This window comes from Gallinula chloropus, assembly GCF_964237585.1.
Source record: "Gallinula chloropus genome assembly, chromosome: 17".
Classification (NCBI taxonomy): domain Eukaryota; kingdom Metazoa; phylum Chordata; class Aves; order Gruiformes; family Rallidae; genus Gallinula; species Gallinula chloropus.
This window is the reverse complement of record NC_140102.1, coordinates 1,005,094-1,073,252: the sequence shown is the minus strand read 5'-3', so window position 1 is coordinate 1,073,252 and position 68,159 is coordinate 1,005,094. Positions and strand designations below refer to the sequence as shown.

The 68,159-nt window shown below is 60.6% G+C and overlaps 2 protein-coding genes across 2 annotated transcripts in view; both read left to right on the top strand.

The window, feature by feature from the left end:
* Positions 1 to 1,142, top strand: part of LOC311198295 (G protein-coupled receptor kinase 3) — a 23,830-nt gene extending 22,688 nt beyond the window's left edge. The window contains exon 18 of the mRNA XM_084272211.1: positions 74 to 1,142. Within this exon, the coding sequence (XP_084128337.1) occupies positions 74 to 235 (162 nt within the window). The 3' untranslated portion in view covers positions 236 to 1,142. The remainder of the gene's footprint in view (positions 1 to 73) is intronic.
* Positions 1,143 to 9,428: 8,286 nt separating this feature from the next.
* MYO18B (myosin XVIIIB) lies at positions 9,429 to 66,826 on the top strand (the record flags this gene model as incomplete). Its single annotated transcript, XM_084272040.1, has 43 exons — positions 9,429 to 9,487; positions 10,003 to 10,321; positions 10,873 to 11,610; positions 11,844 to 11,910; positions 12,096 to 12,208; positions 12,317 to 12,475; positions 13,282 to 13,480; positions 14,202 to 14,344; positions 14,612 to 14,712; positions 15,218 to 15,281; positions 15,941 to 16,085; positions 19,515 to 19,685; positions 20,931 to 21,021; positions 22,452 to 22,644; positions 23,841 to 23,921; positions 24,355 to 24,499; positions 24,608 to 24,767; positions 25,714 to 25,897; positions 26,588 to 26,780; positions 27,334 to 27,443; positions 29,852 to 29,917; positions 31,291 to 31,419; positions 31,665 to 31,808; positions 33,308 to 33,397; positions 34,714 to 34,833; positions 34,928 to 35,036; positions 35,870 to 35,994; positions 37,027 to 37,181; positions 38,253 to 38,376; positions 38,976 to 39,176; positions 39,265 to 39,375; positions 39,551 to 39,655; positions 41,678 to 41,824; positions 45,260 to 45,373; positions 45,713 to 45,829; positions 46,557 to 46,640; positions 47,478 to 47,615; positions 48,625 to 48,810; positions 56,759 to 56,892; positions 57,863 to 57,904; positions 58,507 to 58,668; positions 64,101 to 65,386; positions 66,154 to 66,826. The coding sequence occupies 42 exons, from the start codon at positions 9,429 to 9,431 to the stop codon at positions 65,383 to 65,385; spliced, it is 7,323 nt and encodes a 2,440-aa protein (XP_084128166.1). The 3' UTR covers position 65,386; positions 66,154 to 66,826.
* Between the last annotated feature and the right edge of the window lie 1,333 nt (positions 66,827 to 68,159).

Genomic DNA, 68,159 nt, shown 5'->3' with positions numbered 1-68,159 from the left:
AGGGCTAACTAAGAGAGAAGACGCTGTTGGCAGTTTACTATGAGGTGCCAAACTCCTTCTGTATCTCTTTCAGAGCGACCCAGAGTTTGTTCAGTGGAAAAAAGAGCTGACAGAAGCTTTCACTGAGGCACAGAGGTTGCTGCGCCGGGCCCCAAAGTTCCTCAATAAATCTCGCTCAACAGTCGTAGAGCTCTCGAAACCACCACTCAGCCACAGGAACAGCAACGGGCTGTAGGAGGAGGAGAACAAAGTTTGCTTAGGGGGAAAAGCTACTCCGTGAACATGTTGAGTTCCACAGAATCCTTATGAATGACTTTGTGCAATCCTGGACGCGGGATGTGCTGAGCAGAGGAAGAGGTTAGATGTTTACAGCGTGGGATAACGTTAGAACTCTGTCTCTGGAGGTTGTGAAGACTGGAACAACGGCAGGGGGGTTCCTGCTCCTGGCAGCGTGGAAATCACCACCGAGAGTAGAGGCTGCGCGTTGCTCCCGCGCGTCCCCACACCCCGGCGGTGCCCCAGGGGACCCTGACTCTGGAACTACTGATGGAAGGAAGGTGCAGCTCTCTCTGCCGTACCCCAGCTTGGGGTGTACCCACCCTGGAGACTGACGTGGTTACTGGTGCCTGGGATTGCACCGGCCGAGCCCTGGGCTGCGGAGGGAGCTGCAGACTTGCCGTGTGGGATCACCTTTGCTCTGTCGTGTTGCCATGTTCTTTCCCACCATTACTGCTGACTTTCTAATAACCTTTCTCCATACTGCTGATGATCAACAGTGTGACCCTTATGCACTTCGAAGTACTGAATTCTACCTGTCCTGTGGTTTAAATGTTATTGCTACTCCATGGAAGCGTTGAACTCAACTTACTCACTTGGTTTGTTGTACTCACTAATAGTAGCTACCACCGTTTTGCTTCTTCTACGTATATGCAGTACTATAACTGACACAATAGAGTAATAATTGGTGAAGAGGAATTTATGGTAGCTTCATCTAGTGCTCTGTTGTATAAATTGACTATTTTAGCACAGTTTTTAAAGAGCAGATTCCTTTTGACAAGTTTACAGTGAACATAAAGACAGTTCTTTTCCATTTCAGGTCAACTGCACTTTTTAAAAATTAAAAAGAAATGATTCAATTCCGATGCATTCTAGTGCATGTCCTGGGTTGGAGTGTCGGGGTGCTCGGTACGTGTCCCCCAGCGTCCCAGGGCTGGTGGGTCCTCCTCTGGTGTGCACAGCCACGCGGAGCCAGTGCGTTCCCAGCGCGTAGGCAGCCCAGGCTTTCACTGTAGCTCAGGAGGTTCGTGCTTGCAGAAAGACGAGTGGTTTTCTTTTCTAGAGAGTTCCAGCTGTCCCCGCTGAACCCTGAAATGCTGAGGGTGGAGCTGGCAGAAGGGGCTGATCGGATGCCGGATCGATACCAGTTTTACGTGAGGCGTCAGTTGTGTCATGTGGAAGCTCTTGCTGAGGTGAAGATCCGATCTCTGAGCCGTGGGGCAGCGTTGGGCACGTGAAGTCAGCAGCATGGCCCCGCTCGGCAGCACGCTGGGTAAGAGGCAGGCCAGGGCTTAATCGAAGCTTTTTGGTTTGCTTTGTTTTCTGATCAGGGAAGCACCTTGGAGAAGGTTTTTCTGCCCATCTACGGGGGTCCAGCTCTTCTGGTCCCCGCAGAGGGTGGGAATTGGGTCGGTGGGAAGGGGAGCACAGCTTGCCCACTGCCTGGCGGTGCGTCCAGCCTGTTGCTGATAGAGAACCACGGAGTATGAGAGCACGGTGGCACAAATAGGAGAGTCATGTTCAGAGCATTTGTCTGTCCTGAATGTAATGAAATTGGGTGTGTTTGCTCCTGGAGGTGTGGGGGGTGGCTCACCCCCCCCCATAGCACGTGCTTTCACGCACCTGCGAGCTCAGCCTTACCATCCAGGGCAGCAGAGAAGGGAAAGCACATGAGGGAAAGCACCTGGTGTGAGGCAGGAGCTGCCTTCTTCCTGTGGCTTCTTCCCCAACTTGTTCTGTGTAAAGAACACTGGCTTCTCTGCTGCTCTGCTGGTGGGGGATGCTGAGCATCCCAGCATCCTCTGGATGGAGCAGCGGTGGTACTTAGTGAGGTTTGGAAGAGAAAACCCCTCGTCTCGCTGGCGCTGTCTCTGTGCTGGATGTTGTTTCGCTTTCCCACACAGTGCTTTTGTTTCTCCTCTTGCTTTGGGGAAAACCCAACCCTCAGATGGTGTAAAACCCGCTCTTAGTTCTGACTTGTCTGCGCTTCCTTGTTTCGCTGTCGGTTCCATTCTCCTCTCTGAGTTGTTTTCCACGCTGTTTTTGATGCTCACTGCTGGGTTTGCTGATGCAGCACGCTGTAGGTTCCGGGTGAGGTGTCTGTGAGGAGGGCAGGGACGGCTCTGTGAGGGAGAAAAGGTGCCTCAGGCCTGGGGGTTTTCTGTGAAACGAAGGCTTCGTGTTGACTTGGGAAATAGGGGTCTGTTGGAGCATAGCTGAGGTGGGACAGCCCTAGCAGGCGCTCCTTGGCACGGTCCTTGCTGCCCTGTCCGGGCCCACGGCAGCTGAGCTGTGCCACACTCGGCACCACCAGGCAGGAGTGGAAAGCTGGTAGGTTCAGTTTCCTTTGGGCAGCTGCTTTGTCCAGAGTTCAGAAGAGCTTTTTATTAGTGACTCACATCCGACTCCGCTGCTGGGAAGGAAGGAGAGATCACCAGCAACAGCCTCGTGTCTGCCTGGGGAGATGTCGGGTAACCAGGGGGGGTCTGTGTGGAAGGGACCAGATCTCCCACTGCCAGGGAGAGCTGGAATTCCTCCCTTCCTGCTCTGAGCTCAGAGTGGTTCTTCAGGGACAAAGCTTCTGGCTGGTTCCATTTCACCTTAGGGGCTCCAGTGGTGCGTGTGGCAGGTCTCATTGAGTGCAGAGAACGTACAGTGTGGTGTGTCCCTTCGTGTTTGTAGGACTGCTGTTCCTTTCCTTAGGGAAGTGAAAATGAAGGAAATTAGAGCTTCAGGCATCAGCAGAGCTGAGTGGTGAAGCACTGGTTTTTAAAGGAATTCTCTGCAAGCCCTGTAAGCCAGCACAGGGCCATACTGGAGATCTAAGCACATCCAGGAGTGGTTTCTTGTATTCCAGAACAGAGAGTTACGTGCTGGCTGGAGCCGTGTGAAACACTCTTGGACACATCCGTGTGCTTTGGGTGCTGCAGGGCCAGGCTTCTGATTGTTCTTTGTTGCTCAAGCTGGTGGATGAGGCGGGATGGGATGCTGGGAAGCCAGTGCCTGCGTGATGGGACTGTGGAAAGATGGGCAATGGCGGCAGGAGCCGGTGTGCGCTGAGCGTTCGGGGAGCTGCAGCCCGTCCCGTGCGCTCTCCCTTTCCCTCCCTGGTGAGCTGGGTGGCACCTCTGACATGTGGGTCTGGCATGTTCCAGCCAAAGCCAGGCTTTTCTGAGTCCAAACTGTGGGAGAAGCTTTAGTAAAGCTCTGGCTGTTCCTGCTGCAAGTGTAACTGAGGAGCTGTTTGGGGCTGGCACGAGCTTGGCCAGTGCTGTGATGTGGTCACTGGTGGGTGTGTGAGCCCAGCTGTCCTGGCATTGCAGGGGTGAACTGGGCAAACTGTGTTATTCAGGGTTTTTAAGATTAGTTTGTAAAGTCAGGAGCCTGGCAGAGGAAGAGTTTCTGTTATTGTTTAATTAAAACCCTTCATCTCCCTGAGGCCCTGCAGCTCGCTAGGGATAAAGGTATGAAGGCTTCTTGGTGTTCATTATGTGGGAGCTCTGTGCCCTGTCCCCAGCCCAGCAGAGTCCTGGCTGTGGTCTCAGGAGCAGCTTCCCAGTGTGCTGCTGTGAGACAAGCCCCACTGGTGTGAGTACCGGAGCTGATCCAGCTCACCTTGGCGTCCCAGTATGTTCCTCCCTGTTAGGCTTCACACAGCCCAAGTGGTGGCTGGGTGTGTGGAAGGGAGAGGTGTCCGGTGGGGACCGCGCTGTGCCAGGGTGCCAGCACAGGGATCTCTCCAGGAGACAGACCTCAGCTGGGTCCCATTTGCATTGTGTCCTTCCTTTCCTTTGGAAACGTGGCAGGAGGGTTTCTTCTCCCAGGAATGAAAATTAAGGGGGGGGGGGGAATAGGATCATCAGTGGGGGTCAGTTGTAATATAAATGGGGTGCTCCTGGTCCAGCACACGGGTATTGGGGAGCGTTGGGTACTTGGTGCTAAACCCAAACTCTTCATCCCAGGGTGGCTGCTGGGGGTGTCCAGCAGCGCTGCTGGGGGTGCAGGGGTAGCAGTGAGCCCCTCCGGTTTGCTGGCGCTGGTGGTGGTCGATGAGCCCATGAGAGATGAAATGCCTGGAGCAATTCCACGTGCTGCTCTTGTCCTGGCAGGTCGGAGATCCCATGGTAGGACGTGGCTCTCCTTTGTGGGTGACATGGGCTTCCCTCTCCCCACACAGTGCGGCCGTGCCCCGAGATGCTCCTGCTCTCAGTGTCAGGAGGAAGGACTGTTTGAGGTGTACAGCAGGGAGTAAATATTTCTGGTGGTGTTGGTGAATATGAGGAATGGGTCAGTTCTGCAAATTAAAGAGAAAAAAAAAAACCTCTGCAAAGCTTATTTTGACAAAGCATAGTATTAATTTTAATATTGTACAAAAAAAAAAGAGGAAAATATCTAAAATATACAGAGAACTTATGTATGTCCAGATGTCTGGGGAATTTTGAGATAATCTCCTTTTGTTTCCTGTTGGTTTCTACTCCATGGTGTACATATTGTGTGGCCTGAATGTTGGCTGGTTTAATACTGTTGTTAAATCGTATTTTTATTTTGTGTTAAACTAATCATCACAGACTCAGCTTTATTTTTGTTTATGTAAAGGTTGCTATGCTGTGTAGGTATAAAACCAAGAATTCTATTTTAACAAAAAAAGGAAAAAAAAGCATTTTATATTATTTATTAAATACATGTCTCTCCGACTTCTGACATTCCACAGAACCTCTGCTCCGTGTGTGTGTAGAAAGGGCAGCTCCTTTCAAGCAGGATCAGTCAGCTTTATTCTGTTTTTCACAATAAAGTTGAATTAGTTTCCATCCATCTGTCCCAGTTCCCCTCTGCAGTGACTGCTGGGCGCCCCTGGGGAAGCTCCGGGCACGGTGGTGGCTCCTGAGTGCAGGGATGTTGGGGAATCCCCTGTGAGTAACCCCTGGGGTTGATATTCCTGGGTTTGAGATATTCCTGGTTTGATATTCCTGGATTTGATACTCCTCTGAGTTTCCCCTTGGCTCCTCAGCGTGCTGGAGAGCAGCTTTTGTTCGCAGGATCCCACTGGGCTGATGAGAATTAACGACCTGAAATTGGGGCAAGGAATCGGTGTTTGGAGACACTCAGACACCAGCTCAGGTATTTGCAAAGCTCCTTGAGTCCAGGGGTGATGAGCGGAGGGGAGAGGCAGAAGTTTGGGTGCTGGAGAGGCAGCGGTTTGGGCTGCTCTGAGTGGGGCCACGTCGGGCTGGTTCGGGCTTAGGGCAGCGCTGGGCTCGGCCTGGCTGGCTGCAGGAGGCTGGGTGCCCGAGGTGGCACCTTTCAGGGTGGTTACTTGGGCCTTAAAGAATGGCCAGAGCCTGGGAGCAGAGTCCCACGGAGCCGGGGCAGAGTCCCACGGAGCCGGGGCAGAGCCCTGGCTGTGGTGCAGCTCTGCGCTCGTCCCCGCGCTGTGGCCAAGGAGGGGAGCAGGCACCCCCGGGATGGACCATCGGTCGAGGGGTGCTGGGAGGGTGACCCTGTGCTCCCCACACTGGACCTGCCTCCCAGGCCAGCCCCTCGCTGCGAGTGACCGCGGGCTCAGCCGTGCTGCCGTCCCCCACGGCTCAGGCCTGTGAGCGGGAGAGCTGGTGGGCAGGATGTGCTGGGGGACACGTCTGTGGGTAACTGGCCCAGGCGCCCAGCGAGGTACCAAACCAGCCCCAAAGTCAGCAGAGAACTGGTGCGTTTACTGAGTGATGCTGGGTGCAGCCGTGGCCTCTGCAGCTTGGGGACTCTGGGTATCAAACCCCGTGCCGGTTCGGTTCAGCTGGTGGGGGTCCCTGAAGGATGAGCTCCCTGGGGCTTAGCAAAGGGATCCTGGGGGGGAAATGGGGCTGCTGAGACGCTGCCTGAAGCAGGGAGGAGGTGGCTGCTTGTCCCCGGGGTAGCTCCACCCTTGGTTTCCATTTCCCCCCTCACACCTGCCTGGTCCTGCTTTATCTGAGGGTGAGGGTTGAGCTGCTCTGCCCGAGAGCAGCCGGAGAGCGGGAGAGATGAAGCCACGCTGGTGCCATGGCAGTTTCTCAGCATGCCCAGCCCAGTGCCCCCAGCCTGACGTGTACCCATGGGGGGCTTCCTTGGGAAACGCAGGGCTGGGAGCAGAGAGCTGTCTGTCTGTCCTGTGCGGGCTTGGGGTGTGAGTAGGGGCTGTGCCTGGATGGCTGGGAAGGGGCAAGACCAGGGAGCGGGTGAGGTGGTGAATGAAAAATGAGTCTGAAAAACAGAATAAAGCGAGAGCATCCCAGGAGAGGTGTTTGTAGGAGCACTGCTTCAGTGACTATTCGGTCCTTAACACAAAAAACCCACAAAAACCCAAAGGAGCAGAACCACACGAACAGCTACGAGTGACTTAGAGATCTATGGGAAGAGAACCTGTTTTCCGTGTGTAATTTAACGGTGAGAAAAGCCAGTATCTGTAAATAACTTTAGATATTGTATCTATGAGGATCACTCTCTGTTTTCTGTACTTGGCTCTTTTCATATTTATTGTGGGGAGGAGGCTGTGCCGGTGTTGGCTGCTGCACATCCCCGCAGTGCTGCTCACAGAGACCGCGGGGTTCCCGGGACAGATGTGCCACGCTGAGTTCATTCCAAGGCTGGTTTTGGGGTTTTTTTTAAGGGTTATTTTGGCACAGCCAAGCTGCTTCTGTGTGTTGGTCAGTACAGCTGCTCTCGTACCACGAGAACCCCAATAAAAACCGTCCTTTGCGTGTGTGCTGCCGCCTGGTTCTTTCGGTCTCGCCTGCCCCGACATGGCGGGGTGCTGCTGGGGAGCCCCCTGCACCCCGTTGCCACAGAGGTAAGTCCCTTTGCTTGCAGGAGAAGCTGCTCTTCGTCTCCACGGTGTCTGCGCTTTTCCCATGGGAGGATGCTGGGGGATGTGCTGGCTGCGTCCTGCTGACGGGACGGTGCCCTCTGCAGTGAGGAGGGTCCATGCTCAGGTTGGGACCCCGATGCTCGGAGCCTTGGGGTGCCCCATCAGTGAGCCCTGGGTGCAGCCAGGCTTCCCCTGTGGCTGCAGCACATGTGAAGGTGCATCTGGAACCACGTGTCCTGGTGCTGTTCCCATGGGGAATGGGACGGGGGGGGGTTGAGCTGGTGCTGGTGAGGCTCCGGCGTGGTGCTGGGTCTCCCGGTGTGACTTGGGGTCTCCCAGCCGGCACCTAACGACTAATGTCCTGTGTCCTTGTCGTTGACAGAGCTCTGCTGGTGGTTGGCACTGGTGCCCTGTGCGTGTCCATGGAGCTCTTTGTGTCCCAGAGCAATTTGGGGGAGATGTGGAGCGGCAGAGGGTGTGTTTCACCTTTGGACCTGGGCTTGGCAGCACCCAGCTGGCTGCTGGAGGTGGGACTTGGGTCTTGTTGGTCTCTGGAGAGTCACCCAACAGCCCCCAGCAGAGCTCCCCAGGCAGGTGCTGCCTGCTCCCTGCCCACCGGCCCCAGCTGGGCTGTGGCCCTCTTGGCATGGGTGCCACGGTGACTTCTTCTTTCCGCTGACAGGACACTATTTTGGGCGCTGCGCTCGGTCCCTGTCCAGCTCAGCCCACCCCCCCCCGCCAGCTCAGGTTGGGGGGAGCCGGGGTGCTCCAGGGAGCCCCGTGCCAGAGCTGGGACCCGCAGTCCTGGCACAGCCCGGGGTCCCCTCCCACACCGTGCCCTGGGCAGCTCGCACCGTCCCGCAGTGGCTGCCCCAGCCCGCAGCTCTGTGGGGCGCAGCCGGGCACCGCAGGGGCCAGGAACACGCGTGGCGGGAGCGCACGGGTCGCACGTGTGTGCCGGCGGCGCGGGGAACGGGGGGGCCCCGCGGTGCCGTCGCCTCTCCCCGGCTGAGGCCCCGGTGTCACCGCTGGGGTATTTTTAGCAGTGACATGTGTCACCTCAGCTGCCGGGGTGGCGGGGGGAGGCACACGCTGTCCCGCTGCCGCCGCTCGCCCGTCGCCGCCTTCGCTCTCCGGCTCGCTGGGTCCCGCACCGGCGGCTGAGCCCGGTGCCGGCGTTGGGCCGTCAGCTCCCCACCCAGGTATGAGCACTCCAGGGGCGCTTTGGGGCAGGGGCTCAGGGGCAGGGTCCAAATGGACCTTTTTGGGTGCGCTGGCAGCCGGACCGGGGGCCCCTCCATGGGGAGAGCTATTTTTAGGTGGGAATGGATGGCGATAGCGGCGGCCCCGGCTGCGGGGGAGGCTCCCAGCTGCCGGTCTGGGCCGAGTGGGGATGGGGATGGTGCCCTGTGCTGGAGGGTGCCTGGGGACCCCTCGATGGCCGTGGCTCTTGGCACCCACCAGGGCGGCAGCAGGTCCTGGGGTGGCAGCAGGACCGTGTCCGCAGCTCTGGTGTAGGGACCAGACCCACACGGCTGTGGCCCAAATAGGGACACATCCATCTCCCTGGGTGGGGGGACCCGGAATGGTGCTGATGGTGGTCCCCAGCCTTTGTTCATGCCACGCCACGTGCTTGGTCAAGGCACGTTCCACTCAGTGCCCCAGTTCCCTATGTGCAGAGTGGGGACTGAGGCTCTGGCTGGTGGGTGTGGAGTGTCTGCTGCGGCCGGGCTCAGGGCTCTGGCTGGTGCCGTTTGGGGCTGGGTCTCCCCATGGCCACAGAGCCCTGGCTGGGGGGACAGCGTGGGGGAAGCGCCGGTCCCCAAGGGGAGCGAGGGCACGTGGCACCGGGGCTGCCGCCCGAGAAGGCAAGTGACATTCCTCAGCCGGCTCCTGGCTGCTCCTGCCCTTTACTGTACAAGGAGATGCGGCTGCTGGCGTGAGCAGCGGGGCCAGACGAGCCCCGACGCGCTTGGTGCATGAATGATCTGGACAGGTGAAGCTGAGGTCAGCCCAAACCGGGGCACGAGTGAGCTCCTACAGCCACCCTGTGCCACCCTCAGGGTAGTGGGGTCCCTTGCACTCCCACCGTGGCCCCTTGGCCCCTCGCTGTGCCCTCCCTGGCACCGCCAAACTACCCATCCCCTTGGTGCTCAGACTGGGGCAGTGCCTGGCAAGGTCCTGGTCCTGCCAGCCATGGCATGGCCGTGGCACTGGCGGGAGGCCCTGGCTAACTGTCTCCTCTCTCTCTGGCTGACATGCCCGGTGCGGCCCTGCGGCTCTCCGTACAGCGCTGTCCTGCCTCGCCGCCGCCATGGCCATCTCCTCGCGCCTGGCGCTCTGGGAGCAGAAGGAAAGTCCCGCTCCGGGGTGGTACCGGCCGTGTTTGGGGGCTGGATGCTCACAGGCTGCCTGGGGGCTCAGTGCCGGGCGGGGGGACACGCTGCAGCCCGCTGCACACCCTCGGGGTCAGCACCCCTCATCTCCCCTCGTCTCCCCACGCACGTCGCTCGGCTCTGGGTGTCTCTGCAGCCTGGCCTGGTTTGGACGATGTCACCGCTATTTGGGGCACCCGGTGCCATGCGGGGCTGAGCCCCATGGGGCTCTGCAGGGTTCGGTGCTGGTGCTGCTGTGCGGTGGCAGGGATGGGAAAGCCCTTTGCTGTGGGAGCTGTGGGAAGCAGGGCCGGGGTTTGGCTGGGGGCTCGGCGCACAGCAGGCTCTGTGTGTGGCTGCAGCAGTGCAGGAGCTGCTGCTTGGCTCTCTGCAGCTGGGACGGCTCTTCCCATGGCTGTGCCGGCGTCGGGCAGCACTGGGCTGCCCCTTGGTGCTCTATGGGAACCTTGGTGCCTTTCTGCCTGGCTTCTCTTCTTGGTGCTTCTGCCACAGCATCCCACGGGCGGCCTCGCTGCAGCCGGCACGGTGCCTGTGGCTGTGGCTGGCAGAGCTGGGCCTGGCACTTGGCTCCACCGCTCGCGGGGCTGGCTTTGCCGGGGCGCCCACCCCTCCCCACACTGTGTCCGGTAACCTGGGCTCTGCTCCCGAAAAACAGATACGGGAGGAGGACCGGGGGCCGCCCCCCGCTGCCCCCCCCCTGCTCCTCTCGGTCATTCCTGGGGGGTTCATCAAGCAGCTCGTGCGGGAGACAGAGAAGGAGGCCAAGGCGGCCAAACTGAAGAAGGGACCCAAGGGGACGGCAAAAGACGAGGTGAGCAGCACTGACCCCACGCAGCCCCGGCACAGCCTGTCCCATCCGACCCCAGACCAAGGTGGTTCCCACCCAGGGGTCGCGGGGCCCCGCGGTGCCAGTACCAGTCTGGAGCCCCAGCTGCCTCTGCCAGGCTCGGGCTGGCACCACGGCACCGGCCGCAGTGAGCGGTGGCCTCAGCCAGGCACTACCCCTCAGCAATTAATGCTGGAGACTTCGTTAACGCAACTTGCCATTCCTGACTTGCTTAATTGGAAGGCAAGTAATTAAGCTGAGCATGAGGGTCACTAGTTGAGCTCAGGAAGGGGAGGGCCTGGGGCATCCCTGGGCATCGAGGGGTGGCCCCGGATGCGGTGGGGAGAGGGAGGAGGAGGAGGGGGATGCCACCTAGTGACACTGGGCAGCCATGGCCATGCCCAGGGTGATGGGTCAGGGCTGGAGGTCTGTGTCCTGCCGGGCTGGGCTCTGCGCGGGCATCGCTGTGGCTCCTGGGAAGGCTGGATCCCGTGTCCTGTCCCTGTCTGACCCAGCTCCTCTCCTTGGCTCGGCAGCCCGTGGGGGAGAACGGCGAGGCCGGAGTCGGGGACCCCCCAGCTGCCGGGGGGAAGGCGGCGGGCGCAGGGCAGCCGCTGCAGAACGGGCTGCACGCAGAGGGGCAGGGGGGCCAGGGGGTCGCAGCCCCCCCACAGAAGGAGCTGCCACCCGGGAGGGCTGCACCGGGGACCAGCCCTGTCCAAGCCCCGTGCCCTGCGCCCAGCCCAGCAGCGGCTGCCCCCAAACCAGCAGAGACCCCTCGCCCAGAGGCTCCCAAGGCAGCGAAGCCATCGCCCCCTAAGAGCCCTGAGGACCCCCACCCGGGGGGCAGCCCCCTGGCTCCAGCCCCCACACCCAGTAAGGGGCCCCAGCACTCCAGCAAAGCCCCAGCGAAGGAGGGGACTGTGACCAAGGGGACAGGCCCTGAGAAGAGCAAGAAGGAGAAGGGGGCACCCCCGAGCCCCACAGAGCGCCCAGCCAAGGCAGGAGCCAAGAGGGAGCTGGGGCCGAGCAGCAAAGAGCTGGGGAAGATGAAGAAGGATGTGGGAGGTGGCAAGAAGGAGCCAAGGGAACCCAAAAAGTCTGGAAAAACTACAGGCAAGTCAGAGGGGCTCCAGGAGGAGCCGGGAGGGATCCAGGAAAAGTCAGAAGATGTGGACAAGGAAGTGGGGAAGGTGAAGGAGCAGCAGGGAGAAGGCAAAGAGGCACCGGGAGAGAGCAAAGAGGAGACGGGAGAGAACACAGATAAGGACCAGGTAACGCGTGTGCGGGGCTGTCACCCCTGTCCTGGGGACACCGACGCCTTCTGCTGGCTTCCCACAGCTCTTGCCGTTCGCGTGGGCTCGGCTGGGGGCTGGGGAAGGTGCCGCCCGGGGCCAGCCAGGAGGGCAGAGCAGGGGCAGGGGCGGTTTGTCCGTCTCGGTTACCTGGCGGGTCCCGCACGGTTCCGGCGCGGTTCTGGCACAGTTCCCCTCTCTCCTCCCCGCAGGCTCCGAGGGATGTTTGGTACGAAGCTGAGAAGGTCTGGCTCATCCAGCAGGATGGCTTCACGCTGGGTAACTCGCCTTCCCCTGCCCTTCCTTCCTTCCTTCCAGAGCTGGAGATAAGAGCTGCCTTCAGCCTGGCTGGGGGTCAGGAGCGGGGTGCTGCTCCGGCACCGCATCCGGCCGGGATGGGGTCACAGGTGTCCCCTCAGCGGGTGCCCACACCCGCTCACCATCCCTCCATCCTCTCCTCGCAGCCACGCAGCTGAAGCCGGACGTGGGGACCCCTGAGCTGCCGGAGGGGCGGCTGAGGGTGCGCCGGGAGGAGGACGGCAGCATCCTGGAGGTGGACGAGGACAGCGTGCAGCGGGTGAGCCCCCTCCCCAGCCCCCGGCCGGCACAGGCCCGGGGGAGCTGGGCCCCGCGGGGGGGCTCGGGCGCAGCTCAGGGTCCCCCCCCCGCTCCCCATCCCCCCCAGACCAACCCCCCCAGCCTGGACTGCGCCGATGACCTGGCCGCGCTCACCAACCTCAACGAGTGCAGCGCCCTGCACACGCTGCGCCGCCGGTTCGAGACCCGCCTGCCCTACACCTTCGCGGGGCCCGGGCTGGTGGCTCTCGGGCCCGGCCCCGGCAAGGTGAGTAGGGGGCTTCGGGGGGGGGGTGGGGGGGCAGCGCGAGGCGGCCGCGTGTCCCCAGGAGCGGCCCGCTGCCGGCAGGGGGCGCTGCGGCACCGCCACGGGGAGCTCGCGCGGGGGATGCTGCGGGACCCGGGGGACGGGGGATGCTCCGAGCCGGGGGGCTGCGGGGGGCTTGGGGGGGGCTGGGGGCCAGGGGGGGCGCGGTGTGGGGTGCTGGGGGCCGGGAATGCTCCGAGCCGGGGGCTGGGGGGGGGCTGGGGGGCCGCGGGGTGGGGTGCTGGGGGCCGGGAATGCTCCGAGCCGGGGTCTGCGGGGATTTGGGGGGGCTGGGAGCCAGGGGGGGCGCGGGGTGGGGTGCTGGGGGCCGGGAATGCTCCGAGCCGGGGGGCTGGGGGATGCTGGGGGTGCGCCGATCTGGGGGGCTGGGGTTGCTCCGAGCCGGGGACCCAGGTGAAGCCGGGGCCAAGGGGCGCTGGGGGCCGGGGATCCTTCGGGCCGGGATGGGACCGGGGGTGCGCAGGGGATGCTCGGGGCCGCGGGCGGTGCTGAGGATGCCCGCAGCTGGGGACACCGGGCCGGGGGTGCTGGCGGCCGGGCACCGCTCCCGGCGCCGTTATCCTCGTGCTGGGGCCGCACCGCTGCGGGGTGCGGGGTGCGGGGAGGGAGCGGGTCCCGCCGCGGGTCCCAGCCCCGCCGTGGTGCTGGTGCGGCCCTTCCCCTCCCTGGGGAGAACCCGCGGGTCTGCGGGGTCTCACGGCGAGGACGGCCCCTCAGAGCCGTTTCGGGCCGTGCCCTCCCCGCAGGCGTTCAGGGGGAAGCGGGACAGCGCGTCCCCGCACGTCTGCTCCGTGGCGCAGAGAGCCTACAGCAGCCTCCTGGCGCAGCGGCAGGATCAGGCCATCGTGCCCCTGGGCCGCAGCGGCGCTGGGAAGACCCAGTGCTGCCAGCGGGTGCTGGAGTACCTGGTGGGCACGGCGGGCAGCCTGGGCGGCTGCGTCTCAGGTACGGACCCCAGCCCGTGGGATGCTCGGTGCTGGGCACACAGTGCATGGAGCGTGGCCGTGCAGGCTGGGGAACGCAGGTGGGCGTGAGGGTGATGCCGTTTCCATTCAGTGGTCTGCATTTGGCCCCTTCCCTGCCTGATCTGTGCCCCACTGGGGCGGCTCTGTGCAGCTCTGTGAGCGCAGCACGGCTGGTGGAGCTGCTGGGCTGCGAGTGCCCCTGCCCCTCGCCCACCCCAGACCCCACAGACTCGCTATTCCCATAAACACCCCAGTAAGCACCCGAAGGGCATCACTGGCGTGCTTGGGGCAGCGCTTTTCCCACCAGATGGAGTTACTGGTGACAGGAGAGGAAGCGCTGCTGCGCCATCAGCAGCTTCAGGGGGGTGGGTTTGGATTTTGGAGCCAGCTCTGGGTACATAGTGCTCTTGCAAAGGGCAGACTAACAGCCTGGAGCAGGGCAGAGGTCTGGGCACATGTCCCTCCTGCCCACACATGTGCTGTCCTGGCACAGCCAGCCCATGTCCAGCTGGTCCCCAAGGTCCCGGTGCGCTGGGACAGAGCCCTGGGAGGAGCGGTCAGGGGTGCAGCCCCCTCCAGAGCTCAGTCGCAGCCCCGGTGCGGCAGCAGCAGGGTCTGGCTCTGCCCCAGCGAGCCCCGGGGCGATGCCGGGCTGCAGCCCTGCCAGCGGCGCTCAGGGGCTGCCGGTGCTGGGTTTGCAGTGGAGAAGATCCAGGCGATGTTCACGCTCCTGGGAGCCTTCGGGTCAGTGACCGCCGGGCACGGCAGCAGCTCCACGCGCTTCTCCATGGTTCTGTCGCTGGACTTCAGCGCCACCGGCCGGATAACCGGTGCTCACCTCCAGGTACCCCACGGGCCCTGTTGCCTGGCAAGGCGGGAGGGCTGTGGCTGAAACTGGGGGGCTCAGGGTGGGGGGGAACAGCTCCTGTGCTGCTGCTCTGCTCTGTTTCTCCTCCTGGATGCGAGCTCTGCGGGGACTCACTCCTGGTGCTGGTGTTGGCGTTGCCCTGCCTGGCACACCGACCACCCTGGACCACCCTGCCCACGCCGAGGGGCTGTCCCTGCCTGCTCTGGGGCTGTGCTCACACCTGCCTCCACTCCCCACCCCCAGACCATGCTGCTGGAGAGGGTCCGTGTCGCTCAGCAGCCCGATGGAGAGAGCAACTTCAACGTCTTCGCCCTGATGCTGGCAGGGCTGGATCCAGCACACAGGTGGGTGTGCAGCTCCCACAGCACCAGGCAGCTCCACTCCATGCCTGCTGGGTACCCCCATCACTGGGGGGATCCCTCATGGTTTATATCCAAGTTTGGTCCAGCAATGGAGGTTTTGAGCCTCCTCTCATCAGAGAGGTGATGGCGTTGGTGATGCTGAGGGGATGTTTATGTCCTTACGTGTTGGAGACTTTCTGGGAAAGGTGGGGAAGGATGTTCTGGTGCTTGTTTCGTCCCTTCACTGAATTGGGCTGGTCAAATGAGATGGAGGTCTCTGTCCCCTTTGGCTTTCCCCCTGGGCTGTGTGTTCCCAGTGTGCCATTGGGTGCCATCCCCATCCCCTTGGGTGGGGCAGAGCCCTGGGAGCCTTTCCTGCTGCTTGGATAGTGTGGTCCAAGCAAAGGGGCTCTGTGGGTGCTGGATGCTCCCCAGGGAGAGGGCAGGGTGCTGGGGGGGTCCTGGGGCAGGGCACAGCTGGAGTCTCATTCTCTGCAACTGCTTCCAGGACGATGCTGCACTTGCACCAAGTGGCTGAGAGCAACTCCTTTGGGATCAGGCCGCTGGTGAAGGTAGGGAGAAGCTGGGATGCTGCAGCATGTACCATCCCTTGCCCCTGGTTTGAGGGTGTTTTGGAGCCCTCAGTGACTCAGGGTCTGCCCAAACAGCTCCATGGGAGAGGGGAGGTGCCAGGACTGGGGCTGCCACTGCCTGGCATCTGTGCCGGGCTTTGGGCACCCTGAGTCCACCCCAGGGACGGAGCCTCCTGCTCTGGGGCCAACAATCCTGATGGTTTCCCCATGGCAGCAGCTCCTGTGGGGTGAGAACGTCCTTTGGAGAGCCCAGAAAGGGAGTTTTAGGGGCTGAAGGTACTGCAGGTGGTTTCTAGCACCAGCTCCTTATTAGTCTGAGCCAATTGAAGATCAGGCAGGCTGCCCCTGGGCTGAAGCACTGGGATCAATCACAGCAGTTCACAATCACTTGATATTGGGCCTTCATCAGGGAGCTCCTGCTCAGCTCAGTGTGGGGCAGTAGGGCTGCCTGAGGAGGATGGGGTGGGGACAGGGGTGTGGAAGGATGAGCCCCCCCCAAAAGCTCCCTGTGGGACTGAGATCCTGTGCTGCAGCCTGGCCTGGCTGAGCAGGGATGCTGGCGGCACCCTGCACCCCAGTGCTGGTGATGCTCTGGCAGGGACAGTGACGTTTCCTCTTCCATCTCCTTCCTCCCACAGCCCGAGGAGAAGCAGAAAGCTGCTGTGGCCTTCACCCAGCTCCAGGCAGCCATGGGCACGCTGGGCATCACGGCGGAGGAGCAGGCGGCCGTCTGGCGCGTCTTAGCTGGCATCTACCACCTGGGAGCTGCTGGTGCCTGTAAAGGTGAGGGGGGGGCTCCTGCCTCCTCTTTCCTTGTGCCTCATCTCGGTGCCGTGGGGGAGAAGGGGTGGGGGTGGTGGCTGCAGCGTGTCACAGGCTGAGCAGCACCGGGGAGCGATGGTCACCCCGAGGCTGCTGCATGGCAGTGGCTCTGAGCCCCTCGTTGCCCACCGAGGAGCTGGGCGATGCTGCGGGCGGGGGTCCTGCCCCGTGGGGGGGTCAGTGCCCAGGCAGGGCGGGGGCTGCACGGGCTGGAGCCTGCTCTGCAGGAGGGAAGGGCCAGCATGGGCAGCACTGGGTTTGTCATCCCTCGCGTGCTGGGCACAGTAACTGGATTATAGCAGGATGAGCCCGGGTGGGGATGTGTTTGCAGAGGCTCTGGCAGTGCAGGCACATCGCAGTTGCTTCATCTCTTAGGAGAGTTACCTGCAGATGTGCTCCAGCCCAGCTCAGAGGCGGCTGTGTTGACTCTCACAGCTCAGTTTGCTGGGTGAAGGCTGCTATAACCCCCCATAAACCTCTCTGCCCCGTGTTGTAACACGTTGTAGGGTGATTTCTGCCCTTCATCACGGAGTGTTCTGAAAGGATGAACGCTGTCGCCACAGCGAGTTCTCCCCCCTCTCCACTGCTCCCCTTCCCCCATCTCCCCCCCTGCCCCAGCACCCTCCAAGCAAACTCACTGCCTCAGGCTGAGGTGTGGGGTGAGGAAATCAGGGAGGTGTCAGGAGAGGGGGTTTTGGGGGTGGGGGGTTTGCTGGGTGTGCAGAGCCGGTTTGCTCACACCCCCTGACCTTGGTGCACCGAGCAGCCCCTGTGTCAGCACAGGAGTGAGCCCAGGGCCGCCCTCACCCAGTGCAGGTTCTCTCAGCCCCAGTAGGAATGTCAGTAGTGGGCCTGGGCAGGGCTGGGGGCTTTGGAGAGGGTTTGGGAACGGGATTAACACCCAGAGCATGTCCCAGCACTGCTCGCTCTGCCATCGATTCCCCCATCGTGTGTCAACAAAGGGGAGAAATGAAAGGAAAGGCGGATGAAAAATGGATCAAAGACAGATCAAGGGCGGCTCAGAGGTGGCTGAGCCGGGGTCTCCGTGGGGGCAGCGACTCTTAACGCAGTGAAACCTGTGCCCTGACAGCCACCCCCGCTGTGCCTGCGCTTTGAAGCTGCTCATCCCACACCCTCCCCTGAGCCCTCACCAAGGGGACCCTCATTGCTGCTTTATCAGCAGCGTTCAGACGCTGTGGCCACCGTCACTGCCACCTCCATCACCCCCCCGGTGACAGCAGCCCCGGCACGTGCTGCCGGCCCCTGCGCAGGTTAAACCGCCTCTGGCAGCCCTCCCCTCCTCACCTATTCACTCGGGGATGGACCAGGAGGGAAAAGCACCTCCTCCCTCTGCCTGAGAGCAGAACGCGCGTTTGCAGCCAGAGAAGCCCCGAGAAGAAAGGGCTGGATTTCAAAAGCCGGTGTCAGCGTCCCCCGTCGCCTTGGAGATGTGCTGGAGCGGCTCTTTGTGTGCCCAGGCCAGCGGGGCACCCCAGCTCCCCACCTGCCCACTCACCCCAGTGCTCCCAGCCCCTTTGTGGGCTGTGGAACGTTGCGTTTGCTCCTTTATCTGCCGCCTCTGTAAGCGGGAAGGAGGTTTTGGGCGCAGCTGGGGGCTGCATTCAGCCGCCTCTCACGCTGCCCCTCTTGCTGACTGTTATGAAATAGAGCGTGGCAGGGCCTGGCGTGCCACGGGCTTCCACAGCCTTCCCACCACGAGCCTTTAGTGGGGGCGGTTGGGCTTTTGGCAGCTGCAAGTCACCAGAGTCCCGTCTGTGCCGCGGGCAGGTGTGTGCCATGGCCAGGAGCCAAGCGGGGCTGCTCCCGACCCGCTCTCAGGCACCAACACAGCAGAGCCTGCCCCAAAACCAGCGGCCTGAACCCCTCAAATTGGGGACAGGAGTGCAGGAGTGGTGAGGAGGGAAATATTTGGAGCCTGCTGTTGAGACCAGGGAGGCTCTGAGGCACCCCAGACCCAGCGTAGGTTGGCAGTGCCAGGGCAGCATCCTCCATCCGCTGCCCTGCTGCATCACCCCATGGGTGGGGCTGGTGTCCCCCCAGGAGCAGCCCCAGCCACAGAGGGATGGGAGTGCCCAGGCAGCCAAGGGGATTTAGGGCTCCCTATTGGAGACCCCCCAGCAGGCAGCGGGGAGCCCAGGCTGGGTCCTGCACAGCCCCACTGCTGCAGCACCGTGCCCTGGGCTGAGGCATCCCTGTTTGGAGACAGCAGTTTATGGGATGGGATGGGGTTGTGCAGTGGTTGGCACAGGAGGGGGCTGAGCCCAGGGTCCCACTGTGTCTCTCCAGGGCTGCAGGCGGGTGGGAGTGGTGGGATTGAACCCGCAGAGCACCCTCTTAGCTTTGTGACAGGGGAAGTTTCCAGAAGGGCCTGAACCTGTGTGCAGCAGGGTGTCGGGGCTCTGCACCCCGACATGTCCCTGCTCAGCATCGGGTCGGCTCTCCTCTGCACCCTGACTCTGCTCCGGGGTTCAGAGCTGGGAACAGGGGAGGGAGCTGGCTCAGGGGGTCCCCTTGGCATTGCCTCTCCACAGAGGTTGCCCCCATCCCCACTGCAGCCCCCAGCCTGGGCAGGCTGCTGCCCTGCATCCCGAGTTCCAGCACTGTCTGTCCTGCGTGCTGACACCCTCATTGCAGACAGTCGGGGGTGCAGCCAGCACAGCAGATCTCTAATCACGGTTAACTGCTCTTTGTTGTGGATGGGCTGTGGTGTGTCATGTGTCAGGCAGCAGGGAATGGGCTGGAGAATTTACTGCAGGACAAATAAATTCAGCATTCAAGCCAGGAGGAGCCTCTCCCTGCTCCTCAGCCCCTCCCGGGGTAATAAGGAGGAACAGGTGGGCTGTGTGGCTTGTCCCATTAGTGGCACAAATGTTTTAATGACAGAGTAAGTGGGAGAAGGAGGACGGGGCTGGCATCGTGCACCCCGAGCAGCTGGGGGCCTGGGGAAGGCAGGTGGGCAGGGCTGCTGGCTTGTGTGGGGAGGGGGCTCGCAGCCAGGCAGAGATGTGTCATCTGGGCAGTGAAATCCATGGTGCACCCCCCTCCACCCCTGGCACCCCTCTTTTTCCAGGAGAAAAAGGCTTTTCAGTCCAGTGGGCGATGTGGTGGGGTAATGCTGCTCCAGCAGCAGTGCTGATCTTGGGGAGGGGGGGGGGATGTGGAAGGAAGCTGGGGTGCACAGGCCCAGCATCACCATGCCCCCCACCCCACACCGCAACCAGCAGCCCTTTCCAGGGTTATTTTCATTATGATCTGGGGGTGGTGTGGGGGGTGTTGCATGTGGGAGCGGGGAGGGAAGTTTGCCAGGGGCACCAAGGCTTTGCCCAGCTCTGCCTGAGCCCTTCTTGCCCCCCCGTGCCCCCTCCCCAGTCGGCAGGAAGCAGTTCCTGAGGTTCGAGGGCGCGAGCAGCGCGGCAGAGGTGCTGGGCTGCGAGCTGGAGGAGCTGACTGCTGCTGTCTTCAAGCACCACCTCAAGCAGATCCTGGCGCAGGTCACGGCGCGCGCCGGCCGGCCGGCCCCGGCCCAGGAGACCCCCACAGGTACCGGGGTGCTGCAGCCCCTTTTCCCTCTTCTCGGGGGGGTGGATGGGGAGAGCTGTGCCCTGTGCCACTCCTGGCATCTCTCTGAGTGAGGTGATGTTAATTAAATGACCAGCTGCCCTGTCGGGGGGCTGTGCTCAGCTCTGCACCATCGCTCCCAGGGGCACCCAAAGGTGGGTGGGTTCGGATGGTGCCGCTGGCAGATGAGTGATGGGGCTTAAACGCTGTGACAGCTCTGCCCAGGAAAGGGGGACACCCCCCAGCCCCTTCCCCAAACCAGGAGGGCATCCCTGTCCGTGCCCACCCGTGAAGCCGTGCTGCTGGCACCGTGTCCTGCCAGGAGACCTGGGCAGGCTGGGGGCTGCTGAGCTGCTCTGAGCCATGAGTGGAGGTGTGGATCTTGCCCACGGAGGCAGCTCCAGTGTGTGGGGCATCACCCAGTTTCACAGCCAGCCTTCCCCTCCCAGTTTGTCCCTGGCAACAGAACTGCAGCCTGGCCCCTGCAAGTCATTTATATAGAAATATTAAATAGAATAGAATAGTAGTTATTTCTAGAAAACATTTAATATAGAATACTATAATATATAGTTATTTAGCTATATATATATTTAGAGAAATATATAAATAACTATATAGCATAGTATATAGTTATAGTGTAGTATATGGTATAACTATAATATCATCATACCAGTTATATAATATATAAATATTTATATAGTAGTGTATCCATAATCAATATTTATGTATTATATAATATATCTTATATATTGTATTATATATTACATATATATTTATGTATTTTATATATTTTTATATATTTATATAAATATAGAAATAACTATACATTATTATACTATAGCTATATACTATGCTATATAGTTATTTATGTATTTATATAACTACATACAATACTATGCTATATACTATACTATATAGTTATTTATATATAAATATTTATATATATATATATAAAAGCCACAGGCCTTTGCCATGGCAGTAGCTTTCTTTCTCAGGCAGACATCAGGGGGGAGGCACTGGAGGAGCTGAGGGCAGGCGCGGGGATGCGCTGCTGGTGTAACCGGAGCGATGCTCTGCCGGGCGTTATCCCGGGTTATCCCAGGTTATCCCACGTTACCCTGCCCAGCGAGGGAGGGAATCCCCAGCTGGCAGCCCAGCTCCGTACGTGCTGAGCTGGGCTGGCAATAAACGCTGTGGTGTTGCTGCTCTTCCCTCTGTCTGTGCCAGGGCCCAAGATGACAGGAGTGGAGTGTGTGGAGGGGATGGCTTCGGGTCTCTACGAAGAGCTCTTTGCTGCCATCGTCTCGCTGATCAACAGGTACTGCGTGGCTGGGGGGCTGTGCCAGGGTGTCTGTGGGTGCTGGCTCGAGAGGAGCCTGTGCTGGGGGGTCTTCGGAGGGGAGAGCCTGCTGCAGTCACTGCATGTTGCATGGCGCACCTCAGGGTGTCAAGAGACAGAGGGTCTGGCCCCAGAGTTGCTGCTGAGGTGTTTGGGGGGCTGTGGGCGCATCCGGGTGCAGCCAAGCAAGTGGCACCTTCCTCTGCCCCAGGGGCTGGTCCACACTTTGCCCCTTCCCATGGGAGAGCCAGGATGGGGCAAACACCCCCTGTGCCTCTTCCTTCCAGCAGCACGAGTCTGAAGGCATCTCCTTGGATAAATGGGATAATTTAATCCGGGGCAAGGACCAGTCCCCCCCCCACTGTCCCTTTTTCCCGGTGCCGAAGCGCAGCTCGGGGGGCTGAGGTCAGCAGCCACACAGCCTCCAGTGCCCCAACCCCCCCCTGTGCTGCAGCAGGTTTATTTTAACCTGCTGAGGAGTGTTCTTCCTGCAGATCCCAGCAACCCCGCTCCGAGGGGAAACGGCTGATGGAGCTCTGAGGGCTGGCAGGGGAGCAAGACCTTGCTGATCCCCCTGAACAGCAGCACTAACTCGGGGTGCATCCCAGCTCCCCGCTTCCCCTTAGAAGTGGCTTTCTTTTGCCTGGATTTATTTTCCACACCAGCCCCCCAAGGCCAATTAAACAACGACCCAGGTGAAGCGGCATGTGCCAGAGCACCGTGAGCACGCTGCTTCCACGGTCCCTTGATGGGGAACAGGAATCTTTTCCAGCCCAGCTGCAGGAGGAGCTGCTCTGGAGCTCTGCAGGCAGCCCCTAAATCCATCTTTGGTCCTTCCCTCAAGCCTATGCTTTCCTGGAGGGGCTGGCATCCTCGGGGCCTGGCTGATGAGGGGAGATGTGTCTCCTTGCATCCCACTGGCTGGGCAGCTGGGTCTTTGGGCACTCATATTGTCCCCAGCATTGGCATCATGTGCCAATTCAGCCACTTTTCCAACCAGCTTCTCCATCAAACTTAACACACTTGGATGAAGATGTTGCACTTGAAATGAGAGCCAGGATGGGGCTGAGCATGGGAAGGGCGGATCTCATCCCACCCCAGCGTTAAGGGGTCCTTAGGGCAGGCCAGGAGCAGCCGTGTCTCCATCCAGGCTGGGAGGAGATGCTCAGCTTGAGTAGACCCTAGATGAGGCGTGTCAAACGTGAAGGACGAGCAGATGACCGGTGCTGGGAAATGTGGGTGCTCCCTGAGTGGAGACACTGGTGAAGGGGTGATGGGAGCGCTGGGCTGGCCGCTGCTGCGTGGGACGCTGCCCACCCGGGGGGGGTTTGGAGCAGCTTCACCTCCGAAGGCAGAGCTGAGGCGTGTCTGTGGGTAAAACCCCGTGGTGTGTGGGACTCTTTCCCCAGGTCTTTCTCCTCCCAGCACCTCTCCATGGCTTCCATCGCCGTGGTGGACACTCCGGGCTTCCTCAACCCGCGGCACCAGCGGCGCGAGCGCGCGGCGACCTTCGAGGAGCTCTGCCACAACTACCTGCAGGAGCGGCTGCAGGCCCTCTTCTATGAGAAGACCTTCGTTTTGGAAATGGAGAGGTACAGAGAGGTGAGGAGCAAAGGCTGGGGGGGCAGTGTCCTGGGGAGCACCGGGGGATGGGGCTGCCTGTGTCCCCGTGTCCTGCCGCGGGGTGACCGAACACCACGCTGCGGCTGCACTGATGGAATGAGGGGTTGGGATGGAGCAGGGGCCTTGAGCTGGGTCTCCCCCCACAGCTCTTGGGTGTTTCGGATGTGCAGGACCTGCTGGGCTGTCCAACCAGCCTGTGCCAGCTCGGGAGGCTGTGTGTCTGTCTGTGGGTGCAGCCAAGGTTCATCCCCAGGGGATGGGTAACAGGCAGGTGGAAGGGAAAGGATAAATCACTGCAGGCACCAGCTGCTGACAAATCCACAAGCAGGGATGGACTCAGTAGGCTTCCAGAAGCTTCTTTAGCACCTCTGGCCCTGTGGAGTTCCCGTGGCTCAATATTCACACATCACTTGTGCTGAGTGAGCGTTCGCGTGCTCCTCACTGGAGAGGAGTCTGTAGCTGCTGGCTGAGCTCGGGATGGTGGTGGGCTTGGAGGGCTCGGTGGGCTCTCCTTGCCTTGGCTTTGCTGCTGGCTGAGGGTGGCTGTGTCAGTGCAGGACGTTTCCCTGCAAGCCAGGGCACTGCAGCCATGAGCCCGAGCCCCAGTGACCCCCCCAGGGCTGGGTTGGATGTGGGGTGACGGTGACATGTGCCCTTGGCTGCGTGCTCAGGCTGCAAACCTGAATCCTGAGAGAAATCTCATTGTGTTACCATGGAGAGACGTGAAAACTGTGGCTCTTGCTGAGCATCCCTGGCTCCTGAGCAAGCTGTGCTCACCCTGCCCCTCCCAGGGGGGTCCTGCGCTCCAGGACGTGGTGTGGGGGGGGTCAGGAGCAGGTGCTGGAGAGGGAGCCCTGCAGCCTGAGGTGGTGGGCTGAGGGAGGGGAGCAATGTCTGTTAAATAACTGATTGGATCCTTCGGTCTCCTGTTGGAATCACATCCAGGATGTGCACATCTTGTCCAGCAGGCACAGAGCACAGTGGTCCCAACAGCCCCAGCCGTGTCCCTGTGTCACAGTGGAGGTGTCTGTGGTGGCTGCTCTGCTCTGCCAGGGCTGGACCCCCCAAAGCCAAGCAGGAGCAGGGCCTGCACCACCTTCCCCCCCCCACACACAAATGTGTCCCCTCTTGGTTCCAGCCCGTGACTGAAGGAGCTTTTAAATGATGTTTTCCAGGAAAATGTTGAGGTGTCTTTTGATCTTCCAGAGCGCTCGCCCCTGGCCACGCTGTCCATCGTGGACCTGGGATCCTCACAGGTAACCTGTCCCCGGGGCTGGTTGCTCCAAGCATCCTCTGCTCAGGGGAGCGAGGGTTGCGGAGGCAGCAGGGACCTCGCTCTGCGCAGAGCAGCCTGGGGTGTTGCAGGGCTGGGGGCAGCACCGACCACACCTTTTTGGCTCTTTAAAATACAAGCTTGTCCTTTTGGGTCCCTGCACCTCAGGGACCCCTCCCAGCCTGGCTGTGGAGCTGGGGTGACTGGTCCCTCTGGGACACTATGAGAGGCTGATGTCTGGAGCTGGATGGGACCAGGAGGGATCCTGACCCTGGTCTGGGTGGTGCGGGCAGGGGACACGGGTACACAGAGGTGGTGGGGAGCAGGCTGGGAGCAGGCTGGCATGGCTGTGCCCAGAGCCAGCTGCCCACAGCCCTCCTGCCCCGTCCCCAAAAGCCATCCTCTCCCCGTGACAGCCGCAGGCGCTGCCTGGCAGCCCAGGGGCCGATCGCCGGGGGCTGCTGTGGATTCTGGATGAGGAGGTGCTGACCCCAGGCTCGGGGGATGACACCGCCTTCGACCGTCTCTGCTCCTACTTCACCAAGGGGCCCGAGCAGGAGGGTAAGTCTGGCTCAGCCCCCTACCCCTCGGCACTCCCGTTTGCCTTTGGGGCTGAGTTAACTGTCTGCCGGGGCTCCTCTTCGGGGGTGCTGCCGGGGGGTCCCGCAGGGGCCGGCTGCGTGCGGCGGTGTGAGCAGGGGCTGCACTTCGAGATCCCCCACCAGCTGGGCACCGACCCCGTGCGCTACGACCTCACCGGCTGGGTGGGCAAAGCCAAGCTCAACCTCTCGGCACAGAACGCCATCCAGGTGCTGCAGGGGTCCAGCCTGTAAGTACCAGGGGGTGTAAGTACCAGGGGGTGTAAGTACCAGGGGGTGTAAGTACAGGGGGCTGTAAGTGTGGGGGCTGTAAGTGTGGGGGCTGTAAGTGTGGGGGCTGTAAGTGTGGGGGCTGTGTGTGTAAATACAGGGGGGGTGTAAGTACAAGTGGCTGCTGTGGGGCTGGTCTGCCATGGTGCTGGTGGTCACCCCCATGCCCCCAAGAGTGGTTTGGGGTGGGTCCCACCAGGAGCCGTGTCGCTCCAGCCAGTTGCAAACCTGCCCTGGTTTTGAGGGGTCTTGGTGGTGGGGAAGGGGGAGGGTTGTGAAGCATCTGATGTGGAGGAGAGGACCCATAGACTGGCTGAGGTCAGCCAGGGTGGAAGTGGCCCCTGCACCAGCTCTGGGGGGTCCCTGCCTGTCCCCCCTGCCCAACTCACAGCCCAGGGGATGGAGCCGATCTGGCTTCAGGGGGGTGAGGAGGGGACGGGATCTTGAGCAGACACAGGGGGACCCTGTGATGTCCTCAGCGCCAGGATGCCATGGGGTTGGGCATCCAGCATGGGTCAGGGCTGCCAGACATCACAGCCGTGGGCAGGTCCCTGAGCAGCAGCCACGTGGGTTCCCCCACCTCCCCCCACCCCCGCAGCCAGGAGCCCGGTAAACTGGAATGGAATTGAAACGTAGCTCAGCCGCTGCTGTGTGGTGGGTTTAACCTCCTGCCTGGGCTCTCCCAGCTCACTGTGTTTCCAGATTCAGTTCAGGGAAGTTTTAATAGTGGGGGGGGGGGTGGATCAGTGCCCGAACCAGAGAGGAGCAGAGGGGGTGCCCCCCACCCTGCTCCGCTCCTGCAGCGGCACCAGTGCCGAGCGCGGGGTGCCAGGCGTTCACCCCCGTGGGAAGGGCTGGGAAGCGGAGGAGCTGCAGCCCTGCCAGCCCTGGCTGCTCGCCCCGCAGGGACGCCGTGAAGCGGCTGGTGCTGCCGCGCTCGCGGGTGCCGCTGGCCTGCCGGGCCGTGGCGGGGCTGGAGGGCCGGTCCCAGGCCGCCCTGCACCGCGTCGGCTGCGTCAGGAAGACCTTCGCCAGCAGCTTGGCCGCCGTGAAGAAGAGGTCGGTGTGCGCTCAGCTCAAGCTGCAGGCGGTGAGTGGGGGTGCCGGGACCCTCGGGGCTGGGGGTCGGGGTGTTTGTTTGTGGTGCTGTGTATCCTCGCCCTGCCTGAGATGCGCGTCCCCCCAGGGCAGGGAGCCCTGCACCCCCCCATGGTACCCTCTGCTGGGGTGACGGGTGCAGCTGGGTGCTGCGGGGCTCTTGGCACAGGATGCTGTGCTGGGCACGAGCCTCCCCAGCACCACTGTGCTGTGGGAGAGGGTCCCAGGCAGACAGACCGTAAAGCAGATTACACACACACCTTGCTGTGCCGCTGCTTAATCCTCTTAAGCACTCAGTGGAGCAGACTCAGTGCTGGGCACGGGCCAAGCTCCGGCCGATCTCAGCTGTAATTAGGTGCTTAAACTCTCTCCAGGAGAGGAGGCTCAGGCTCCCTGGGCTCCCTGGCCAGCCTGCTTTCGGTCCCGACTGTCCCTGCAAACCCCAGCCCAGCACCCCTCAACCCTCCTAACTTTTTGTTACCCATCAACCCACCCCATGGAAGGGGGAGTCCTGTACCCTGGTCTGTCCAAAGCTGTTCCTAACATGCACACGAGCTTCAGAGGCTCTGAGATGACCCCTCTACCTGCCCAGACACCCTGCCACGGGTGCCCAGGCCGTGCTTACCACTGCCTGCTGCCCCTTTCCCCCCTCTGTGCCCACTGACCTCTGCTTGCCTGGCAGGATGCACTCACCAACCTGCTCCGACGGTCCCACCTACACTTCATCCACTGCCTCATCCCGGGACCTGGGGCAGAGGGGCTGGAACCAGGACCCCCCTCACCACCCGATGCAGCCCCCAGCCTGGACGTGCCGACCCTGCGAGCTCAGCTGGAGGGGACCCAGCTCCTGGATGCTCTGCGCCTCCACCGCATCGGTGCGTCCCGGCACTGCCGCTGCCGCTTGCCGGTGCTGCCATGCCAACGGCTCGGCCCTTCACTGGCTTTGCCCATCACCTGCCTCTTGCCAGCCCCACTTCAGAAAGCTCCCAAGGGTTTATTACTGATTTTAGTGGGGCTTCTCAGCCCCTCTCCTGCCAGCAACCTGGATGGCACAGCTTGAGCATGGCAGCTGCAGCTCTGGTGGGGTTCCTCTGTCCCCCCTTGGAGCATCCGTGCACGGCACTGACGGTGGCCACAGTCCATGCCAGGGGGAGAGGCACCCGTGCAGGAGGCCCAGGAGCATCTCCTGCGTGACATGAGGTGCTGGGATGGCGTCAAGTGCATCTCTGCTCCTCTTCTACTCCCCCTCCCCTGCCCCTGCTGCAGGGGTTTCTCTCTAAGTGCAGCTCCCCCCATTCCCCCCAACCCAGGGCACTTTTTGTGTGTCCCACCCTTCACAGCCCAGCATCCCCCAGTATTTCCATGCAAGCTATGTGCTGCTGGGCTGGAGTGACCCGCAGCAGTGTCTGTCTGTCTGTCTGTCCCCAGGCTATGCAGATCACCTGCTCCTGACCCAGTTCCGAAGGCGCTTCCAGGTGCTGGCCCCGGATGTGATGAAGAAGCACACCTCAGCCTACGAGGTGCCGGACGAGAGCAAGGTGTGTGCTGGGCTGAGCGCCCTGCGTGGGGCTCTGATGGTGCCAGAGCCCTTCCAGCCCTTCCCAGCACGATCAGGGCTTGCTTTGCATGGAGGAGCAATGCTGGGGCTCGCTGCAGAGACCCCCTGCACCGGCATTGTCTGCATGAGCCCGGCTCTCCTGTCCCCAGACGGGCTGGGTCACACCAGCATCTCCCTGCCCCGGGGTGGGAGCTGCTTCCCAGTCCCCAGGTCACCCAGGCACTCAGGGTGCTGCATTATTCCTTCACTGGCTTGCAGTGGAGCAGGGCTCAGGGTAGCACCCCAAAATTCACAGCGCTGCCCAGGAATGGTGACTGCATCAGGGGGTCAGAGGGGTCAGCTTTGGGCTCTGGGTGCTCAGAGCTCCCCAGCCAGCCGGCCATGGGGCTGTGTCCTGCGTGGCTGCAGCCTGTACTGGGTCACTGCAGAGGTGTCTCTGCATCCTGCTGCTCTTCCCCCTTCCCACGTGTGCCCGGGCGTGGGGGGATGTGGGTCCTGCAGTGGTTCCTGGCCGAGCAGCCACGCTCTGCTCTCCATCCCAGAGTTTCTCCCTCCGCTGGGGACCTCTCCAGCACCAGCAGTAAACACGCCTGGCGTGGGCTGCACTTGCCAGCAGCGTTACTGCACTGTGGAGAGGACCTGGGGACCTCAGCCTGGGAATGAAGCCCGTTATTGCTGGGTTTTAATACTCAGGAGGACACTGGGTTTGAAAAGCTGCTGAGGGCTCCTCTGGCTGCACACCCAGCAGGTCTCACTGGGCAGGGCACAGGCAGTGGGGCTGGAGGCATGTGTGGGGCACAGGATCTGTGCATTGCTCTGGCACGGTGTAGCAGCACCCTGTTCCTCCCCAAAAACCAGCTGGCTGAGGGCAAGCCCAGCAGCATCCCTGGGAGAGCTGGGAGCATGGGGGCTCCTGGGAGGAGCTGGGGGCATGGGGGCTCCTGGGAGGAGCTGGGGGCATGGGGGCTCCTGGGACTGAGCATCACCGATTTATTTGTTTCATAATAAATCTGTAGCAAAGATGGGGGGAGAACCACCTCTGCCCCTGGAGCCAGTGATGAGGGAGCAGGGAAGCACGGAGAGCTGGGGAGAGCCAGAGGAGATGAATTAAACATGGGCACGTGCTCTGCTGTGCCAGCCAGGGCGGGCAGAGTTGCTTAAGACCTTGGGATTTAGTAGGACAAGTCTGACAGTGGGAAAAGGTCAATATTGTTATTAAATGCTGTAAGGAGGCAGAGGGGCCTTGTCAGCTGCCTGTAAGCAGGGGATTTGGAAAATCCCATCCTCCCTGCAGCTTGTTGCCACGCGGCTTTGTTGGCTGGAGGAATGCTCCTTGGTAAGCTGTGGAAGCACAAGAGAGGGTGTTGGCTGCTGGAGCACCAGGGGTGCTCGTCTGTGGTGAGGGTGCAGCAGGAACCGACCCAGCCATGCTGCCATGGGTGGGATGGGATCATCCCAGGCAGTAGCAGGGCCTGGCTGTGGCTGCTGGAGCATCCTCACCTCCAGCACCATGGTGGTCCATAACCCCTGTGCGCTCACATGCTCCATCCCCACCTCACCCCAGTGTGCTCACAGCTGGCAGTGAGGGCTGGGGGGTCATTTCTGCTGCAGCAAGGTGCTCCCCAGGGTATTTCTCACATGGGTTTGTCCTTTGTGGTGGGGATGCAGGAGGCAGCTGGGGATGTTGTGCAGAGTGAAGCATCAGTGGAGGGGTTTTGTTAGGGCTGCTGTAGCTCTGGGGTTTGCAGATCCCCCCTGTGCCCAGTGGGGTTTGCTGCCCTGGGAAGTGTGTGCTGTTACGTTCACACATCGGTCCAGAGCTCAGGTTAATGGAGTTCAGGTTCTCCTATGGCTCAGGAATCATCTCCTGCTTGCCTCCCCGTGGGACCTTGGCCCTGTGCTGGTGGGCTCAGGGGGCAAACTCGATGCTTTCCCCCTGCTTTTGGCTCCACAGGCTGAGCTGTTGGTGAGCCAGGCAGGAGGGGAGTGCTGAGGGCTCCCAGCAGCTGGACCATGGCTGGATGGAGCCAGGAAGGGCTCTCACCTTCCCCAGAGCAACCTCCTCCCGTGGCTGCCCGTGCCATGGGGAGCAGCAAACAGGGGAAAGCCGTGAGTGTGGCTGCAGATCTCTGCTCCCCACCCTGCTGAAAGCCTCTGGGGCAGAAAGCCCTGCTCAGCCTGGGACTGGGGGCTGGGGCAGCCGTTTCAGAGGCTGCTCTCAGGGTGGGAGGGTGTGCTATAGTGTGGGGAGGGGGAAGTGAGGGGATGCAGGATGCACCCTCAGCGGGTGCCTGTAAGGACTGGGGGTCTCTGTGCCTCGTTTCAGCAGAGCCATACCAGGGTGTAAATGTTTTCTGAGCAGCTTGGTGATGTGTTCCTTCCCCACAGGCCATAGAGGAGCTCTTCCAGGCGCTGGATCTGGAGAAGAGGAGCGTCGCCATAGGACGCAGCCAGGTACGGCAGCTCTGGGCTCTGCATCCCTGCCTGGCCGGTGTGTCTGGGCACAGCCAGCCCCACACTGGGCACTGCCAGCTGCCCAGAGCTTCCCAAACTGGAGAGCAAGCCCCTCCTCCTCCCCTGCTCCCCGCAGCGCCCAGGTGGGCTGGGAAACCAAGCCTTGCCAAAAATCAAAGCCAAGGGCTCCCAATTCCCTTTAGAAAGCGTTACCCTGGGTAAGCTGGGTACCTGGCTGTTGAAATCCAGCTCCTGGTGGCATTTACATTCCCAGTTAATTCCTTTGATGTCTCCTGGCAGCAAAGGGGGCTTGGGCAGGTTGTGGTTTCAGTGGCTGGGCAGGTGCTGGTGCCGGAGTTGTCTCAACTTTGGTGTGATAATCTCAAAGTAAAACCAGTTTGGCACGTGTGCTGGGCTCCAGCCCTCTGGGTCTGTAAGGAAAGGGCTCAGGGAATGGTGCAGGGAGCCAAATAGCCAAATCCCTTGCTTTTATCCCACATGGTGCCATGGGCAGTTATCCCTAATCAATAGTGCAGTGGTTCTGTCTCCTGACAGAGGAGTGAGCTTTGCCATGGCTCTGAGCATCCATTCTGTACCAGCTCCTGACCCTCACTGGCGTGTGAAGTTAATGGGGGTGTTAATGAGACAATCAGAGAGGTGCTGGAGCAATCAGAGCTGTGGGAAGGGAGCGTCCTTGGGAATGTTCTTTGATCCAGTTTGGCTCTTTAAAGCACAGAGCTGGGAGCACACCACCAGCTTCCCCAGTGTGACTCAGCTTCTATTAAAGCCACGTTATGCAAATCGGTGTGCAGTGTTCAGGAGGGATGGGTCCTGCATCCCAAGGGCCTCACCAGGCGATGACCAGGAGACACCCTGTGCTCCGGAACATCGACCCTGAGCTGAATGTGGTGGTGTCAGCAAATCTGGATCGTTTATCAGGAGTTTCCCACAAGTTCAGAGGGAGAAACCAGTTCAGTTAATCCTGGTTTCCTACTGGCAATGGGCATCCTTGCTGTTGGGTGGGGATCTGGGAGCACAAACCCCATGTTGCCCCACGGATGGCTCCATGTCCGTGCAGTGGGTGGGCAAAGGGCTGTGGGAAGAGCTTCCAGGACTCGCAGCCCCGTGTGGTGGGTGTTGGAGGAAGGTGCTCTGCAGGATGTGCAGCCACCCTGCTGCCAGCCTCGGGGATGGGATGGAGCTGGGACACGGCTCCCTCTTCCTGTCCTGTGAGAGTGTTGCCAGGGCTGCCTCTGGTGCCTCTGTGGCACAGTCACAGGTCTCAGGGGAGGCTGCCAGGGTTTACACTGGTTCCCACGGGCGGGTTTCAGATGCTCTCCTGGGGGTGTGTAATGACCTTTGCTCGCTGTCAGGTTTTCCTGAAGCCAGGAGTGGTCTCCAGGCTGGAGAAGCAGCGTGACAGGCTGATAGCCCAGAAGATGACCCTGCTCCAGGCCGCTTGCAAGGGCTTCCTCAGCCGCCAGAAGTTCAAGAAGCTGAAGGTACCTATCCCATGGGTCGTGCTGCTCACCAAACCACAGCCCAGAGCATCCAGATTCCAGCCCTTGGAGCAGAGCAGGCTGTTCCTCTGAAGGGTTCCCACTCTGCCTTGCCCCATGGGCACCCCTGAGGGGCTGCGCTGCCGTCCCCTGCGCTGCAGAGCTGCCTCACCCCGCTCCACCCCAGTGCCCCAGCCTGCTCTGGTCGTGGCTGGGCAGGGGGCACATCTGGCCGTGGTTCCCTGCAGATCCAGCGCCTCGCCATCCGCTGCATCCAGAAGAACCTGGTGGTTTTCCAGGCAGTCAGGCGCTGGCCGTGGTGGCAGCTGCTGAGCCGCGTCCGGCCCCTGCTCAGCGTTAACCTTGCGGAGGAGCAGCTCCGTGTGAAGGAAGTATGATGGGATGGGATGGGGATGGGATGGGATGGGGATGGGATGGGGATGGGGACGGGGATGGGATGGGGATGGGATGGGGATGGGGATGGGGATGGGATGGGGATGGGGACGGGGATGAGGATGGGATGGGGAATGGGGATGGAATGGGGATGGGATGGGATGGGGATGGGATGGGGATGGGGACGGGATGGGGATGGGGATGGGATGGGGATGGGGATGGGGATGGGGATGGGGATGGGATGGGGATGGGATGGGATGGGATGGGGATGGGATGGGGATGGGGACGGGGATGGGATGGGGATGGGATGGGGATGGGGACGGGATGGGATGGGGATGGGGACGGGATGGGGATGGGACAGAACGGGATGGGATGGGATGGGGATGGGGATGGGGATGGGATGGGATGGGATGGAATGGGAAGGCACAGGATGCTTCAGGGGCTCTGCCTGGTGGATCAGTCAGGCTGGAAGTCACTTCTGCCAGGGCAGAGATGTTTTCCTGGCCATGCAGAAGGCACCAGCCATTCCTAGCTTGGCATTTTCCCCCCAAGTAATGTGTTTTGCAGACCTGGGAGGGGGGAAATAACTCTCCTCCCTTAGAGGGACAGCGGCAAATGCTCCATGTCCCCACAGCCACAGTCCTGCCCCAGGGCTGTGGCTGCCCCGCTGCTCTCTGTGCCCCCACAAGCTTTCCAGGCCTGGGTCTGTGGAGCCAAGCCCCTTGGGGATGGGTACCCCACATCAGCCTGTGGGTGGAGGGGTGATGAGCAGCCAAACGTGTCCTTGGTGCAGGAGGCTCTGCTCCGTGCTGTCAGCAGAGCTGTATTGTCCCTGGAGCTGTGCTGCCTTCCATCCGTGCTGCCACCAGGGACGGGTGATGTTAATGGGTGTTTGGTGACCTGGGAAAGGCGTCTTTTTCCCCTCTGCACCACCCAAAGCCTGCACTAAATTCTTAGTCCATCCTTCTTGGCATCCTGCTCCTCCTCCTGCCTCAGTGGGGTGCTAACAGGATGTTTTCAGGCTGGCTCAGAAGAAATGAAGCTGCCCAAGCCTCTGATCCTCCCCCCAAACCCTCCTGGGGGGATCCATCAGCCCCCATCACCTGTTCACCTCTGGTTGTATCAGGATTGGGCACGTTCTGCCTCTGCTCAGGACTGGGCATCCCAGCTGGGCCCCCCAAAAAGCAACCCCAGCGAGCCAGGTGCCTTTGGAGCTGCTCCCTGACAGGCTGCCAGGGTGCTGGGAACTCTCTCTGAGCCAGACCCGGGCGCTGGGCTGCTCAGCCCAGGCTTTTGAGCAGAGCTGACATTCCCTCTGGTGCAATTGATGCCCGGAGCTGTAGTGCCAGCAGCGAGCAGCCTTCAGAGCTGCCGGCTGAATCTCAGTAATGAGGCAGCTACGTCGCTCCCGCTTATTTTTGAGGGGAAACGAGGTTTTTCACAAAGGAGCTGGGGCTGCTGGAGCTCTCAGCGTGTGTTGCTCTGCGCCCTTCCCTAGGAGGAGCTGGCGGCACTGCGAAGGAAGCTGGAGAGATCCGAGCAGGCGTGCAGCGAGCTCAGGCAGACAGCCGAGAAGCTGGAGAGCGAGGTGGGGCTGGGAGAGGAGCCTCTGCTGCAGCTCCGCTTCCTCAAGTGGGAACCTAATTACCGGGGTCAAATTGGCCACCACTCAGCGATGGCAGCCAGAGATGCTCCTGGGGAAGAGAAGGCTGTGGGGGGACCTCACTGCAGCCCCCCAGTCCCTGAGGGGAGCAGAGGAACAGGAGGGGAATCAGCTTGTTAAAGGGCAGAGACTGGCAGGACAAGGGGGCTGGAGTGAAGCTGGAGGAGGGAAGGGGGAGAGGAGAGACTGGGGGAAGTTCTGTGCAGAGAGAGTGGTGAGGGGCTGGAAGGGGCTGCCCAGAGAGGGGGTGGGTGCCCCGTCCCTGGGGGTGTTCAAGGCCAGGTTGGATGGGGCCCTGGGCAACCTTGTGTAGCTCCAGGCCTGGAGGTTGGTGTCCCTGCCTGTGGCAGGGGTTTGGAGCTCTGTGACCCTTGGGGTCCCTTCCAGCCCAGACCATTCTATGATTCCATGATTCTATGATGAGCATGGGAGAAGCATCCTGCCCATCCCCAGCCCCTCTGCATGTCTGGAGGGATGTTGCAGGTGTGTTGGGGACCACGTGCATCCCCCTGTGTGGGGTCTCCTCTCGGATGCTGGGGAGGAGAACGAGCTCCCAAGTTTGGGCTCCTGAGTTTGCCAGGCTGGGTCTAGCTCTGGTTACTGGCACCAGCACCCAGGGCCAGGGACCCCCCTTCTCAAGGGGAAGTGGTGGAAGGTGGTTGAGCTTAAACTCTGTGTTAGACATTAAATCAGAGCTGGGACTGTGGAGTGAGGCTGACACCTTGGGACAGGCCAGGAGAGACACCAGCTCCCTGGGGAAAGCAAGCTGATCAGCTTTGCCTACGGGGTTAAATCTGGTGGACCCCCTGAAGAGCTTGTGTGGAGTGACATTCAGAGTTCCCTGAGATGCTGCTGGAGGGGAGGGAGCAGGGAGGCAGAGTGGCAGGGACCCCTGTCACCTCTGCTCTGTGGAGAGCATGGCTCCTTCCCCACATCAATAATCCTCCCCTTCATTCCTCTGCTTGCTGCTTTGAGTGAAACTTAAGGCAAATCTGTGAGGATGGTGTAGAAATCTGGTGAGCCCTGCCTGCAGCATGGGGTGGGCAGCATGGGCTGGGCAGTGCCAGTAGGAGCCAGGGTACTGCCCTGATGACACTGGTGGGTGACAGTGGGCACTGTCCACATCCCCTGTGCACAGGCAGCTGCCTGCTGAGAGCACATGGGTGGGTGGGGGCTGGCTGGGCCCCCCCAGGCTGGTGTGCCTGGCGATGCCCAGCCTGACCCCGGCGCTGCTCCCCCAGGTCATGGACCTGAGGACGGAGCTGTCGGACGAGCGGCACAAGGGCGATGCCGCCTGCCAGGCGCTGGAGGGGGAGCGGGCAGAGAGGCTGCGGGGAGCCCGGGAGCTGCAGGACCTGCAGGTAGGAGCCCCCCGAGCTGCCCGGCCGTGCTGGCAGCTACGCCACACCCTCAGCACAGCCTCGCCGGACCCTTCCTGCTCCCTTCCCTCCCCAGAGCAAACACGACCAGGTGCAGAAGAAGCTGGAGTCGGTGGAGAAGCAGCTGGAAGAGGCCCAGCAGCTGCTGCAGTTGCGTGAGATGAAGATAAGCGGCTCTGGTGGAGGTAGGGGGGGTCATCCAGGGACCATCAGTACATGCTCTGGGCATCCAGCCTGACCTGTGGGGCCAGCATGGCCAGCCCCAGCCTCTTGTGATGGGCAGGGGTTCTCCCCACACCCCCCAAGCATCCCCTGGCCACAGCAGCATGTGTATGGCACCCTGTTGTTCCACATTGCTCATCCCATGGGGACTGGGAATCATAGAATCAGAATCACAGGGGTGGGAAGGGACCCCCAGAGCCCATGGGGTCCAACCCCCTGCCAAAGCAGGGTCCCTAGGACAGGGCACACAAGTCGGTGTCCAGACAGGGCTGGAATCTCTCCAGAGAAGGAGACTCCACACCCCCTGGGCAGCCTGTCCCAGGGCTCCCTCACCCTCACTGGGAAGAAGTTCTTCCCCAGGTTGCTGTGGAACTTCCTGTGCTCCAACTTGCAGCCATTGCCCCTTGTCCTGTCCCCACAGACACTGAAAAGGGGCTGGCCATTCCCCCCTGCATCCCATACTTAAGATATTGATAAACATTCATAAGGTCCCCCCTTAGTCTTCTTCTCTCTGGGCTAAAGAGCCCCAGCTCATTCAGCCTTTCCTCACAGGGGAGTGACAGCTCGGTGGCACAGGGCGCTGGGCTGGGGATGCAGGCAGGGTGGTGCTGCTGGCTGGTGCTGCCCAGCGCTCCCAGCAGCTCAGAGTGTGTTTGGAGTGAGGAGGATGCTGGGACACAGCTGGGACGGGGCGGGATGGGAGAAGCAGCGAGCTTTGCCTGAGGCAGGGGGTGCACTGTGAGCTGGGGCAGCCCTGGATGGTCACCCCTCGTCACCCCCGGGTCTCTGCTGGCAGAGGACGCCTGGCAGGTTCGCTTTGACTGCGCACAGACAGAAATCACCTTCCTGAGGAAGCGGCTGGCGGCGCTGGAGCAGCGGCTGGAGTCCGAGCAGGGCGCCAGGACCGGGCTGGAGCAGAAGGCAAGTGGGGCTGGAGGGGACAGGGGCTCCCCAGGTCACACCGAGGAGCGGGGCTGCTGCCAGAGCAGGGTGTCCTCTGCTCGCTCCTGGCTTGGCAACGCTCTGCAGGGCTGAGGCTTGGAAATGCACCAGGATGTGGCAGAATTCCTGGCCAGGCACTGGAGCCGGTTGCCCGGGGCAGTGATGGGGTCACCGTCCTCAGAGGGGTTCAAACCCCAGCAGACGTGGTGCTCTGGGTTCCTTGGCACGGTGGTGTTGGACAGGCAGTTGGACTCGATGATCTCCAAGGTCTTTTCCAACCTTACAGAGTCTCTGACTCCATGAAAATCCGCCCTTGGTCAAGTGTGAGCACAGGGTGGGATGCTGTGGGGAGGGTCTCGGTGCTGGGTCTCAGTGCTGCTGTGGCTTTTGGGTGCTGTGCTCACCCCATCAGCCACGCAAAGAGCTGCTGCTGTAGGGCTGGTGGTGCCCAAGGGGGGAAAGCACCCCTGTGCTTCCCTGAGCAGCGCCTGAGAGCCAGGGCCCTTCCCCCAGGGAGAAATGACAGAGCTGGATATTATTCATGGAACATTAGAAAGCAATAAGGAAAAGAGCTGGGTGTTAGGGGTAAAGCAAAACATTTGCTTTCAGACAGTTAGGTTGGAATTACAGGCTTCATTAGCACAAGATTTTGCATCTTTGAAGCAATTTCCTAATGACACCTTCCTCTGGCTGGTGAGCACTCTGTGTGTCCAGCCCCAAACTCGACGTGAGTCCTCGGGGGGACCCAGCTGGTCAGTCCCAGCGCTGCCTTTCACAGCGAAACCAGAGCTGGGGGCAGCTTTGCTGACTCAGCAGGGAGGTCGGGCTGCTGCAGGCACGCAGGGGGATGCCTGGAGCACGAGGGGCCTCCATTTGTTCTCCTGTGGTGAAAGATTCCTGGGGGAACCATTGCCCCCAGTGCAGGCAGGGAGCGGCCATGTGGCATGTGTGCCGTGGGGGGTGTGTGTGTGTGTGTCCCCAAAGCCACTGACCCCCCAGTTCTGCCCGCAGCTCGGCGAGGCGCAGGCAGCGTGTGAAGCCGCCAAGAAGGCGTCGCAGCAGCTGCGGCGGCGGTGCCGGCGGCTGGGCTGCGAGCTGGAGGACGCCCGGGTGCTCGCCGAGAGCCAGCAGAGCCGCAGCCACGAGCTGGAGAAGAGGCAGAAGAAGTAAGGCTGGCAGGGCTGGGGCTGCTCGGGGTGGGACACACACACACACACACACACACACGGATGCTCCTGGCCTTGCGCAGCGTGAGGCTGGAGTGTGGGGACACCCCTGGCTGGCTTTGGGTGAGGGGCTCCTGGAAGGGCTGCTCTTTTCATCTCCTCTGACTGCTGGGGGGGTCACACCAAGCTGGGAGGTTTATTTTGCACCCTGTTGCTCCGTGACCACAACACCCATCGAGCCCGTCGCTCGGCAGCATCACAGGGAGAGCTGCCTGGTGTAGGGAGGGCTCGCTGGGGCTGTGGGGACGCTGATGCTGGGGTGTCCCAGGCACAGATGTGCCCTTGGCACAGGCGTTCCCATGCTGGGAGCACTGCTGGCAGACCGTGCCCGTGGCGTGGAGGGAGGGAGGAGCTCTGGGGTGCAGTGCTGCTGTTGGGGACCTGGGAAGGGAACGGGCTTTCTGCCCCAAAATAGGATCCCGGGACCAAGCGGGCACAGAAAACGTGGGAAATCACCAACTCTGCTTTCTTTACAATTTCTTTTCCCTTCCCCTTTGTGGCTGGTGTCTCCTGCTCACCTGTGCTGAGATGCAGCTCCCAGAGTTATCCCAGGGTTATCCAAGGAGTCACAGTGATTCCTGAGCTGCAGCCAAGCCCTGGGTGCAGCAGAGTCCCAGCCAGCCTGGGGAGGACGGAGCTGCCTACCATGGAGGGGGGCAGAGGGCTGCACAGGCACGTTTTGGGGTATTTTGGGTCCGTGGCAGCCCATCACAGCAGGGTTTTGCACTCCACTCTTGGTGTGTGCATCGCTGCAGCTCAGCATCGCTTCCCAGTGCCGGCACTGGTGCGGAGTAATTGGGGATCCACAAAGCAAAGGCAGCACTCTGCAGACAGCAGGCTGCAGGGTTTGTCTCCTCCAAAGCCCTTGGAAAGGCCCAGCCAGGAGAAGCAGCTCACAGGCAGCTGAGCCTGTCTCCCTGCCTGCCCTGGAGCAGCTTCCCTGGGCAGGGGGCAGCCGTGCCGCCCTCGCAGCCCTGCGGTGCCCAGGGGTACCCGGTGTTTCCCCTCCAGGTTTGACCTGCAGTTGGCCCAGGCGCTGGGCGAGTCTGCCTTCGAGAGGAGCCTCTGGGAGAAGGTGTCCCAGGAGAACACCAGCATCCGGTGGGAGATGGGCAAAGTCCAGCAGCGCTTGGAGGTGAGGGGAGCACAGTCTGCTGAGCTGCAGCAGATGGTGGGGGCAATCGGGCACAAACCCAGCACCTGGCTCCAACGTCCTCTAACACCGGCCCAGGATGTGTCTGATGTATTAAAATAGTGATACCCCCCCTCAGAAGAAAGGCTTTTTACCAGTGGCACCCATCCCCTGGTTTAGCTAATTAGGCTGACCCTCATCTTCACTGGGGTCACTGGTGCCCTTTGTCAAGGAGCCACAGTCTGTGTCTCCATGGATCAGTGGGGCACCAGCACCCAATGAGCCCCCTGCAGCAGCGTGGCCATGGGGTGCTGGGTGAGGGGAGGATGCTGCAAGGGTGCTGCAGGGAACCCCCATGGGAGGAGGAAGGCAGGGCCAGGGGTGAGCAAGCAAAGCTGAGAGGGAATGGGTTGGATGGGGATGGGGATGGGGATGGGGATGAGGATGGGGATGGGGCTGCTGGTACAGGGAGGGGTTGCCCACTGCCTGCTGCTGCTCTGGGGTCTTTCTGATGGTGCTGTTGAAAACAGTGTGGGTTTTAAGAGGGGGGTGCAAGCACTGGGGCTCATCTACTGACCCCCGGCTCTGCCCCTTCTGAGCAGGAGAAGGAGTCCGAGGTGGCCAGCTTGGCACAGCGGGTCACCACGCTGACCGGCCGGGTGCAGGAGCTCAGCACCCCCAGTGCCCTGGACGCACGCACCGTGCCAGCGCTCAGGAAGCAGCTCTGGGACCTGGAGGCCAGCGCTGCCGAGCAGCGCAAGGACCTGGAGCGGCAAACTGCTGCTGTTGATCACCTGGAGCAGGTAGCCTGGGGTGGGGGCTCTGGGGGTGTCCGTCCCCACACCATCTGCCTTGGGGCTTGCATCCAGCTGCTGTGCATCCACCTGGCAGCTCCACCAGCGGCTGGAGCTGGAGATAGAGCGGATGAAGCAGATGCACCAGAAGGAGCTGGAGGACAAGGACGAGGAGCTGGAGGACGTGCGCCAGTCCTGCCAGAAGAGGGTAGGTCGGTGCTGGGGGATGCAGCCAGGTCCCATCGCTGGCTGAGGTGATGGGAGAACTCAGTGTGTGCCCCTCCCAGGGAACCCCCTGCCAGGGGGGTGGCTGTGTGCTGCCAGGGCATGGGGCTGTGGCAGGGGACAGCCGGGCTCTGAGCTGGGGTTGTCTCTGTGCGCAGCTCCGGCAGCTGGAGATGCAGCTGGAACAGGAGTACGAGGAGAAGCAGGTGGTGCTGCACGAGAAGAAGGACCTGGAAGGGCTCATTGGCACCCTGTGTGAGCAGGTGAGAGGACTGGGGGGTGTCCCCAGGGCTTCCAGACCTCAGCAAGGCTGGGTTTGTGCTGGTGCCTCCAACCACCCTTGTACAGCCCCCAGCATGTCAGAACTCTCCTTACGTGCCCAGGAGAGGAGGAGCTGATTAGCTGCAGTGATGGTAATTAAGCACCATGTCCTCCAGCACGAGCTGGCTGGGTTTCACCGTTTCACAGGGCAGGACAATTTGTGTGCGTTGGTTAACTGGGATGAAGCCAGAGCTTTGTCACACTGGAATGGGGGGATACTTTGAGCAGAGGCAAAATGCTCTGACAAGGCTTATCCATAACATCCCCCTGGCTCCCGGCTCATGGAGTGTGTGGGGAACTGTCAGAATCAATCCTGCTGTGTGCAAGCAGGGTGTTGTTGTAACTGCCTCTCCGCCCGACACGTCCCCCTTGTCTGGGAGGAGAACTAAGAGGGGTGAGGAGGCAGTGGGAGCTGCACGGAGCAAAGCCTGGGGGCTCTGAGGGAGAGGGAATCTTCTCCTTCCCAGGACTGACCCCGGCACTGTCTGGGCAGCCTCTGGCAAGAGGGATAGAGGAGGTGGCACAGTGTGTCTGGGTATTACTGTGGCGTATGTGAAATGCAGCCAGAGCCTTGAAAGCAGCTCTGGAAGGAAATCCCAGCTTTGGAACTTAAAAAGCACTGAGCTGCAACAGTGGGAGGTGACAGCGGCCCCTGTACCTGCTGCAGCACGAAATCCATCGCCTGTGACACTGGGCAGACCCCGAGCTACGGGACAAGGATGCTGAACGGCATCTGGGATACAGGCTGTGGGGATGGCAGGGATACAGCTCCGTGCTGCTGCACTGCTGGAAATGCTGTCTGGTTTGCAGGGGACAAAGAGAAAACGGGGGGCTAAAGAGCCAACCCAGAACACTCATTAAGGAAATGGAGATGCAAATGATTTCTGGTCCCAGGAAACCCCAGGCAGCTCGAAACCAGGTCACAAGGTCAGGTCTGCACAATCCATTTTAGTCAGAGCACAGAAAATAGGTGAACAGGGTTGAAACAAGCAGAGCCGTGGGACCAGACTGGAGGGGAGATGCTCTTACACTTCAGTCAGTCTGGCATCGAGCACTGGGGCCCCGTCCCCGTGCATCTGGTGTGTTCCTGATTCCTTTACCCTGGTGACCACGGCTGCCCGCAGCTCGAGGGCTGGGTTAAGGTGCTGCTTCTCTTCTTTAGATGGCTCCAGGGTCAGTAGTGACACCACACTGCCCTGGGACTGGCCTCTGGTATCACCCAGCATCACTGCCTCCCCCTCTGATGGCAGCAGCGTGGGTCATGTTGCTCTGTTAGAGATGTGCAATTAACTCCTCAGGAGGCTTCCCTCATCCCTGCTTCACTGTGGGTTTCCTCTCTTCAGGCTGACTTCCTCCCACCATCATCACTCTCTTTCTCCAGGGGGCTGGGGGGTCTCTGCCTTGGGTTCTCTCACACGGTGACTCTCACGTTTCCTGTGCCAGCGCTCGGCACGGGCACTGGACCCACATCTCCTGCGTCTGACCCTCTCTGACCCTCAGGTTCCTGGAAGGTGACAATGCCCAGAGACCCCACAGAGACAGGGTGCTGTGGCCCTGGGGACCCATCTGTGCCCCCAGCTTTGAGGGGAAACCCCTGGACAGGAACGTACGTGGCCGATGGAGACCGGGGCTGGGATAATGTTTTCAGAGGAACAGCTTTCTGGGGGGAAAGAGACGTGTTTTGGCAACTCCAAATGTTTGTGTCATGTACTTCCTCCCTTTTATTTTTCCATCAAGTGATTTTTATTTGATGAAGAGGGGAAATTGCAGTATCTGTACCCAGATGGTGAAGATCCTCTTGCACCCTGACTCCAGCCTGACCCAAGTGCTTCCCCACTGGTGGCTTTTGGGGTCGTATTTACTCGCCAATGCCTGGAGACAGGGTGGGATTGCCCAACGGAGGTTCTGTGGGGTGAAGCAGGGTGGCAGGGCTCAGGATATCCCCCTCTCCCCTCCCTCCCCAGATCGGCCACCGCGACTTCGACGTGGAGAAGCGGCTGCGCCGGGACCTGCGCCGGACACGTGCCCTGCTCGCCGACCTGCAGCTGCTGCTGGCAGCCCCCACGCAGCCCGCTGCCAGCGCCCAGGACCTGGAGCGGCTCCGCAAGCAGGTGGGTGCATCCCAGCTGGGGCATCCCCTGCCCCTCGGACCATTACCCAGAACCTCAGCTGAGGGGAAAACACAAGGAGCCTTTCCAGATCTCCTGGTTTTCCTTGTGTAGGGGCAGGTTGTGGCCCTGCGCTGTGCCAGCGCCCAGGCCAGGGAAGAGTGCCTCTTGCACTGATCAGGGTCTCCCCACAACGAGCACTGCTCTGTGATTAAGCCACCAGCTTTAAAGTCTTTTTTCCTTCCTTTTTCCCACTCCCCCAGCCCCGTTAATTCCCTTCTGTTCAGCACGTTTGCTGTCTGCCTCGTAAGGAGCTGCAGGGGCGCTGTGCTGGGGCCGTGTTGCCATAGGGATGCTGCGCGGCGGGAGCAGGGAGCGCAGCGCATTTGCCGTAGTTTAACCACAGTTCACCTGCCCGCGGCGCCGCGCTTGTGCCCGCTGAGGATGGTGTCAGCAGCACCGATCCTGGGGGGAGCTCGGGGTCCGGGGGGTCCCTGTGCCGGGACACGGGTGGCACGGGGCTGTCTGTCCATCCCCAGGGTTGGCCATGCACTCGCATCCCGATGCCGAGGGGCTGTGCTGGCGATGCTGGTGCTCTGAAACCGCCCGGTAATGAACCCGTACCACACATTTCCCCGGGAAACAGGCTGATCGGGAGGCATGAGGGATTCCAACGACGTACATATATAATTGAGATAATCGTTTGTGTAAATAACAGCTGCGAGCAGCAGCTGCTCCCACCTGTGTGGAGGGAAGGGGGAAGGTGAGCTCCACGGGGTGCCCGTGCCGCTGCCCCGGGCGGCTGGAGCAGGGGATGCCCGTGGCTCCCATGGGCAGCAGGAATAGATGTTTTTGGCAGTCATGAGCTTTTTCTTAAACATTACTGAGCTAACACTGCGGTGCTGCACTTAGTCGATCCCTTGGCACTGCCTGAGTCCTGCTGTGGGGCTGGAGATGTGCAGCCCCCGCCTCATCCCTGCTCCCAGTGCTCTTACTGCAGCTGGGTCCCATCCAGCGCCAGGGCTCGGGGCAGTGGGCTGATGCTGAGGGACCCCTTCCATGTGCTGGTCCAAGGGTCCATCCCTGGCTCACTCAGTGTGGGGGGGCTCTGCCTTTCCTCGTGCTTCGGAGGAGAGTGGAAAGGCTGAGTACCAGCAGCATTGGGAAGGGTGAGGTTTGTTCTGTGCTGGCTCCCTGCGTGTGCTGAAAGCGCCCCACGAAACCGCCGTCCTTCAAAAGCAAACGCTGCCTAACGGCATTCGTGCCAGCTCTCTCCATGCAGCTTACCAACCAGCCCACAGACCTCCCCCAGAATAAAAACTTCTCCCAAAAGCTGCATTTCCCTTAATCAAACCCCATCTGGCTGGAAATGCAGCATTGTTCTGGGACGGGCGGGGGCATCCTCCCTTTCAGGTATTTAACAGATGGTGCAGCACAGCCACAGCACGTTGTGCAGAGCTTCATGCATTATGCATTGGGGGGGGGGATTTAAATTTATTCTTCCTAAGTGGGAAAATTCCATTACATGGAGTGAGGAGGATGCTGGTGTTTAATGAGAGGCTTGGGGATGAGATTCTCCCCGATTAAACTATCTGGAGTTTGGGTGTGACCGTGGCAGGGGGAAAGGCTGGGGGGGGGGGGGGGGGGGGGCTGATTGCAGAGGGGGTCAGTGGTCATAGAGCCAGTGGGCAGTTGGAATGGCCATCCAGGTGGTCTCCCAGCTTGGGATGTTTCGGTGATGGCTGAGCTGTGTGCAATGCAGGGCAGCTGCTTTTTGGGGGGGTGGAAGAGAGGGGAACAGGGTGTCCCCATGAGAGCCGCTCTGCAGGTGCTGGAACAGATCAACCAGCCCACTCACTGATGCCAGCCATGGATGGACATGGGGACATGGGTTAAATAACTCATCCAAACTGCTGACTGTCTCCATAAAGCCAGAGCTTCACACTCCCAGCTTCTGGCTGGCGCTGCACCTGGAGCTGTGATGATGCTCGGGGCTGTTTCTTCCCACCGGCTCCTTGCTCCGTGCAGGGGGATGGAAGGCTTGGAGATGGAAGCAGCGATGCTGGGAGGCAGAGACCAGCCGTGGCCGTGGGATGATGGGTGCTCAGGGCAGAGCCATGTTTGCTTCCAGAGGTTTTGCTGGAGTTGCTGGCAGAGTCGTTGATGCTCTGCCTCATGGCCAGGGAGGGCACCTGCCTGACTTTCTCACCGAAGGGGTTAAGATTGGGGATGCAATTTAGGAAGGAAGGTGGAGGCTGAGGATCATGACAAGGTGTTTCCATTGCTCTGGCCCTGGGATGGAAGGAAAGGGGTTTTCCTGCTGCCTCGGTCACTCTCCACACATGGCCAGACCTTGGGGCGTGTTGTGCCACAGGCACCCCCATGCACAGAGCTGTCCCATGCGAGGAAGGCGGCTGTTGTGCTAGTGCCACGCTGCAGGGCTGATTTGCTGTGCTGGCTGTGTATAAAGTATCCTTCAGTTTAAGGAACAGGCACTTTCCTTCCCCTGCTGAGGAAGGAAATAACCTGTGTGACTTTGACAAGGGGGTTCCATCGCCTCACACAGTGGAGGGAAATGAGCTGAGGATTGCTCAGGGTGCAGAACTTTGCAATCCCCCCTTTTTATTGAGGGAGAGAGTAAAAAAAGACAAGCAAGCTCTGAGAAAACGGCCTAAAATGCTCCAACTCCTGCCATGGTGCACAGCAGCCTCCCTTGCCTCCCAGCACTCAGCATCCTCTGCAGGGAAAGCAGGACTGGGGAGCGAGCAGCGAGGGGAGGGGGGTTAAGGTTCATTTTGGTCAAGAACAGAATGAAACCTGAGCAAGCAAGGGAAGGAACTGGATGTTCAGGGACAGCTGTTGTGGATCCCGCTGTCCCAGTGCTGTGAGTTTTTGGGATGGGGCTGCGGATCCCAGATGTCTGCAGCCCATTTGAGACCATTGAGGTGGTGGTGAGGGCGGGGAGCGCAGTAGTGTCTGGAGATGTGAGATTCCCTGCGTATTTGCAAATGCAATTTGTGCCACATGAAAGGGCCATTTGCAAACTCTGGATCCTGAATTGCTCTAATCAGGAATTACACGTAATTCACATCATTTTGCAAATTAATGACTCCCAGCTCTTCCCTCACTGTGGCACTGCCAAGGCGGAGGGCTGGGTGTGCGGATCCAGGCGCTGGCTCCGGCACTCCGTGGGTGCTGGTAGGACCCACGAGCTGCTGGGGAAGCGGTTTTCCACTGGAAGCCAGGAGCAGGCAGGCTGAAAGCAGCTCTGGATTTTAAAAGGTTGAGTCTCCATGTGCATTCATGGGGGAAGATGCTCTGGGAGTGAAGTGTACAGAGCTGTGGCTGCACGGTGGAGGCTCACGGCGCAATCAGCACGTGGTTTCTGCAGGCTCTTGGTGCTCTCCTTTAATTGTGATCTCCCTCAATCCTTCCCAGCTGGAAGAGAGCAAAGCAAAGTGTGCAGAGGCCCAGAGGTCCCAGCAAACATCGGCCCTGGAGCTGGAGAAGTTGCAGGTGGAGCTGGAGACCCTCACCAGAAATAAGACCCTGGTGAGTTGGTGGAGATGCAGCCGGGCTGGGGAAGCAGGAGGGCAGTGGTGTGGGGTTTGACACATGCTCTGATACCAATAATTGGCTATTTTACTAACTTGGCAATAACCAGAATCATTTCTGAAGCCCCCAGCAGTCCCTGGGGTGGTTTAATGGACAGGTAGAACTCCTCCGAAGGTGCAGCATCCTGTTGTCCCCGCTCCCTCTGCCCCTCCAGGCGCAGGCACGGGTTCAGAGGCTGGTGGCAGTGTGTCCCAGAGGATTCCATGGTCCAGGCAGTGCTGTGCCGTGGGTCCCCCTGGGATGCAGCAGCCAGCAGCCCCGTGGGTCTCCCTGCAGGTGGATGAGCAGCTGTATCAGCTGCAGCACGAGAGAGCTGACCTCCTGAAGCGCATCGACGAGGACCAGGAGGACCTTAACGAGCTCATGGCCAAGCACAAGGCTCTGATCGCCCAGGTAGGAGCTGGGGCAGAGGAGGCTGGGGCAGCATCCCCTCACCCAGGAGGGTGCAGGAAAGCCCCACAGCCAGGCTGAGAGCAAACAGCTCCCTGCACAGTGCCTGTCAGTGCACAGCAGCTCCGAGACCCCGGAAGGCAGATGCTGTGGTGGGAGGAAGGAATGGCTCACAGCTCTGGCTCCTCTCCTCTTGAGTCTTCCTCTTCCAAGAGGTGTCTTGGCTTTAGTCTCAATAGTTGGGAAACCCTGTAGCATCCCTGTCTGGATCCTTTTGCGCTCTTTCTTTCATGCAGAGGCTTAAAAAGTGCTGACAGCCCTCCCTGGGGCTTTCTGGGTGATGCCCAGGCTAAGGCAGGCTCCCCCAGAGGATTGTACCTGGAGCTGAGGGACCCAGAGGCTCAGGGCTGGGCTGGCGAGACTGACAGGTCGCAGTCTGGTGCCCCTCACAGCAGCCTTGCAGAGCCAGGAGCCTGTATCTGACAGGCTCAGGGGGCAGAAATGACCTTGACAACACGGTTTCTGTCCCAATCTACAAATATTTGCTTCAGAAATTAGGAAAGTTGCATTGAGCTGGAAGAACTGAGCTCCCAGTGCAGGAGTGGCTCACCATTTCGGTGGGAAGAGGAGGAGGAGGCACAAGCCTTCAGCACCGTGCTCCCCTCAGCGTGTGCCCCCCCTGCCCCAGGCCCTCTGGCTGCTCCCACTGCCCAGCTTTCTCTTCCCACAGTCAGCCACGGATATCGCTCAGATCCGGGAGCTGCAGACGCAGGTGGAGGATGTGAAGAAGGAGAAGCAGAGTCTGCAGGAGAAGGTGATTCCTCCCGAGCACCCCAGCCAGGCTCAGCCCTGACACCAGGCGTGGGTCCTGTGTCCTTGTCTGACGTCAGGTGCTGCAAAGCCATCAGGGCAGCCAGGCTCCCCTCCTCTTCCTCACACGTCGTGCGTGCCCCTGAGAGCAGCACGGTGCCAGGTTGGGCTACGGGTCCTGCCCACGATGGCTTTGGGATGGGGAAGCGCTTTCCTGGTGTGGTTCTTGGGATGGAGAGTCCTGTTTCTCCTTCCCCAAGCTGCTGGGGTGGGGCTGGCCCCAGGATGGGGCTGGGAGCATGTGAGTTTAATGTGGAACACGTGTGTAATCCCATCAAGTGCAGGGCTTTCCTGGAGCGTAGCGATGCTTCCCTGGAGTCAGCAGCAGGGCTCGCAGCCGCCGAGGCGGAGCGGGTGCTGCTTAGAGACAGGCCGGGTAAAAGGCAAGAAATTCCCACAGTTCCACAGCAAATAGGAAATCCCAGCCAAGCGTGCACTGGGATCACTGGCAAGGGCAGGTTGCTGTGGAAATCTCCGTGTAAGGGCTGAAGGAACAGCCTGGTCTGGGCAGCTTCCCAGGAGGGTAAACGGAGGGGGTTTAGGCATGTGATCCTCAGAGGATCCATGGATCCTGACACGTCACCTTGCCAGCACAGCTCTCGTGTCCTGCATGTGCTGTGCAGTGATTCGGGCAGCAAGCTGATGGCTATGGCAGGTCCCCATCCCCTCGGGGACCGCGACAGCCACCTCACACCAGGGTGAGGGGCTGGTGGGGGAGCAGGGAGGGGGGCCAGGAGGTGTTTGCTCAGGGCAGGGGCTAACGCAGCCCATGGTCCCCCAGCTGCAGGCAGCGCAGGCGAGAGCGGCCAGCCTGGAGCAGTGCCCGGCCGAGCGCTCCATCGTCAGCCGGCAGGAAGCCCGCATCCGCGACCTGGAGAGCCAGCTGGACTTCCAGGCCGTGCAGATGAAGCGCTTCGAGGTACCAGCTCCCCACCGCTCACAGGGGGGATGCACAGCCCCGGGGGGATGCAGCTTGCAAAGGCTGGGGAGGGGGGGGGAAGAAGCGGAGGGGAGGGGGTGTGGAGGGATGGGTGGGGGTCTTTGGCCAGCGCCTCTGTGCTTGCAGACAGTCTGTATAGTTCATGCTGCTGCTGTTAGCCAGCCAGGCTTCACCAGGGTGACTGTCGAAAGGCAGCTGTGGGCCCTGTGCTCATAAACACCCAGAGGGATATATAGTCCCTGCCCTGGACACAGAGCACTCCAGCACAGCACCTTCCCGGCTGACACCAGGCTCCATCGCGGTATTTCACCGTCCCTGTTAACCAGCACTTGGCTGGCACCCCGGGTACGTTCTGACTGTTGCTTTTCCTGCTGCCTGGACTTAGCCCAGGGGTGAAGGAAAATGCTGCTGTGCTCCCAAAGCAGCATCCAGGGGATGCGGTGCGGTCCTGGGGGATGAGTCCAGCCCTGGGTGCGGGGATGGGCGGGGGTCTCTGGGGTCTGCACCCACTGATGCAGACCTGAAGGGATCTTATAGGCAGGAGGGGATTCGACTTTTTAAAAGAGCAGATAATGGCAGGACAAGGGGGAATGGACTAAAGCTAAAGGAGGGAAGGTTTAGATTAGATATTAGGGGGAAGTTTTTTACAGAAAGAGTGGTGAGGGGCTAGAACAGGCTGCCCAGAGAGGGGGTGGGTGCCCCATCCCTGGGGGTGTTCAAGGCCAGGTTGGATGGGGCCCTGGGCAGCCTTGTGTAGCTCCAGGCCTGGAGGTTGGTGTCCCTGCCTGTGGCAGGGGGTTGGAGCTCTGTGATCCTTGTGGTCCCTTCCAACCCAGACCAGTCTATGATTCTATGCCACTTGCAAGGATTCGGGGTGATGCTCCATGATGGTGGTAAGAGCAGCGGGGCAGGAGGGAGTGCTGCACACGGCTTGGTGCTTGCAGAGACCTTCCTGACTCCTCTCCTCCCCCTGCGCCCTCCTCGCCAGGTGCTGGTGCTGCGCCTGCGGGACAGCATCATCAAGATGGGCGAGGAGCTGGAGAAGGCGGCCGAGTCGGAGGCGCGGGAGAAGGAGAGCGCCCGCTACTACCAGAGGAGGATGGAGGAGATGAAGGCTGACATGGACGAGCTGGTGCAGAGGGAGCTGGAGTCCAGCCGCCGGCGCGTGGAGCTGGTAAGGGGCCCTGTGCCACGGGATCGTGTGGCCCCAGGGCTGGGGTGGGGGGAGTGGGGGGTCACCTCCCCATCACCTGAGGGTCCCTGAAGAGGCGTTTGCTGCGCGGTGCTTTGTGTGCTCTGTTTGGAGAGGGGGCTGCCCCGTTTGCCCCCATGCAGGGAAGGGCTGTCAGGCTGGGCTTTGGCAAGCAGAGCTGGGGGCCACTCCCAGGGGCTTTGTGCCCCTGCACAGCCCCAAATCGTGGAGCCAGGGCTCCCAGAGGTGCTTTGTGTCTCACCACTCCAGAGCGGGGCTGGCAGCCTGAGCCCTCGCTCTGCTCCACACTCAGCCCCAGGCAGGAGATGGCTTTGCCTGCCCAGCTCTAGGACATGCTGAGAGGTCGCTCAGGTCATTCCTGCACCTCCTTGTGCTGCGCTGGGGCTGGCAGCACGGGGCTGGTAGGAGCAGCCACTTCATCCAGAGTCTTTTATTTAACAACCGAGGAGATTTCAGCCTTTATTTCGCCCCAAGGCTGCCAGCCCTTCTGAAGGGAATGGTGCCTTGGCATGGGCTGCTCCCCCTCCTCTGAAGGGAATGGTGCCTTGGCATGGGCTGCTCCCCCTCCTCTGAAGGGAATGGTGCCTTGGCATGGGCTGCTCCCCCTCCTCTGAAGGGAATGGTGCCTTGGCATGGGCTGTTCCCCCTCCTCTGAAGGGAATGGCGCCTTGGCATGGGCTGTTCCCCCTCCTCTGAAGGGAATGGCACCTTGGCATGGGCTGTTCCCCTCCTCTGAAGGGAATGGCACCTTGGCATGGGCTGTTCCCCTCCTCTGAAGGGAATGGTGCCTTGGCATGGGCTGCTCCCCCTCCTCTGAAGGGAATGGTGCCTTGGCATGGGCTGTTCCCCCTCCCTGTGCCGTGAACAGGCTTTGTCCTGGCTCTGGCAGCCCCAATCCCATGTGCTGGCTCTGACTGTGGGACCCCCTCACCATGGGGTCAGGGTTGTGCAGCCACAGCTCTTCCTTGGTGTGAGGGGGTGTTGGCATGGGCAGCGTTGCCCACCCAGCTCAGCAGGCTCCCAGCAGGCACCCCGGGGCCGGATGCTGCCGCTTCCCCCGTGGGCGCCGGTTGCCATGATAACTGGGTGTGATGCTTTGGAGCTGCCTGCCAGGATACGGGGGGGTTCTTCTAGCTGTGTTTCTCTGTTTGTGCACGTATTTTTAGAGGCTCTTGGAACGTTCCCCGTGGGGATGTGGGTGACGGGTGTAGCAGGATACTTGGTCTCCTCAGCATGCTTCTGTCCTCACAAATGGAGTTTGCAGTGAAGTCCAGAAGGGGTTTTGATGTAAAACCCCATAAAAGACAAACTGAGGGGTCAGGGTTTACCCAGGCAGTTGGGGCTATCTGGCATCTGCTGCAGCCAGGGTGGGAGGATGGAGCCAGGCAAGCCCTGCCGTGGGTCAGCTCCCCCAGACACATCGCTCCCACCCCACCATGGGAACTGGGGCTTCACTGTGGCATGGCCACGGCATTCCCCAGGGGCAGAGGTGTTCCCCCAGACCGTGGGTACTCCCAACAGCCCTTAAATAAAACATGGCAGGGAGGCTGTGATCGCAGAGCCCAGCCACGCTCGTCGGGCGGCTGGCAGAGAGCATCAATAGTTAATAGACAGCCACTTACAGCTCTGCCCCTGTTAAATCCCCATCAATTATAGATGCTCCATGAATTATTCACTTAACACCGCTTCAGCCATGGTCTGCACCCCACATCTTCTTCCTTTCTTCATTTTATTTGTTTAGATAAGCAGCCTGAGGTTGTGGGCTGGCTGTGAGCTGCCAGGGCTTGAGCATTGGAGGGACAGATGGGCCTGGAAACCCTCCGTGTTTCCAGGGCTTCTCAGAGCTGCTGCCTGCCTGGAAGGTGTTTTATTCTCACAGCTCCTGTTCGTCACTAGTAGAGGCACCTGAAAATCCTGTCCCACCATCCCTGCACCTTCAGCCAGGCTCAGGACAATGGTTTTCATCCCTCCCTGCTTTCTGGAGCCAGCCTGGGGCAGTGGGCAAGCAGAAGCTTCCTCGTGCTCACAGCAAATGCAGGTGGTGGGGAAAATCCATGGGGAAGCAAGGGTGGGAGCTGGAGAGCTGCTGCCAGGCAGCTGGCTCTGGCTCATGCGTTTTGTACAAAGAATGGGGGTTGAAGGCTTTCCAAGCCCAGTGCCATGGCAGGGAGGGAGGCGTGGTTTCCAGTGGAGGGGGGATACTTGGCCCTGCTTGTCTCTGTCTGTGCTCTGGTTGCATGTTCTGGATTTCCTCCTCTCCCCATAAAACCCGGGTCCCAGCCTGCAACAGCTCCTGGTTTCCCAGCTGCTGTGCTGACACCCAGAGCCTGTCAGCCCAGACCCAGCTGCCTGGTCCCCCGGGGCCTCAGCAGTGTCTGGGTCACAGTGAGGAGCAAGAGGGGGATTTCCAAGCTCAGGCACTCCTGGGGAGTGTAGAAACGAGCCCTTCACCTGCCGTGTGGGCACACACGCTCGTGCTTTTTGGGGTACAAGTGTCCCCAGGTGAAGCTGCCAGGGGAGGATGGAGCAGGGGCTGGGACCAGGCGTGGAGCAGGGATATGGGGGTGACAAGCTGCTGGCACCAGCCACTGCTGGGGCTTCCCTCCTCGTGCTGCTGCTAGGGCAGGATGGTGCTGAGCTCTGGGCACGGTGCCCAGCTGTGGTATGCTGCACATGATGCTGGGTGGGATGCTGGGTCCAGGGGTAGCTGGACCATCATGAGCATCAGGGGCTAAAGGGAATGGGACAGGGGGCTCACACAGCCACCCTGACCTTGCCCCTGCCTTGATGGGGCTGTTTTCACAGAGCTGATGGGGTTGCTGTAGTGGGGGGAGATGTGACCTGCCAACGAGCCAGGATGGACTAATTCCATCTTTCAGAGAGAGAGGCTTCCAGGAGGTGCCAGCTGTGGCCAAGGAGCTTGAAGGAGCTCCTGTCTCTCTAAGGGGTACCTGTAGCTGCGCTGCTGATGGCTGAGTTGCCTGGGTCACACGGGAGAAATCAAGTGGCTGCTGGAGGCTGGGATGGGAGCTCTGGGATGGGAGCTCCAGGATGGGAGCTCTGGGACAGGACCTCAGCCCCAGGCAGGACCCCCAGGGTCCTGGAGAGCCGGGTGCCTGTGCCAGGACACCGTGCTGAGATGCTCAGGGAAAAGCAGGAGCTGAGCCCTGGGATGGAGCCCTGGCTGACAGCGATGTGCTGAGGAGCCAGGCAGACTCATCCCGCCCCCTCCAGCCACCCCAGCCCAGCTCTGCCAGCCCCCCCAGCCCCCACCGCTGCACCGCACCCTGGGGGTGCCTGTCTCAAAGCCAGGCTCCTTTCATGAAGCTGTGAAACCCATCAGCGTGGTAATGAGCTCTCTTTACTGCAAACTGCAGTTCAGGTGTGAAGATATTCCTCCCAGGCTTTTTCCTCCAAGGAAAGGTGGGAGTTGGGTGTAAATACCCCGTTCTGTGGTTCCTGGGGTGGCAGAGCCCCTTTGGGGTGCAGCCCCATGCCCCCCACCCAGCCCAGCCCCCTCTCTCCTGTTTCTTTTCTCCTTTTCCCCCCATTTTCAAGCTTTAAGGATTTCTCAGTGTTGTCCAGGAGCTGAAGCAGCGAAGCAGGAGCTCTGTGTGCTTCCAGCTGGGAATGCTGCGCTCCCAGCCAGGCAAACACATAGCTCCAGCAGGGTCCCGGCTGGACCCTCTGATGTCCCCACAGCCCCAGCATCACCTGCTCTGGGGGCTTCCTGAGCCCCTCTTTTCCTTAAAAACTAAGGACACCAGTGAAGTGTAATGACAATTAACCCCAAAGGGGGCTGGGGGCTGGTAGAGGTGGGGCTGGGTGATGGGGGAGCCACAGTGGGAGACCCCCTGCGTGCTCACTGGGGCTGTGGCACAGCAGTGATTCCTGGTTTGCCATCACTGCAGTAAATCCCTCAGGAAGCCCCCTGCCCACACCACTCACTGGGTGCTGGGAGAGCCGCTCACCCCATCTCCCCTGAGTCCCCAGCCATGGGAATCCTGTCCCATCAAACTTGCCCCCAAACCCACCACTTAATTGCTTAATTAAAAACAATAATGGCTGGTGCACGCTGCAGGTGTAGGGTAAATTTATTCACAGGGAAGCGGTTCAAATTGGGCTTAATTAGATTACACTTCACTCCAGGCAGATGGGAGCTCGCGAAGGGTGTGTTGTGACAGGGGAGCTGCAAACACAAACAGAAGCTGGTGCTGGGCAGCAGCACAGGATGCTCCACGGTGCCTGTCCCAGAGTGCCTGTCCCACAGCCCCTTCGGCCCGGGGCTTGTCCCACTGCCTCCTTTTAACTCCTCTTCAGGTGCTTCCCAGGCAGAATGAGATGAAAAAGAAATCCGTGGGGAAGGGAGGGTTTGGAAATCCCCTCCTGGAGAAGCACAGCCAGGACAGAGGGGGTGAGGGGGGTGGGAGGCAGGTTGAGATGTCCCCTCTCCCCGTTTCCAGGCAGGCTCTGGCCAGGGGCTGAGATGCTTCCTGCTGCTCCTCACCCTGGGATGGCTGCTGAGGGCTGGAGATTGTTTTGCTGTTGGAAAAGATGCCTGATGACAGGTGTGAGGAAGCCCCAGTGATGCTCCAGGAGTAGGGGTCCCCCTGCCAGCTGCATGGGGGCAGAGAGGAGCAGCAGCCCCCCCTCCCAGGAGTGGAGTAAAAGGCCTGACTCCCCTGCCTGCCATCGTTTACAAGCCCAGATCAGCAGCATGGCTGTTCTGATTGCAGCCACCCCCAGCACCCGCGGGTCCCTTCCCCATCATCATCATCATCATCATCATCTGGTGGGGGCAGTTCCCCAGCACCATCCATCCACAGCAACGTGGGGACCATCAGTCCCCAGCACCATCAGTCCCCAGCACTATGGAGTCCATTGGTCCCTAGCACCGTGGGTCCCCAGCACCATCGGTCCCCATCACCATCGGTCCCGCTCAGCATCCTGCGTGGCTCCTCACACGTGCTGACAGGCAGCTCCCCTCCCGGCTGCCTTTCTCTTTCGTGTTCCCTCAAACAGCACATCCCACTTCATTTCCCTCCCCGCTTTTCCTCCTCGGAGGGAACAAAGAGCCGGGGGCGCTGGGCCGTTCATCCCGAGCCAGGGTGTGATGCTCAGCCCGGCTGCTCTGTTAGTGCATTTACATTTAGATTGAAGCAACGTGTGTCAGAGGTGCCTGATCGCTCCCCGGGACAGCAGAGCCTGGCATGGGCACCGGTCCTGGCAGCTCTATATGCTGAAGATAAGGGCTTTGAATTTGGACTTTAATTACATTGGCATAATTATTCCCTTCCTGGAGACAGTTGTATGGCACAGAGTAAGCTGGAGGTGTGTCCCTGCATGGGGTCGAGCACAGGGATGGGGGGTTCAGAGCCCCTTCCCCCCAGCAGCACAGAGCTGATGGGTGTAGCTGCCCTCTGGCTCCTTTCTGTTCTGCAGATTCCAGCCCAAAATGCTGAGCAATGCGTTTCCTTGGAGCATTTCCCCTCACTCTGCCCTTGACCAGCCGCAGCTCTGCCTGCCTCCTCCTCCTCCTCCTCCTCTCCTCCTCCTGCTGCTGCTCCTCCTGCAGCATCCCCGGGAGCTGCGGATGCTCCCAGCCCACGCTGCAAGGCAGGGCACAGAAATCCAGCAGCGCCCTTTCCTCTTCCCTACGTCCCCTCACTGGTACTTTCAGGCTGACATTGGAATCACCGCTCGGGCAGCATGTGGGCAGGGGACCCCAAGGGCCCTGGCAGTGCCCATCACCGTGCAGTCCCAAACCCCTTCCCCATGCCCTGCACAGCCCCCTCCCGGGGCTGCCAGGAGCAGGTCCCATAGACTGTGGGTGCCCAGGGACCGAGGTGTCCCTGGGGGGAGCTGGGCTCAAGCCCTGGCTCAGCAGCATCAGCCCCATGGTGGTCCTATTTCTTTTGGTGCACCCACAGCTGCCACACCGAAGGCAGTGGGGCTGGGGGCTGGGGGCCTACACCCCCCCAGCCACCAGGACATGCTGTGTGCTGCTCTTGTGGCTGCACCCAGGGGGTTGTGAGGCGAGGGGACGCAGGGTTGGGGTGCTGGGGGGTGGGTGCTGCTGTGTGCCCGGGGGGCTGCCTCCCTGCCCGTCGCTGTCAGGTTAATAATAGCAGGAGGGAAGAAAGGAATTAACTGCAGCCACTGAGCTATATTTAATTTCCACCGTGTCCTGCAGCCAAGGAGCTGGTTCAGTAGAGACTCTTATCAGCAGGATTGGAGGGCTGAGCTTGTTATCTCGCTGTTGTTTTCCTTCCCTCACAGTCGCAGAGCTGAACGCAGGCACGGAGCCAGCTGGGGCTTGGGGATCCCTGCCCTTGGGATGCTCTCCCCTCAGGGGGTCAGCATGTCACCGTGTGCTCCTTCCCAAGCCCCCCATCGCTCGTGGGGCCAGCCCTGGCATGGGGACCATCTCCACTGCCCGGTCAGTGAGCCATCCCTACCCGAGCCCGAGCAGTGTCCGTGACAGCACCGCCTGGCAGTGCCAGGGCTGGGAGGGCAGCGACGGGCTGCTGAGCACCAGCCTGCAGAGAACCTGGGCTCACACCAATACCGGCGCTGTGAGGCTGAGCAGCCCCAACTGGGACAGTCCTGTGTGTGTTCTCAGGAACTGGAATGCTCTTCCCCTGGGGCCCCGTGATCCCGGGGCTCTTCATGATCTGCTCTGACAGGCTGCCGGCTCCTGCGCCCTGGCCTGTCGCAGCCTGTGCTGCCCGTCAGCTCTCACCTTGTCACCGCCGAGACGGCGATTTTCCAGCTGGCAGCTTCAATCACGCTGGGGCTGCGGCTCCAGCTCGCTCTCCTTCCTTCCCCCTCTGCCCTGTGGTGGGCTGGGAAACAGCGCCGAGATTTCCTTCCCTGCTGAAAGGGCTGGGGACCCCATGGGCACAGCGGTGGGTGCTGGGCTGCAGCATCCTGGGTGTGCCGTGGGGCTGCCTGGCCATGGGCGATGCTGAGCCCATGGTGCCACCCAGGTTGTGCTGCTCATCCAGCTTTGCCTCCCCATAGTTTAAATTTTGAATTGAGTTTTGGGGTGGGGAGGGTGTTAATCAGCTCCACTGTTTTGGGAAAAGGTTTCCTTTCCAGGTGTGTGGGGCAGCCCCAAAATGCCCAGGAGCATCCCTGTGGACTCATCCTGGCAGGGACATGGTGCTCTCACACCCGATGCTTTCCCATGTTCATGTGGGGTGGGGGGTTTTGGTGATGTTTGATAGCAGGGTCACCCATTTGGTACCCCAGTGTTATGTTTTGGTTCAGCAGAACAATACAGCAGTGTGCAGGAATCACAGCAGGGCACAATGCAGCAATCAGGGGTTCATCTTGGCTCCCCCCAGCAACCAGGATGTCCCCCCGAGTTGCCAGTCAGAGGGGATGCTCGTCCCTGGTCTCTGTGCACTCACCACCAGGCATCCCTGCTGCAGGATGGGCTGTCTGGGACATGGAGCCAGCTCGAGCCTGCAGCTCTCTGCAGAGTGATTTACCCCATGCCCGGGGTTTACACTCCACACTGGGCTGAGCCACAGCACTGCTTCCCCCACACTGGCCTGGCCAGGCTGTGACCCCTCTCTGGGGAGGCTCTCTGTCCCACCTGATGGTGCCCCAGTGCCCCTCCCGTCCCTGCCCTTCAGCTCAGCTCCCCCCAGGAGCCACCGGTGGTTCCTCATGTCATCCCCCCATGCTCAGGGTTTTCCCCTCACCTCTGAGCCTTTTTTCAGTGGGGGGTGCAGGTGGGTCGTGGAGGGGTTCAGCTTCATTTCCTCCTTTCTCCAAGACAAGGGTTGTGCTTTACGAGCTCTCGATTCAGCAGCAGCCCTGGCACGGCACAGGGAGCATCAGGCACCCCTCTGTGGTGTGGGGTGCTGTGCTGGGGCACTAACCCAGCCCCCCCACGCAGGAGCAGCAGCTGGCAGAGCTGGGGGCCGTGCGGCAGGTGCTGCAGGCGGACCTGGGCACCTCCATCCGGCGCATCGCGGACCTCCAGGTGGCCCTGGAAGAGCTGCGGTCCAGCGACGAGAGCGATGCTGAGAGGTGAGGAGGGGGCTGTGGAGGGGCTGGGGGCACTTTGTTCAGCCACAGGAGCTGGGGGGAAGGGGGGGGCTGGAGGAACCAGTGAAGCCAGGCAGGTTGGTTGGGGGGTTTTACTAGGAAAACAAGTTCCAGTGAGTTTTTCAGGTGTCGTTCCTGCAGCCCTCCAATTTTCCCCTCTGCTGGGCTGCTAAAGGGGCATGGGGACATGGGAAGGGGCATGGGGACATGGGAAGGGGGCATGGGGACATGAGAAGGGGCATGGGGACATGGGAAAGGGCATGGGGACATGGGAAGGGGCATGGGGACATGGAAAGGGGCATGGGGACATGGGAAGGGGCACGGGGACGTGGAAAGGGGCACGGGGACATGAGAAGGGGCATGAGGACATGGGAAGGGGCATGGGGACATGGAAAGGGGCATGGGGACATGGGAAGGGGCACAGGGACGTGGAAAGGGGCATGGGGACAAACAGGGACAGAGGAGATAAATGCATTTAAAGAAATACACAGTAGAGATGTGCTCGTCACCGTGCTGTGAGCAAAGGTTTTCTTTATGTGGTGATTAAACCAGGGGAGGGTGAGATGGAAACCGAGAGCTCCAAAACTCCACTTCCTAAGGGAAAAACAGTCTGATTCCCATGATTCCCAGTACAAGTGATACATTAGTGGGAGGCGAGAGCTGCATCCTGGCAGGGAAAGCAGCAGGGTCCCTTTGCCACCCAGCCCCGAAGGGTGCAGGGAGCAGGCCAGGAGGTCTTTAGCCAGGCAGCGTGCTGGGAGCTGCTCCCCAGTCCCCACTGCAGCTCTGCTGGGGCTGTAGAGGGGACATAGTGCCCAGCTGGGAAACACCCTGCTCTGACTGTACTGGCAGCGTGGGCAGCAAGCTCTGGTACAGCCAGAGCCCCGACAGGGCTCTGGGGGGCCGTGGGGAGCACGGGGTGCCTGGCTGACCCTCTGTTTGTGCCTTGCAGCGTGCAGACGGCGCGGGAGTCGCTCTGCTCCAGGAGGGATGTGTGAGTGAGCCCCGGGGAGCTGGGTCAGAGGCTCGGAGCTGTGCTGTGTTAGGGGTGGGCTGCGGACCACCAGCTGCCCACCGAGGCACCACGCTCTGCCCCGGAGCCTGGGTGGGCTTGTGGATGTGCTGGAGGGGGATGTGCAGCTCTGGGCACTGGGATTTCAGAATACGAAGCTGAGATCCTAAAGGATCCCGGTTCAGGGTCTCCGGTGGGTGGGCAGGGGTGGCTCTGCCTGGGGGGGTGTGGGGCAGAGTGGGGTGCCCGGGGTACCAGTGTCTCTGTCACTGCAGCCCTTGGGCACTGCAGGCAGCAGCCGGGTTTTCCTGGCCACTGGCCACAGGGCACTTAGGAAAATGTACAGGGGGTAATTAATGGCCCCGGCAGGAGGCCCAGGCTGCCTGGGAAGGTTTGTTTGGTCTCACTGGTGCTTCGAGCAGCCGGAGCTGAGCCCAGAGCTGAGCCCCCTGGCCAGAGGTGCTGGTGCTGGAGCTGTGAGGTCCATGACCTCACCCCCTCGCCTGCTCCAGGACCCTTCCCAGTGCTGCTGCCAACCCAAACCCGTGCTTGTGGAGCTAACAGGCTCTCGTCTCTCCACACAGGGACACCTGCTCCAGCGTTGGCTCCACGCTCAGTCTGGAGCCCTCAGAAAGCATCGGGTCGTGGCTGGGGCTGTCTGCAGGCTGGTCCTCGCCGGCGGGTCGCAGCGCGGCCGGGAGCCTCTCGGCACAGTCCATCGGCAGCCGTGGCACCCAGGCGTCCAGGTGAGGCACCCTCCAGCACATCCACCTCCAACGGGGACAGGAACGTCCCCTCAGCTGCAGGTGCCGCTCCGGGGACGGTGGGTGCTCCATCCCTTCCAGGCTGGCTGGAAGGAGCCCAGGTTGGGGGGGGGACCTGTGGTATTCAAGGTCAAAGCATCACATCAGGGGAGGGAGTCGCTGCCACGCCAGGACCAGGGAATTGCCAGATGAAAGTGGCTACATCAAACCCACGCTCCAAGCAGTGTAACATCCCTTGATGTGTTCTCCAGAGAGAATTTAAAGAGGCGATGCAGCCTATTTGAGGATTTGTATGCCATATGCTCGCCTTGTGCTGCTGAGGAAACAGTGTGCACTGCTCCAGTCCTGATAGAAAATATGCTGATTTTTGATGGTAATGCTAATGGGCTGCGAGGGAGCTGGAGGGTGGCCCGAGCACTGCCTCAGCTTGGCTCCCATGGGCCACCCAAGGGTGCTCAGCGGCTGCCCAGGCACCCAGCCTGAGTCAGGGACAGCCCTCCTGGGTGCCCATGAGAGGGGCCCCCCGGCCCGTGGCTTTGCTGCCCTGCTCAGCATCACAGGTCACAGAGAAACCAGTTCATTGTGTCTCCTGGGAAGTGACTGTTATGGGTTGGGTGTCAAAAAGCCCTGTGAGTTGGGGTCTGGTGGCTGTGTCTCAGAAAGGAGGTGAGGGCACAGGGAAGGGCATCAGAGGTTTGGGAGAGCCATAGGAGAGCAGAGAGGGAGCTTTGAGCCGGAGCAGCGTGGGGTTGAAGTGGCTCTGGAGGGCAGCGTCCCCTCCCAGGGAAGGTGGTTCCTCTACTTCTCGTGCAAAGACCCCCAAAGCGACAGTAACACACACAGGGATGTTGTTTGCATGGGGCACGGTCTGTAGTGTTGGTTGTGGGACGAGGTGGCAGCTGGCAGTGTGCTCAGGTGGGAAGATGGATCCCTGCCTGCATCCCTGCCTGCATCCCTGCCTGCATCCCTGCCTGCAGCCCTGCCTGGTCCCTTTCCTGCATCCCTGCCTGCATCCCTGCCTGGGGGGCTGTGCCATGCCGCGTTCCCGGGGTGGTGGATCGGGACAGGCATCACTGTCTTCCCAGCTCTCCCCCTGGAATGGGGGGTGGGGGCCAGGCTGGCACTCAGCACATCTCACTGGGGCTCCCTGTGCGTGTGCCGGTCCCCAGATGGATGCTCTGAGCTGATGGGTGTGATGGGGTTTCACTGCTGAAGGTGGTATTGAGCTCCCTGCTCTGGCTGCGGTGTGACCTGTCCCTGCTGCGCTCCCTGCTCCCTCCAGGAAAACAACCACTGCCAGGGTTAACTGTCTGAAGAGCGAGTCCCCCAGCAGCAGACACCTCCAGCATGTTCATAGCACTCCATGGCTGCTGCAAGGCAGAACTGGGTGGGCTGGCTGTGGTCAGGCAGGGCTGGGACACGCAGGGAGGTGATGGGTGGGTGAGTGGCCAGCTGACACCCTGCCCACCCCCACAGCACCCACCAGGAAAGTGATTCCCCAGTGCTGCTTATGGCTCTGTGACCCAGCTCGGAGAGGAAATGAATGGCAGCAGATAAGAAATTGTGGCTAACACTGTACTGGGCACTGGTGAGGTCCAGTTCTGGGCTCCTCACCATCAGAAGGACATTGGGGCCCTGGAGCGAGTGCAGAGAAGGGCAACCAGGCTGAGGAAGGGGCTGGAGGGCAAATCCTCTGAGGAGCAGCTGAGGGAGCTGGGGGTGTTCAGCCTGGAGCAGAGGAGGCTGAGGGGAGCCCTTCTCCCCACCTCCACTGCCCTGCCAGGAGGGTGCAGAGAGGTGGGCGATGGTCTCTGCAGCCAGGGGACAGGAGATGGGACAAGGGGCAATGGGCTCAAGCTGCCCCAGGGCAGGGTCAGCTCAGATGGGAGGGCAAAGTTCTTCCCTGGCAGAGTTGTGGGGCTGTGGCACAGGCTGCCCAGGGAGGGGCTGAGTCCCCAGCCCTGGGGGTGTTTAACAGAGGGGAGCTGAGGTGCTCAGGGAGCTGGGGCAGCACAGGACAGGGATGGTTGTACTTGATGGGCTTAAAGGGCTTTCCCAGCCTGGTGATGCTGTGGCTCAGAGCTGCAGCACGCTGGGTTATGGGACAAGGGCAGGTGTGTCAGCTTAGGGATGAATGACAGTAACTTTCTGTGCTGACCATGGCTGTCGTGAGAGGAGATTTGTACCGAGCCCTGGGAATGGTGTGAGGAGTCTGCCCCATCCCTGGGGTGGTGAGGAGACAGGATGCAGATCCTGGTGTCAGAGCTGTGCTGGGCTCATCTGAGCTGGAGATATTAGAGAGGCGGCTGCATGAAATGCAAACGAGCAGAGGAGGCTGGCGAGGTAATAAAACTGAGCTCAGCAAAACGAGCTCTTCCTTATTAAGATTCCTTTGTCTTACACAAGCACCCAGTGATGACAAATGAATCCTGCTGGCCCTGGCTTCCCAGCGCTGAGCAAACAGCTGCTGAAAGCCAGGGGCAAGCAGAGGGGCTGCTGTCACTGGCTCTGTGCAGGGAGGAGAGGTTTGAGTAACACTGTCTTTAATTCCTGCTCTTTAAGGGCTTCTACAAGACGTTGGCCAGCAGTGCTGAGCCTGGATAAGCACAGCACATACTGAGGAGCTGCAATAAACCTCTGGGTTCTTCCTTGGGCAGCTGATTCTGAGCTTTACATGGTTGTTGGATGTATTTATTCTGCTCTTGCTGTGCAGGTTGGGGTTGTGTTTTGACAGAGGGGACAGCCCTGAGCGCAGCACAGGGCTCTGTGCCTCGGTTCCTGCACCCCAGCATCACCCCAGCATCACCCCAGCACCTCTTCCCCTTCCTCCTGGGTTCTGGGGAGCAGGACCCCCCTGTCCCAGTGCTGGTGGGGATCCAACACCTTTATTTTTAAGCATTACTGTGTCAAAAGCAACTCGTTATGTGGGGAGCTGGGAGCGCTGCTGTGGATGACGGCACGACAAGAAAATCCTCCTCTGACAGAAATTAGGCCAGTCTCTTGTCTCTCCCCGAGATGGAGTTGTCTTGGCTTTATTTATGAGCTCCCAGGAAAAGCATCTGAGGCAGGCTTTCATCCCTGGTCATGTGTTGCAAAGCATGTGCGGGTTTTTATTGTACAAATTATTTCAACTAGCATAATTGTAATCATGTTAATTGCTATGTAATCTGCACTAATTATTGTTGTATGTCATTTGCTTTGGTGTGAATGGCATATTGCAGAACTCTGCTTGGCTTCTGGGTGCTGCATCGGGCCCTGCTTTTGCCTCTGGCTGGGGAAAATCCCCTCTGGAGCTGCGGCACGGCGCGGAGCTGGGTGATGCCCGGGGCTCCTCGCGTTGTCCTGAGCCCTGGGAGTTACTGGTGGCACCTCAGCCCTTAGCCTGGGCTCCAGGGATGAGCAGAGGATGCTGTGGGATGGGAAGGGGTTGTTTTGTGCTCCTGCCCTGCCTTGTGTTAGGGCATGAGGATGGCCAGGAGAAGATGAACCCTGGTTGCAGGGTGGGGTTTTGTGGTAGCGTTAAGAGGACCAGTGATGAGGTGAGGAGGGGGTGGGTGCTGCTACGGGCTCCATCTGCCGTGGCATGGCTTGAGCAGTGATGGGGGATCCAGGTGGGATCCAGCAGCACCAGCCTCTGGGCTCGTTCCATCAGAAACCTGTCACAGGGGGGAAGTCACCTCCCTCAGGTTCCTTTTGGAGCAAGGAACTGATGGGAAGGGGGTGGGGGGATTTCCACATGGGGCAGGGGCTGCTGCTCAGTCGCTGCAGCTAATAGGAACCTCTGGGAGAGCCTGGGATGGACAGGGAAGTCTTGGGCCTCTTCTGCTCAAACCCAGGCACAAGGAGCTGGGGCAGGATGTGCTCCATCACATGAGGGGTGCTTGGACCCCGGGCTCCCCAGCTCACTGATGTCTCAGCCCTAAGCCCAAAGGGGAGCTCTCAGGCTGGCTGGTGGAGGCTGGCTGGGCTGCAGGCAGGTCCTGAGGTAGTTTGGAACACAGGGAGCAACTGGAGCCATTCCCATGCAGCTCCTGGTGGGAGGATCACACCAGCTATTGGGGTGTGGTGCAGTTTAGGCTCCTAAAAACCAGCGTTACCAGAATGTCTCCAACTATTAATCAGCTGCCAGGGTGCAGCAGCGGCGGGTGCAGCGGCGTGGGGTGGCCCTGGAGGTTACCACCTCCCAGGGAGATTAAATCTCTGGTTAATTAATTTTGCACTGAATAATCAAACGGTTGGAGCCCGTTTAATGAGCACAGCACAGCAGCGAGTGCCAGGGCCAGGCTGGGCATCTCCGTGCCCCGGGCTGGGCCTGGAGCTGCTCCATCACCCCGTCACTCCTGCCACTGCCCGTGGTTCCCAGCGTGGGGCTTTGTCTCTGTGTGTAAACGATTTCACAGGTCAGTGGAGCCTGGTCCAAACAGGTTATCTGTGCTCACCCCGTCGCCATGGCAACCCCAGCATTCCCAGGGCAGGATGCTTCCTTGCTGGTGACGTAAAACTTGGCCAGTGCTCCTGCACCTCTGAGGCTGCTGGTGCCCAGAGATGTCTTTATATTTAGGTTCTCCTGCTTTACTTTGCCCTTGGTGCTCTCTTCCCCTCCTGCTTCCTCTCACACATCCCAGCAGTGTTCCCATCAAGGCCAGCTCTAGGCCTGGAGTGATGCCAGAGGTATCCCCACGTCAGGATGCTCTGCAGGCAGCTGCCAGCACTGGGTGCAGCCTTTGTCAAAGCACATCACTCATGGGCACCTTCCCTGGGACGCTGTGATGAGCAGGTTTTCCCCCAAACTACAGCAGCTCAGGAAGGGGTTTGATGCTGTCAGAGACATGAAGGTCCCCCAGCTGCTCAGTGGTGCTCAGCAGCAGGCTCTGCCTCCATCCCCAAAACCCATCCTTGCTGCAGGAACTCCCCAGGGGAAAGCAGCTCATCCCTTGGGGCCAGCTGCTCATGCCCAGCCCCGGGTAGCTGTGATTTGGCTCTGGCAGTTCACTCCCATTACCCCTCCCCAGCAGCAGCCTGGGTGAAACACGCCCCCCAGTAACACTCGGATGTATTCAGGGGGATCATGAAATTTTAGTGAATAATCCTTGGCTTTGACAGAAACAACATAAATCCCACATACTGCTGTAACCTGTCAGGAAGAAAGGACATCGGGAAGCACGTGTGGGGCTGGCAGAGCTCAAGTCAGTCGTGCCCCTCGCCCCACGCTGGGGATTTATCTGTCTTGGCTGACTGGGGGTTATTTGAGATAAAGTCTTTGGGCATCACCCAGCTGCTCAGCGCAGCAGCAGGACTTTATCCTGAGCCTGCTCTGCAGATACCAGCTTTCTGCTGCTCAGTCTTGTCCTGGCTGAGGGGTGGTGAGGTTTTGGAGACCCAGCAGCTCGGTCTAACCCCAGTGTCTGTTTCAGGGTGAGCAGAGATGCCAAGGAACCAGCAGCGAGCCGGCCAGCCTCCTCCCTGAGCACTGCCAGGCCTGTGGATGCTGCGGATCCGGGGAGGATGGCGAGTCCCTTGCTTGGTGCTCAGCGACGGGACAATGGAAAACCCCCAGCAGATGAAGAGGGGCTGAAGGGCCCCGTGGATAGGACAGGAGGGACGTCCCCGTCGGTGCTGCGGCAGGGGGGCTCTCCCGCCCAGGAGAGGAGGTTCCCCAGCTCTTTGTCTCCAACGGTGCCGAGGAGGAGAGGGCTCTCACCCACAGCAGGGCCGGTGCCCAGCTCATCCGCCGCCCTCTCCGAGTACGTGGAGGAGCTGCGGCGGCAGCGGGGAGCAGAGCGGGAGCAGGGGTGCCCGGCGCTGGGCGACACCTCTCCCCTCCCCATTTACCGCACCACCGGTGCCGCAGCCCTGCGGCGCTGCCGGCCTTTCCCAGAGGAGGAGGAGGATTCCCAGGGGAAGCTGGATGGGAAGGGGCCGGGGGAAGGTGAAGGAGGGGGTGCTGGCTTGGTGCGCTCCTCCAGCCTGCGGAGCATGGCCTCGGAGCCGGCGGAGCCGCCACGCTCCCCGGTGCTGAAGAGAGCATCGAAGTTTGGCTCCTACGACTCCCTCCTGCAATCCCTCGATGGCTCCAGCCGCCGGCCCAGCTCTCTGGCTGGGGGGATGGAGGGGCTGGGAACGCTGCGGCCAAGCTCCTGGAGAAGCTGCTTGGAGCCGTCGTTGGAAGATGTGGAGGTGGGAAGCGGCTCTGGGGGGCTCCTGAGCTCCACATCCAGCTCCGGGCTGGGCGAGGGGAAGGGGAGTGACCCCTTCAGCTGGAGGATACCCACCCTCAACTACGAGAGGAGAACCAACGTTGACTTCGATGACTTCCTCCCAGCCATTCGCAAATCCCGCTCCACCAGCAGCCTGGCCAAGCCCAGGAGGGACAGAAAGGATGGGCACAGGACCCTCACCGTCCGCTTCCAGGATGAGGCCGTAGCGGATGGCTCGGAGGCGAAGAGCACAGCCAAGCGCAGCCCAGCCCCCCGGGAGGATGCTGGGGACCTCTCCGACTCCTCCTCATCCTCCGGCTCCGTCCTCTCCTCCCGCAGTGCTGACAGCATCAAGCGCCGGCCACGGCCCCAGAGAGGGGACGGGGAGGGGTGCAGCGGCACAGCCAGCACCCAGAGCAGCGGGACAAGCCGCCGGGCGGAGGCAGAAGGGAAGGAAGATGATGTCAGCAGCATCATGAGGAAGTATCTGGGACAAGACTAAGGTAACTGTGCCGAGACACTGGCCCCGAGCAGCAGTGGCAGCTCTGCTGTGCTGGCCCCAAGCTGCTGCCCCTCCCGCCCATGCGGTGCCTGCAGTGATGCCATGGGGATGGGCTGGTGTCCCCACACTCCCCCTGTCAGCCCAGGGCAGGGGAGGCTTCAGCCTGGGTGCCCAGTGTGCTCCCAGCTGTGCTCCCCGTGCTGCATCCAGAGATGCCCCATTGGGCTTGTAGCACCCAGGACCAGCGCTGCCCTTGCCCGCTCCCTGTCCCCTGTGGGGCCACAGGGGGTGGGCAGTGGGGGCACTGCCAGGGCTGGGCACAGCCCCAGAGCTGGCCACACCACCAGCTCCCAGTCCCCCAGCCTCCAGGATGCCCAAAGATCGTGTCCTCCAGCCCCTGCCATGCCACCCCAGCCCCCCCAAGTGCCCATAACCCTTTGGTTCATGTGAAATTCGCTTTGGGTGGGTGCTGGTGGTGACCCCCATCTGGCACGGGGGGGTCCCACCTACCCCAGTGAGCAGCCGCCCCTGGCAGCCACCTCTCTCCAATCTCTGCCTTCAAGGATTAGGATTTATTGCTGCAATTGGGCTTTGCAGGCAGAGCCCCTAATGAACGCACCGCATCTGTAATTAAGTGTTTGAAACAGATTAGGAAAACATTTCGCAGAGCCATTGCCTTTAGAGTAACTCGCTGGGTGTCAAGCTGGGACCAAATTGGCTGAGCCGAGGCGAGAGGGGAGCGGTGTTAATAAAGCCCTTTCTTTCCAGGAAGCCCCATTTGCATAACGAAACGTCCCCTGGTCTCCAGACTTCGCTTCAGCAAACGGCAGGAACCGGCCCCGGCGCCGCGGGGAGCAGGAGCCGCAGCCAGAGAGCCCCAGAGAGGGACCCTCTCCCACCACAGAGGCTGGAAGCAGCTCCCCCAGAAGTCGTGGGCTGGTTTTACTGGCGACAAGACTTGGTTTTTTTGTTGATGTTGAACCTTGCCACGGCTCCTCTGTGCTCCTGCCCCAGCGTTGCTCAGGGCCAGCCGCGGGGACCAGGGACTCTCCTGTTCTCCCACAGTCCTGTGACTCCGGGAGTTGGTGCTGTAATTAAAACCCAGCGGCTGGTGTAGATGCCTGGTGACACCCCCCCCGCGCCATAGGAACACCAAACCCCCCATCCTTTGAACCCAGAAGGAGCAGCCTGGCTGTCCAGCCCAAGGGTGCTTTTGGGTCTGGGGGTGATGCCCAGCCCCAGCGGGGCCAGCGCCTCGCTCAACCCGAGCTGTGTGCTGTAGGACCCCCCTCTCTCTCTCTCTCTTTAGGTGCTTTAGATGTTTCACTTCCCGAGGCTGAGACTTTCCCTGCAGCTTTTCTAGCCCTGTAGACACGTGAGGACAGACCCAGGCCCGGTCCCACAGCCCTGGGGAGCGCGTGGCCACGCTGGGGTGTCCGTGTGGTTTGTACACAATAAACCCCTGGCTGCTTTGACACCAGCCTCTTCTCCTCTGTCTGGTCCCTGGCCCATGGTGGCAGCGATGTGGGGCAAAGCTGAGTGCTCCCCCCCACAGCTGGGGGCTTCTCCCTCCACCCTCACCCCCCATCTCTCCACACTCATCTCAGCCCTCATCCCTAGAAGGGATCCAGACCTGCTCATTCATCAGCAGAACTCTGCAGGTCCCTGAGCAGATTCCCTCCTTTCCATCTGGGATTTGGTTGAGGTGTTTGCTGCGCTGGTGGCTGCAAGAGGCAGAGGTCTGGGGGGCTGCACAGCCCTGGAAGAGCAGCGTGGGGTGAGCCAGGGGCTGCAGCACACAGGGACAGGGGCTGCTCACCATGAGGGACTGCCCTTGGTAGGGCTCATTGAGTTAACTGCCCAAACCTTTGCTGAGGTGGCACAAACACCTCCGAGTCATGGGGTGGGGTTTTTAAAGGCAGAGGCTGTGGGGTGCAGTACCTGGCCAGTATAATTACCCCACACACACCCCCAGCAGCATCACCTCTGCCAGCTGCCATCCCAAGGGATAAAGCCATTCCAGAGCTTCCCACTGACAGTGGGATTTCACTGGGAACAGCACTGTGCAAAAATAGCAGGGTGCAGGACAGACAGACAGACAGACAGCCCCTCCAGCAAGCCCAGGCTCCTCCTGCCAAGGAGAGGTGCTGGGTGGGGGCTGAGGTGGGCTGGGGGCACCCCGGGCAGGGGCTGGGGCTCACAGCCACCCACCAGCATCGGGAGCACAGTGGCTCATCTGAGCATGGGGACCTGGGGAGCATGGGTAGGGATCCAGAGAAACAGGGATCCAGGGAAACAAACAGGGATCCAGGGAATCAGGGATGCAGGGAAACAAACAGGGATCCAGGGAATCAGGGATGCAGGGAAACAAACAGGGATCCAGGGAAACAAACAGGGATCCAGGGGAAAAAACAGGGATCCAGGGAAACAGGGATCCAGGGAAACAAACAGGGATCCAGGGGAAAAACCAGAGATCCATCCAAAGCCTGGCTCTGAGGAGGGGGTGTGGGGCAGGGGATGCTGCCAGCTTGGAGCAGCTTTGCCTTGACATCCCCAGCGGTGGTTCTGAGCCCAAAAGCACCCCTCAGATGAAATTATTTCTTCACAGGGAGCGTGCTTACAGCGGCAGGAGGGAATCTCCTCCCTGAGAGCTCAGCCAGGGTGTTAATAAACCCGTAAAAGGGTGAAACGTGCCCAAACAGAGGAGTGTTTAATCTGGGTGTCAGTGAGCACACGGAGCTCCCAGCGTCGCTGAGCAAATGATGCTGCCATCC